This window comes from Bufo bufo, chromosome 4, assembly GCF_905171765.1.
Source record: "Bufo bufo chromosome 4, aBufBuf1.1, whole genome shotgun sequence".
NCBI classification, from domain to species: Eukaryota; Metazoa; Chordata; class Amphibia; order Anura; family Bufonidae; genus Bufo; species Bufo bufo.
Genome location: NC_053392.1, coordinates 371,792,046 through 371,864,134, shown reverse-complemented (window position 1 = coordinate 371,864,134; position 72,089 = coordinate 371,792,046). Strand labels below are relative to the sequence as shown.

Sequence of the window (72,089 nt, the reverse complement as noted above, 5' to 3'; positions counted from 1 at the left end):
TATAACATCTCAACATTCACAAATATACATTTCTGACATTCAAAAACAAAACAAAAACAAATCAGTGACCAATATAGCCACCTTTCTTTGCAAGGACACTCAAAAGCCTGCCATCCATGGATTCTGTCAGTGTTTTGATCTGTTCACCATCAACATTGCGTGCAGCAGCAACCACAGCCTCCCAGACACTGTTCAGAGAGGTGTACTGTTTCCCCTCCTTGTAAATCTCACATTTGATGATGGACCACAGGTTCTCAATGGGGTTCAGATCAGGTGAACAAGGAGGCCATGTCATTAGATTTTCTTCTTTTATACCCTTTCTTGCCAGCCACGCTGTGGAGTACTTGGACGCGTGTGATGGAGCATTGTCCTGCATGAAAATCATGTTTTTCTTGAAGGATGCAGACTTCTTCCTGTACCACTGCTTGAAGAAGGTGTCTTCCAGAAACTGGCAGTAGGACTGGGAGTTGAGCTTGACTCCATCCTCAACCCGAAAAGGCCCCACAAGCTCATCTTTGATGATACCAGCCCAAACCAGTACTCCACCTCCACCTTGCTGGCGTCTGAGTCGGACTGGAGCTCTCTGCCCTTTACCAATCCAGCCACGGGCCCATCCATCTGGCCCATCAAGACTCACTCTCATTTCATCAGTCCATAAAACCTTAGAAAAATCAGTCTTGAGATATTTCTTGGCCCAGTCTTGACGTTTCAGCTTGTGTGTCTTGTTCAGTGGTGGTCGTCTTTCAGCCTTTCTTACCTTGGCCATGTCTCTGAGTATTGCACACCTTGTGCTTTTGGGCACTCCAGTGATGTTGCAGCTCTGAAATATGGCCAAACTGGTGGCAAGTGGCATCTTGGCAGCTGCACGCTTGACTTTTCTCAGTTCATGGGCAGTTATTTTGCGCCTTGGTTTTTCCACACGCTTCTTGCGACCCTGTTGACTATTTTGAATGAAACGCTTGATTGTTCGATGATCACGCTTCAGAAGCTTTGCAATTTTAAGAGTGCTGCATCCCTCTGCAAGATATCTCACTATTTTTGACTTTTCTGAGCCTGTCAAGTCCTTCTTTTGACCCATTTTGCCAAAGGAAAGGAAGTTGCCTAATAATTATGCACACCTAATATAGGGTGTTGATGTCATTAGACCACACCCCTTCTCATTACAGAGATGCACATCACCTTATATGCTTAATTGGTAGTAGGCTTTCGAGCCTATACAGCTTGGAGTAAGACAACATGCATAAAGAGGATGATGTGGTCAAAATACTCATTTGCCTAATAATTCTGCACGCAGTGTATATACACACTGACACTGCTCCATCTTGTGGATAAACAAGTGTAGTGCACCCTGACTAGGCCTGTGTAAAGGATATTTTTTGCATGCAGAATCACATTGGGATATGGGAGAATATGACAGGAGATGAAGTACAAAATGCAGGCATATTACATGACATTAATACATAATTAAAACACGTTTGCAGTGCCCACGGTCACGAAGTGGGACACTGCATCAGCGTACCTGTTCCTGGTCAGTTGCCATTAGTACGAGGGTCCTATAGGGCTTGACAGGACTTTAGGTATTCCTGCGTATGAACTCACCTACCTTTAGGGCCTGGTCATACTAGTAGTCAGTCAGGATTTTAGTTAGGGTTTTCACTAGGAGATGTCCATTCTCCTTCCCTAGTTCTCAGGCCTGATTCCCCGCTCCCCCCTTCCTTCCTATGCTCAGTGTGGTGTTTCCCTCCCGCACTGAAGAGTGACACTCTGGCATGGAGCGCAGATACAACAGTTAGGCTATCTGCTGCCCGCGCTTGTCAGCATGGCACACGGCAGCAAGAGGAAAAAGGGAGCCCGGCGCCTGTGTAGGGGCAGCAACGGAGGCACGGACCGCTGGGCTAACAGACTATAATGGGCATATTTGGAAGCAAATATGCATAAAACTAGGACATGCTGTGTATTTTAAATACTGAAGAAAATTATACATGTAAATAGCCCTATTAATTAACATTAGCAGCAGATTCTGGTATGCAAAATACTTGCCGTATACACATTGCAGATATGCTTGTGTGAAAGCAGCCAAAGATGGATCTCTCTCTTTGCTCCTCAGACAACTGAGGCTTACTTAGCAGCCAGCTGAAGAGCTAGTTAAAATATGGACTGAACGCTCCTAGTCGGAGTAAGGGCTCATGCACACGACCATTGGATGTTTTGCGGTCTGCAAATTGTGGATCCGTAAAACACGGATACCGGCAGTGTTTGTGGAATGGAACAGCCAGCCCCTAACAGAACAGTCCTATTTAATAGGACATGTTTTATTCTTCTTTATGGGTTTTTTTCGGAACGGACACGGAATGCAGTTATTTCGGTTTTTGTGGCCCCTTGAAGTGAATGGTTCCGCATATGAGCTGCAAAAAAAACAAAAAAACTGATTAGAGACAGAAAAAAAAATATTTGTGTGCATGAGCTCTAAGAAGTAGGCTGTGCCAAGGAGTTTGGGAGCCAGGACCATATATATTGCATGAACTCTTACCAGGTGGTAGTTTAACACTATGGTAGTGAGAGACAAACTACTGTGATGTTAGTGGTCAGACGATAGAGGGTTTTATTTATTGTATACCATGTGATTTATCTGCCACGTAACCACGTTTGTTGGGGGTTGATGACTAATAAAGCTGTTTGTGGCCAGTTTGCACACATAATTAATGTTTCGGAGTGGCTTTTTGATGTAAGCCAACTGTCTTACCCAGAAGTTGGCTATGTCAGAGAGATACGTGAGTCCCCACTTGTTACAAGAGGTAAAGTAGACAGTGATGTCACAGTATAGTGATAATAAACAGCAAAATCACAGTACACAGAAAATGAGCATGGTGATGTCACAGTACATGGATAATGACCACAGTGATGTCACAGTACTAAGACAATAAACAGTGATGTCACAGTACATGGATAATAACTACAGTGATGTCACAGTACTAAGACAATAAACAGTGATGTAACAGTACTGAGATGATGAACATAGTGATGTCACAGTACAGCGATAATGACCATAGTGATGTCACAGTACTGAGACAATAAAGACAGCGATGTCACAGTAATGAGATGACGAACATAGTGATGTCACAGTATAGGGATAATGACCACAGTAATGTAACCCTACAGGCATACTGACCATAGTGATGCCAAAGTTCTGAGACAATAAACATAGTGATGTCCCGGTACTGAGATGACGAAAACAGTGATGTCACAGTACTGATACTAACAGTGATGTCACAGTATAGGGATAATAAACACAGTGATGTCACAGTACTGAGGTGACTTACAGTGATGTCACAGTACACAGATCATGAAGACCGTGATGCCATAATAAAGGGATAAGGCACCCAGTAATATCACAGTACAAAGATAATGAAAACAATGATGTCACAGTACTGAGACAATGAACACAGTGATGTCACAATAAAGGGATAATCAACACACTGATGTAATTACAGAGGTAATCTAATTAGTGATGATACAACATACGAATGATACAAATAGCAATGCCGGTGAAATGCATACAATGATGTCACCTGCACACAGGATAACCATGGGAGTGGAAGTAAAATGTAGAATAGCAACACATGCAATTGGCTATGCCATGTTACATACAGTTTACTTGAGCTGCTATGTGTACTACCCTGGTATTTATGGGGGGCTCTTGACATATATCTTTATAAGAGAACTCCAAATATGGCAGCAATATACTGTAATTTACTTCTGTAGAAAATGTTGAGCTCACGATTAGAAACATGCAGAAAGCAGTATCATTCGGTAGATAAAGTTATTGGGGCATGGATAATCTGAGTACTGAAAAATGTTAATTATTTATGGTGCATGAAAAGTTCTCTCTGTGTAGCTGACACGGGCAAATATACTCAGGCAGCTCAAACTCTGCAACTCACATTTTTCTTTTTCATCTACACTCATTAAATAGTAAAAAACCCTTAAGATTCAGGTTATATCTGCTCCACTAGTTACACACGCAAAAATAACTGCTTCCCTTTTTGGATTTTTTTTTTTAGTTCACACACTTATATACAGGGGCATAGCTAAAGGCTCATGGGCCCTGGTGCAAGAGTTCAGCTTGGGCCCTCCCTCCCTTCTGCTGCCCGAGGCAAAAATTGAAATGCCCCCCCCCCATGCCTAATTCTCAACCTAACCCCTTCCCTCTAGTCCTACTGTTAAAGGGGTTGTCCTCTTTCTACTACTGATGACCTATCCTCAGGATAGGTCATCAATATCAAATCGGCGGGGGTCCGACTCCCAGCACACTTGCCGATCAAGATTAAAGAGAGGGCAGTGCTCATACGAGAGCTGCTTTCTCTGCTCTGTTCACCTGCTCGCCACAGCATTTGCAGTGATAAGCAGGTAAACAGAGCAGAGAAGGCAGCGCTCGTACGTAAACAAAAAGCAGACATACTTGGAAAACATTACATACAGCGCTAGAGAACATACAGGGATATTCTCTTTTCTCTAATTCTTCTGTCAGACCAGAGCGCCTTGGTGACTTCTTTCAGACGTGTCTCGTCTCTGCAGAGTTTAACAAACAGACATCTTACTTTCCTACTTTTCCATCCTCTTCACCTTCTCAACACCCCATCCTGCCACCCCCAATACTTTGTACGCTGTGCCCCCCAATACTATCCTGCAGAAACAATCCCCCTCAAATTACTGGTACCACAAAGATAGTGTGTCAGTAAACACCCCTTTATATTGTGTGCCAGTACAAAAAAATACTCCCTTCCTTTCAGATCAGACCCCTGATAGAGATGTGGACTCCATTCTTTGAATCAGCTAAGAAAGCTCCCATTTACTCCAGCTCTTAGACAACACCTTTATCCTCTCCAAAGCACGAAGGTTTCATTCTACCGAAGATGACACGCCTCCTTGCTACCTCATATACAGTGCTGCCCATAATTATTCATACCCCTGGCAAATTTTGACAAAGTTACTTTTATTCAACCAGCAAGTAATTTTTTTTGACGGGAAATCACATAGGTGTCTCCCAAAAGATAATAAGACGATGTACAAGAGGCATTATTGTGGGGGAAAAAACATTTCTCAGCTTTTAGCAAAACAAAGGAGAAAACACAGCCAGCACTACTGAACGTGGTACGGTGCAGGTAACTTGCTCTCAGCAACCATGCAAAAAATCGAGTGGTGCTCAGCCAGAGTGAAAAACCAAATGTCATCAAAGGTAGAAGAAAAAAGAGAAGGCGGCACACACCGAATCTTCATCAAGTCGTAGCCAGTGGTGTATCTTGGTTTTGTGCTGCCCTAGGCGAGACTAAACTCGGGCACCCCCTAATATAAATTTGACCCACCCCTTCCTGTCAAGGCCAAACCCCTTTCTCTCTAAACCCCACCCCTTCCTATGTGCCATCCACAGATCCCCCTCCCCTAAACAGTGCCATCCACGGATCCCCCTCCCCTAAACAGTGCCATCCACAGATCCCCTCCCCGAAACAGTGCCATCCACAGATCTCCCCCCTAAATAGTGCCATCCACAGATCCCCCTCCCCTAAATAGTGCCATCCACAGATCCCCCTCCCCTAAATAGTGCCATCCACAGATCCCCCTCCCCTAAATAGTGCCATCCACAGATCCCCCTCCTTAAACAGTGCCATCCACAGATCTCCCCCCTAAATAGTGCCATCAACAGATCCCCCTCCCCTAAATAGTGCCATCCACAGATCCCCCTCCCCGACGCTCACAGGAGAACATTTAAAAAATGAATCATTAACTTTAATCATTGCTAATCTCTTTACTGGATATCTTACTCTGTCTTGACTCTTAGCTCTGGTAACAGCAGGCAGTGCGGGCGGCGCTCACTCACTGACGTCACGCACCTGCTCCTCCCACTAGGCGGCGCAGGCGCGTGACATCAGTGAGTGAGCGCCGCCCGCACTGCCTGCTGTTACCAGAGCTAAGAGTCAAGACAGAGTAAGATATCCAGTAAAGAGATTAGCAATGATTAAAGTTAAAGTTAATGATTCGTTTATAAATGTTCTCCTGTGAGCGGCGTGGCCCTGTATATTCTAACCCCCAGGCAAGCGTCCCTGTCACCATGGGAACGCCTGGGGGTTAGAATATACCATCGGATTTGAGTTTTTACGATCTCACTGAGATTGTGAAAACACAGATCCGAAGGTATATTCTAACACCCAGGCAAGCGTCCCCGTCACCATGGGAACGCCTGGGGGTTAGAATATACCATCGGATCTTCTGAGTATACCGGCGGCAACATATAAGACGGATGGGACAGGGGCAAACAAGGCATTTTGCCGCCCCATTGGCAAGTGCCGCCCTAGGCAAATGCCTTGTTTGCCTCGTGATAGATACGCCACTGGTCGTAGCTTTATTTGAGTTATAACATAGCAGGTGCGGGTCACAATTCACAGAAAAAAAAGGCAACAGCCGTTTCGCACAACAATCGCGCTTTGTCAAGCCTCCTGTGACGTGAAAGGGGAGCGCCATATATACCTGTCTCCTCCCTGTACGTCACTGCTAAACAGGTGCATCAATCAAATCTTCGGATCACCTTTGTGTATAAATTAAAACATTAAAATCATACAAAGACAGCAAGGTCATTCTTGTCATTGAAGCCTAAACCTCCCATAACATTCGTTTTGATAATCCATTGGGCTTCTCATTGTAATAAAATGCGCTATCACCACCCCTAACTGGTAGGTTAACTCTCTCAATGCCTGTACACTTTAACACTTCTTTGTTACCTTGGTGTTCGTCTTTAATGTGTTCTATGAGGCGAGTAGCCCCAATACCTGTGACAATCGATCTTTTATCTTCTCTAAATCGCACGTACAGGGGTCTGTGAGTCTTACCGATATAAAATCTTTCGCACGGACAAAAAATAAATAAAAAATTAAATAAAAATCGCATACACTACATAAGTCGATTTGCAATTAATAAATTGCCAAATGGTATGTGCTATATGTCCGATCTGAACCTGTGTCCCTGTGCGTATGAAGTTACACATTGCGCAGTGTCCACATTTGAAGTTTCCTACGGGGCTCCATCTATCCAACCAGGTTTTACCTGTGTCGGGAAGATTAGTACTAGTGACAATATCTCCTATGGGTTTCGCTCGTTTAAAGCGGACAATCGGTTTATTTTTCACTTTATCGATTAATTGCTCATCTCTCTGGAGCATATGCCAATTGTTTAAAATTGCATTTTGATGATCTGAGCCATGGGAGAATATTCGAATGTGAACACTGCCCTAGTGACATCCTGCGATATTTCTCCATGATGCGTTTTTTCTTTATCTTCTTTTTTGTTGGCGATTTATTGACTAAAATAGGAAGAGATAGATCCTACACTGAATTTGTCAACGAAGAATGTCCTTTGTGCTGAAAAATAATACGTTTATGTTCAATAAACAGTGGTATAGCCAGAGATCTGGAACTGCCATGGGGACACCAGTCTCCTGCACTTTTGCCAATTTGTTTTTGGCCCAATTTGAAGAAAAGTACGTATTCACAATCAACAACCCTTTTGTACAGTACATCAAACTTTTTTTAGGTACATCGATGATGTATTCATTATATGGGCAGGAGATCGAGATCAATTTAGTCTGTTTGTTCAGTACCTGAATGATAACAATATGAACATGAGTTTCACCAGCAAAATAGAAGAACAGTCAATTGAATTCCTAGATGTACAAGTCAGGATCATCAATGATGAAATCGACAAAACCATATATAGAAAACCTAGCTCGACGAATTCTTTTTTGCATTATGATAGCTTTCACCCGCCACACGTAGCTGCAGCCGTCCCATATGGTCAATTTGTTAGGCTTGCAAGGATTATTAAAAATGATACCGAGTTTGAGAATCAGAGTAGAGATCTCAAAAGTAGATTCATACAACGTGGATATCCGCCCTCCATAGTCGACATAGCTTATAATAGAGGATATACACGTAGGCTAAGTAAGGATCTATGGAAAAAGAAGAAAAAGAAAAAAACGCATCATGGAGAAATATCGCAGGATGTCACTAGGGCAGTGTTCACATTCTAATATTCTCCCATGGCTCAGATCATCAAAAATGCAATTTTAAACAATTGGCATAAGCTCCAGAGAGATGAGCAATTAATCGATAAAGTAAAAAATAAACCAATTATCAGCTTTAAACGTGCAAAAACCATAGGAGATATTGTCACTAGTACTAATCTTACCGACACAGGTGAAACCTGGTTGGATAGATGGAGCCCCGTGGGAAACTTCAAATGTGGACTATCACGACCGGCGTGCCGATCACATACGTGACGCAAAGGGAGGGAAAAGGGAAGGCCCTGTCCAAGGGAGAGGGAAAGATGGTGACCCCTAACTCACCTCGAGGCTGGCACCTGACTGCCCTGACATCCCTAGACAGGTTTTTCACCCGTACGCCGATCACGTGCCTAAACCCTGGCTTTACTTAAGATGAGCCCTAAGTAGTGAATAGGGCGGTGGGAACATTAGTCTGCACCACTAACACTAAAGGAAAACACCAGGGAGAGGACAGACAATACTGACGAAACATATAATCCCAGGTGGGCGACAACAGCGGACAACAAAAGTCCAACAGGGATCCGGAGGGTAATGCTCTGGTACGACAACTAGGAATAACAGCTACACAGCTCCAATGGGTCAGTATAGAAGTCCAGGCAGGAAGCTGTATATCTGGCAACCAGAGAAGTGGGAGAGGGGAATATAAGGAGGTTGGGAGTGCCGGACAAGAAACAGCTGAGGAGAAGAAGCTACAGATTCCTGAGTGAGACAAAAAGGATTGCAAGGCAAACACAGAAAGCTACCATTAAGTAACAGCACGATCTTTAGACATAGAGCGCGCAGCCACCTGCTGCGACTTCCTGACTCCGGGTATAACGGAGTCAGACGTGGCTGTTGACACCCTCGTAACAGTACCCCCCTCCGGACACTCAGGACCAGGTCTCTCAGGATGAGAGGCATGAAAAGCCCGAACTAACCTGTTGGCGTTTACCTCTGATTCTGGAACCCACATTCTTTCCTCAGGACCGTAACCCCTCCAATGCACCAGATATTGAAGAGAGCGGCGGACCCGACGAGAATCAACAATTTTGGATATTTGAAACTCTAGATTACCATCAACAATAACAGGAGGGGTGGCAGCGGTGACGGTTCTAGAGGTGGAACAACTTTTTGAGTAATGACTTATGGAAGACGTTATGGATTTTAAGAGTTAGAGGTAGCTCCAGGCGAAAAGCCACGGGGTTAATGATGGCTACTATTTTGTAAGGACCAATGAACTTAGGACCCAGTTTTCAAGAGGGAACCTTTAACTTAATATTCCTAGTAGATAACCACACATAGTCATTCACTCCTAGGTCCGGACCTGGCGACTGTTTCTTATCAGCCATATAAATATTTACCTCCCATATTTTTCAAGTTAGCTTGCACCTTTTGCCATACAGATGAAAGAGATGACGAAAACCGTTACTCTTCGGCAACCCCAGAAGACCCCCCCTTTGAAAGTACAGGATTGGGGATGGAAACCATATGCACCAAGAATTGGTGACTTGCCAGTGGATTCCTGACGGCGATTATTTATAGCAAACTCAGCTAACGGTAAATATGATGACCACACCTCTTGGTTTTCAGACACAAAACACCTTAGGTATGTCTCAAGGTTTTGGTTGGTACACTCAGTCTGTCCATTCGACTGAGGATGGAAAGCTGAGGAAAAGGACAAGTGTACCCCCAAACGGGAACAAAAAGCTTTCCAAAACGTAGAAATAAACTGGGTTCCCCGATCCGAAACAACATAGGAAGGGACCCCGTGAAGCTTCACGATTTCACTGATGAATACCTGAGCAAGAGTCTTAGCATAAGGCCTCATGCACACTGACGTTTTTTTTTTTTTTTGCGGTCTGCAAAACGGATTTCCGATGTTCCGTGATCTGTGACCGTTTTTTCGTCCGTGGGTCTTCCTTGATTTTTGGAGGATCCACGGAGCCAAACGGATCCGTCCTGACTTACAATGCAAGTTAATGGGGACGGATCCGTTTGACGTTGACACAATATCGTGCAATTGCAAACGGATCTGTCCCCATTGACTTTCAATGTAAAGTCAGGAGTCCCTATTATACCATCGGATCGGAGTTTTCTCCAATCCGATGGTATATTTTAACTTGAAGCGTCCCCATCACCATGGGAACGCCTCTATGTTAGAATATACCATCGGATTTGAGTTAGATCGTGAAAACTCATATCCGACAGTATATTCTAACACAGAGGCGTTCCCATAGTGATGGGGACGCTTCAAGTTAGAATATACTACGAACTGTGCACATGACTGCCCCCTGCTGCCTGGCAGCACCCGATCTCTTACAGGGGGCTGTGATCCGCACAATTAACCCCTCAGGTGCTGGACCCAGTTTTAAATTCATTGGTGGCCAGTGGGCCCCCCTCCCTCCCCTGTATTTAACTCATTGGTGGCCAGTGGGCCCCCCTCCCTCCCCTGTATTTAACTCATTGGTGGCCAGTGCGGCCCCCCCTCCCTCCCCTGTATTACTGTACATTCATTGGTGGCCAGTGGGCCCCCCCTCCCTCCCCTGTATTTAACTCATTGGTGGCCAGGGCGGCCCCCCTCCCTCCCCTGTATTACTGTACATTCATTGGTGGCCAGTGGGCCCCCCCTCCCTCCTAATTAAAATCCCCCCCCCATCATTGGTGGCAGCGAAGAGTTCCGATCGGAGTCCCAGTTTAATCGCAGGGACTCCGATCGGTAACCATGGCAACCAGGACACTACTGCAGTCCTGGTTGCCATGGTTAGTTAGCAATTTTAGAAGCATTATACTTACCTTCGCTGTCTGTGACCGGCCGGGTGCTCCTCCTACTGGTAAGTGAAAGGTGTGTGCGGCGCATTGCTCATAGCACAGACCTGTCACTTACCAGTAGGAGGAGCGCCCGGCCGGTCACAGACATCGCAGGTAAGTATAATGCTTCTAAAAATTGCTAAGTAACCATGGCAACCAGGACTGCAGTAGCGTCCTGGTTGCCATGGTTACCGATCGGAGCCCCAGCGATTAATCTGGGACTCCGATCAGAACTCTCGGCTGCCACCAATGATAGAGGGGGATTTTAATTAGGAGGGAGGGGGGGCCCACTGGCCACCAATGAATGTACAGTAATACAGGGGAGGGAGGGGGGGCCCACTGGCCGCCAATGAATTTAAAACTTAGGAGGGAGGGGGGTGTGCCCCCTCCTGCCTGGCAGCACCTGATCTCTTACAGGGGGCTATGATACGCACAATTAACCCCTCAGGTCCGGCACCTGAGGGGTTAATTGTGCGGATCACAGCCCCCTGTAAGAGATCGGGTGCTGCCAGGCAGCAGGGGGCAGTCATGTACACAGTTCGTAGTATATTCTAACTTGAAGCGTCCCCATCACTATGGGAACGCCTCTGTGTTAGAATATACTGTCGGATCTGAGTTTTCACGAAGTGAAAACTCAGCTCTGAAAAAGCTTTTATGCAGACGGATCTGCGGATCCGTCTGTGTGAAAGTAGCCTACGGCCACGGATCACGGACGCGGATGCCAATCTTGTGTGCATCCGTGTTTTTTCACGGACCCATTGACTTGAATGGGTCTGTGAACCGTTGTCCGTCAAAAAAATAGGACAGGTCAGATTTTTTTGACGGACAGGAAACACGGATCACGGCTGCGGGTGAACAACGGTGCATTTTCCGAGTTTTCAACGGACCCATTGAAAGTCAATGGGTCTGCAGAAAATCACGGAAAACGGAACAACAGCCACGGATGCACACAACGGTCATGTGCATGAGGCCTTAGGTAGTGCGTGTAACGCCATAAAGTGTACCATTTTGCTAAACCTGTCCACTACTACCAAGATAACTGTTTTACCCGCAGACAAAGGTAAGTCAGTGATGAAATTCATTGACAGATGTGTCCATGGCCTATTAGGAATGACAAGTGGCAATAAAGACCCTGCAGGACGTGTATGAGAGACTTTAGCTCGTGCACAAGTAGAACAAGTAGACACAAAATCCATTACATCCTGACGCAACCTTGGCCACCAAAAACGACGAGACAATAGCTCCAAGGTTGCTTTACTACACGGGTGCCCAGCAAGTGCCGAATTATGATGTTCCTTTAATAATTTGAGACGCAGGTTTAACGGTACAAACAATTTCTCTGAGGGAGAAGAGACCGGGGCGTCCCCCTGGGCCTCTAACACCTTCCCCTCCAGAACAGAGTGTACAGCAGAGACAACCACTCCTCTTTGTAGAATGGGTACCGGATCACCCACATTACCCCCTCCAGGGAAACTACGAGATAATGCATCTGCCTTGGTATTTTTTGCCCCAGGACGATATGTGATGAAAAAGTTAAACCTGGTAAAAATTGAGACGCTTAGCTGATTCGAGGTACAGAAGGTTTTTGTGGTCCGTAATCACTGTGACGGGGTGGATTACCCCCTCTAAAAAGTGACGCCATTCTTCAAACACTAGTTTAATAGCTAATAGTTCCCTATTGCCAACATCATAGTTCTTCTCCGCTGCAGATAGTTTTTTAGAAAAGAAAGCGCAAGGACGCCATTTGCCAGGAGATGGACCCTGAGACAGTACAGCCCCCACTCCCACCTCTGACGCATCTACTTCAACAATAAAAGGCTGGGAGACATCAGGTTGGATTAGTACAGGTGCCGAGGTAAACCTTTCTTTTAGAGAGGAAAATGCCATTTTGGCGGAGTCAGACCATATAGAAAAATCAGTCCCCTTCCTAGTCATGTCAGTAAGGGGTTTGACAATCACAGAATAATTTTTAATGAATTTTCTATAGAAATTTGCGAAACCCAAGAACCGTTGCAGTGCTTTAAGGTTCTCAGGAAGATCCCAATCTAAAATTGCCTGGACTTTCCTAGGATCCATACGGAAACCTGAAGCAGATAATAGAAATCCCAGGAACTGTATTTCCTGAACGGCGAAAACACACTTTTCAATTTTCGCATATAATTTATTCGTCCGTAGGACCTGCAGTACCTGTCTGACATGTACCTCGTCTGTCTTCAGATCAGACGAGTAAATTAAAATATCATCTAGGTATATCACCACGAACCTGCCGATAAGATGACAAAAAATATCATTAACGAAATGTTGGAAGACAGCAGGAGCATTAGTCAGACCGAAAGGCATGACTAGATTTTCATAATGCCCCTCCGGGGTGTTAAAGGCTGTCTTCCACTCATCCCCTTCCTTGATACGAATCAGATTGTAGGCCCCCCTAAAATCAAGTTTGGAGAACCACCTAGCACCCGCAATCTGATTAAACAGGTCAGGAATGAGAGGAAGAGGGTATGGGTCTCGGATGGTTATCCGGTTTAGTTCGCGGAAATCTAGGCAAGGACGCAGGCTCCCCATCTTTCTTTTTAACAAAGAAAAACCCTGCAGCCACGGGTGATGAAGAGGGTCTGATGTGTCCCTTAGCCAAGCTCTCGGAGATATAATCTTTCATGGCTTGTCTCTCGGGACACAAAACATTATATAACCTGGTCTTGGGTAATTTTGCGCCGGGAATCAGGTTAACCAGGCAATCATAAGGACGGTGAGGTGGGAACTTCTGACACCCCTTTTCAGAGAAAACGTCCTCAAAGTCCGAAACAAATGTAGGTAGAGTAGCTATGGAGGCGACTAAGCAATTGCTATTTAAGCAATTTTCTCTGCAATGCTCACTCACCTCCAATATCTCCCTGGCCTTCCAATCCACCACTGGATTGTGCGCTACCAACCAGGGAAGACCCAATACCACGGGAGAGGGAAGGCCCTCCAGAACATAACATGAAAGACACTCGTTATGGTGGTCCCTACCCGAAGGTGTAAGTTATGGACAATGTGAGTAAGGTTTCTCTGAGACAGAGGAGCAGAGTCAATAGCGAAAATGGGAATAGGTCTCTGTAGCGTACAGAAAAACACACCCATAGTCTGGGCAAACTGGGCATCTATCAAATTTACTCCTGCTCCACTGTCTAGGAAAAAATAAATAGTCTCCGTCTTAACACCAAAAACAACAACCGCCGGCAACACAAATTGAGATGTTCGTATGGAGGAAACGTATACCCCCCGGCTGACATCCTCCACACAGCCTGGGGTTAGTAGTTTTCCGACGGTCTTTTGTTTTTGAGTATGGTAGGTCAGACATTAATGAAATGACCCCTCCCCCCACAGAAAAAACAAACCCCACGCCTACGGCGAGCCTCAGGAGACAGACCTGACGAGTAGTTCCTCCTAGCTGCATAGGCTCGTCTAGGTCCGTACAGACTAGCTTCTGCTTGGGAGGGGTTACTAATTGCTCAGGATCTTTCAATCTGTCTCTAAGACGTCTATCTATTCTGATAGAAAGGGACATAACAGCATTAAGGGCAAAGGGGGTCTTATACAGCGCAAGCGCATCCTTAATCCTTTCGGATAACACAGAGCAAAACTGACTCGTGAGAGCCTGATCGTTCCACTGGGTGTCCGTAGCCCACCTACGAAACTCTAAGCAATACTCCTCTGCTGGCCGATCTCCCTGTAAGAGTCTCCGTAACTTCGACTCAGCCAGGGCGACTCGGTCAGGGTCATCATATATGAGACCCAAGCCCCCTAAAAATTCCTCCACAGACTGGAGAGCCGGAGAATCAGTGGGTAAAGAGAACGCCCAGGATTGCGGGTCCCCTGAAGCAGGTAAGTAACAATCCTCACACAGAAAGCTCCAATTAAGTAACAGCGCAATCTTTAGACATAGAGCGTGCAGTCACCCGCTGCGACTTCCTGACCCCGGGTATAACGGAGTCAGACGTGACATGGACACTGCGCAATGTGTAACTTCATACGCACAGGGACACAGGTTCAGATCGGACATATAGCACATACCATTAGGCAATTTATTAATTGCAAATCGACTTACGTAGTGTATGCGATTTTTTGTCAGTGCGAAAGATTTTATATCCGTAAGACTCACAGACCCCTGTACGTGCGATTTAGAGAACATAAAAGATCAATTGTCACAGGCTACGCGCCTCATAGAACACATTAAAGACGAACACCAAGGTAACAAAGAAGTGTTAAAGTGTACAGGCATTGAGAGAGTTAACCTACCAGTTATGTGTGCAACAGACTAATGGGTCCTACAGGAGGTGGCCACGCTATTTATATATATAGCGGAATTTTTCAGGGGTCATGCGACCAAAGCGTGGCTTGAATCACCTACTGACTAACTTTTTATTTTTAATACATAAAACTTATACTTTTATTATTGCTATTTAAAGGTTAACACTCTAAATTAATGTTTAAAAATCCTCAGGATGAGCGGTGAAAGCTGGTGTATAGATTTTGTATACCTCTACTCAGTATACACCACTGGATGGGATAGCCCCTGATACGTTCTCAGGGCTTACCCAAATTCCTAAACCTTTACAGCAACTTTGTGTTTAGTTGCATTTGTGTCTCTGCTATGGAGACTCACTACGCTCATCTGACTCTAAAATGTAAAGTGCTCCTGCTTCCCTACATGTTTCGCCGAACCTTCGGCGTCCTCAGGGGATATGCAGGTTTTGGTTTTTTAAACATTATTTAGAGTGTTAACTTTTAAATAGCAATAATAAAAGTATAAGTTTTATGTATTAAAAATAAAAAGTTAGTCAGTAGGTGATTCAAGCCACGCTTTGGTCGCATGACCCCTGAAAAATTCCAACCTACCAGTTAGGGGTGGTGATAGAAAGCGCATTTTATTACAACGAGAAGCCCAATGGATTATCAAAACTAATGCTATGGGAGGTTTTTGCCTTTTTCTTCTGTGAATTGTGACCCGCACCCGCTATGTTTTAACCCGAATAAAGCTACGCCTTCTTTTTTTTCTTCTACCTTTGATGACATTTCTCAGCTTTTATTTACATTTGAGCAAAAAGTGTCCAGTCCAAAATTATTCATACCCTTCTCAATAATCAATAGGAAAGCCTTTATTGGCTATTACAGCAATCAAACGCTTCCTATAATTGCAGACCATCTTTTTGCATGTCTCCACAGGTATTTTTGCCCATTCATCTTTAGCAATGAGCTCCAAATCTTTCAGGTTGGAGGGTCTTCTTGCCATTACCCTGATCTTTAGCTTTCTCCACAGATTCTCAATTGGATTCAAGTCTGGACTCTGGCTGGGCCACTCCAAAACGTTAATGTTGTTGTCTGCTAACCATTTCTTCACCACTTTTGCTGTGTGTTTTAGGTCATTGTCATGCTGAAATGTCCACTGGTACCCAAGGCCAAGTCTCTCTGCAGACTGCCTGATGTTGTCGTTCAGAATCCTCATGTATTGCTCTTTTTTCATGGTGCCGTTTACTGTGATTAGGTTCCCTGATCCATTGGCTGAAAAACACCCCCAAAGCCCCCAGACCCCACCCTTCCAAAAGTGGGAGGGCCTCTGTGATGACCCAGCTCTGATCCGTAGACACAAGCCCCCCAGTTCAGGCGGTCCTCTGCCCTGTCCAGCCCCCACCGCAGGGCGACAGACAATCCACTCCGAGTTACCCCGATCCTCCATTGATAAAATTTGCCCTGTGAAAACTCAGTCAGTGAGGCTGCAGGGAAAGTGCTGAAGCCCGTAACCCCCCTGTATCTCGTTTTAAATCCAGATGGCACATATTACATGCCAGGGGGACAGGTTGCCCGTTCTACTGCACCCCTGAATCCCTTAAATGTGCCCATCATGATGGAGTAGAGAAGCGGGGACAGAAAGAACAGAAAGAGCAGCAGGAGGAGGAAGAGACAAAACCTCCTCAAGACCCAGCAGTCAGTACTCCTGCTAGCCCCCCTTCCTTCATGTACTTGCCAGGAGAAGTGGGGGGGGGGGGGGGGGGCGGAGACAGGGGAGATGTGGAGTGCAGAAAGGGAGGGGAGATGGAGAGAGAAAGAGACCTGGAGGTGGCCAGATTAGCCGGACAAATAGAGGTCCTGACCAGACAAGCTCAGACCCCTAAGCCTCCCCCTGAAATGAACCGTCAGGGGAGATATACGTGACTTTTAACCCCACACAGGCCACCAATCTGGTGAACTCTCTCCCCGACCCCGAACAACATCCCATGCCCTTCTGTAGGGCATTAGAACAAATCGGAAAAACACATTCTGCCACATGGAGAGATCTGTCTGGACTTACTCAAATTAAGGCAGGGGATTCTTTTTGGCCAAACATGGCTAAGAAACTGCCAGCCCCGAACTATTGGGATGAAGAATACCAAAAAACGTATAAATCTGGAGTCAATTTCTGTGAATTATTGGAGTCTTGAGCTAGGACCAGACTGGCCAATCAGGCTATTCAAATTCAGGATATGAAACAAGATAAGGCAGAGTCAGTGGAAAAATTTGCAAACCAAATGAAGCAAATGTTTAAGGACCTGGGGTTCTCTAAACAGGACCCAGTGTAGCGGTCAGGGGAGGAAGAGACCACAAGGCAGGATTCAAGTACAGTACAGCGGACAAGGAGACTGAAGCAAAAACCGGCATTATTGAGGAACAAAATGAAACTGCCGGAAAATCTGATTAACAGTACAGTACCACCGCACCAGAGGCACAATGGGTCAATGAAAGGAATGGTATGAACAGGTTTACATAAATCAGCAACAATGACAATGAGATCTTGTATAGACACAGAATGAGCTAAACAGCAAACAGTCAGCTTACAAGCTACTCTCACTATCAATTACCTATCTAGCCCTGCTACCCAGGGGACGCTTCTTCAGCGCACTGACTAAATTCCCTTTCTCTAAGACCTATCACAGATAAACACCGGTGCCACTCACTGTTCTGCAGATACTCCTTGATTCGGTAAGTGATGGAAGGTGCAATCTGGTTCCAGGTCCAGTCGCTTGCTTGTCTGTCTTTCTCTCTCTGGTTGGATCACAGCAGATGCAGGTCTTCACCTAATTCCAGCTCTGGCAGGAACAATCCGTATAACAAGTATGACACGGTCCCACTCCTCTGGAACACACTGTACAGTCCGTTGTATGCTGCTCCACAGCTGTCAGGGAAAACTCAGCTATTGTAGCCTCTTGCTGCTCCAGTCTTTTACTGTTGTCTCTCAGTAGTCCATCTCTCCCTGTTATCTCAGCAAGCCCCAGCAACTTCTAGAACAGCCCGGGAAAACTTCTTAACTCTTTCTTAGCCTCTGGCCAGCACAACTCAGGTTCCTGCTCAGTCACAGTGGCCTCTGGTGGCCGGAGGGAAACATGACAGTCTGCATAGATATAAGTGCTGGAAATGCTGCTGGATGATTCAGGGCTGCCTTTTACATGCCTCCCCACTTAAAGGTGGCCGTCCTCGGCCTAGCTATATAGTCCATAGAAATATAATGGTTAGTGCAATTTTTATACAGCAATACCACATTGCCCACAATACATACAGGTGGACCAAATTAACTCATCAGCAGCTTACCTGTTTGGTGGAACCCCTGCAGTAGACCTACTGGATCTACGGATGTCTTGACTATCTGCTTGGATCTGACTTTCTCCACTGGGAGTTGTTAACCTGGGTTCTTCCATTACAGCAGGAAATCTGGGTGTGGTCACGGGTTCCTCCTCACTGCAAGACGGTAGTGGTTCTGTAGCAGGAGTCTCATCACCTGGGGACCTTCCGTAGTGTCAGGAACGGTCCACCAGTCTTCACATTTATTTCCATCGGAGATAACACGTGCTGGGTATGGAGCAGGAGGAGAAGATGTCCTCTGAATAGGTGCAGGATCTGCGGACCGGCATGGCCGTAGCATATTCCTATGTAAAGTCCGTGAAGCAAACTCCTCATTTTCAACCTGCACTTCGTAAACCGGACCATTAGAGTACACTCTCTTGATCACGTTGTATGGCTGTACTTCCCAATGCTCACTCAATTTACCTCTGAGGCGTTTCTCTCGTACCAGGACCCGGTCTCAAGGTTTCAGTGGCACCTCCTGGACTGGAGGACGGTCTGTATGAGTTCTCTCCTGTAACTGCTGGCCTGCCAAACGGCGGATGGTCTGGAGTCGCTGACAGTGTTCTTTCACCCATGAGGTGGTCGCTCCATTAGGTCTTCTGGCTGTTCCAAGATCAATTCAACGATTTCTCTACCAGCTCTCCCAAAGAGTAACATATACGGGGTGTAACCGGTGGTGGTATGGACCCGATTATTGTAGGCCCAGATTAGTTCCGGCAGGTAATCAGGCCAGTGTGCCCTCTTGTCTTCCTCTAGCGTTCTCAGCATTTGTAGCAGCGTCCGGTTGAAGCGCTCACAGGCCCCATTCCCTCGGGGATGATAGGGGGTCGTCCTGGATGTTTCAATACCGTAAAGTCGGTGTAGCTCCTGCATTACTTTCCCTTGAAAGCACACCCCTTTATCTGAGTGGATCCACTTTGGACACCCGTAGACCCGGATGAAATCCTGACAGATAGCACGTGCTGCGAACTCAGCCGTCTGATCCCGAGTTGGGGAGACTACTGCAAACTTGGAGAAGTGGTCAACCATGACCAGGCAGTACTGTGGACCTCTTAATGATTGTCCCACGAGGAGGTAGTCTATCATCAATAATTCTAGCGGTTCTTTGGTCTGTATGGACTGGAGGGGTGCCCTCTGTTCCGTGCTTTTAGTGAGTTCACACACTGGACACTGTCGGCAAACCTCCTTCACCATGCCTCCAGTCGCGGACAATATACATAACGCTAACACTGTAGCCACTGGTAAGTCTTGGCGGGCCCGTAGTAAGCTCCAAATTCATGGGCTTCTTTGGCTATCTCACATGCCACGCTTCCAGGTATGACTACTTGCCACCTCGCTTCTCGGTCATTGGGCTGTTGCCACTTGCGGAACAGAACAGCTCCGTGCATTTCCAGTCTGTCCCATTATGCAGAACGGACTTCATCTTGGCATCCAGGTCAGCCCTTACTTCTCTGTTGGGCTTCCTTCGCTGGGTTACCCAGCTTTTTTTCTGCCGCAGTCCAACATCTTCATCCTGTAATCGGCCCCTGTCCTCATTAGTCCTCCCTAATGCCTTGGGTAGCTTACGGGCCTCCCCACGGGCCGCAACTGTGGGCAGAACGAACTTGCGGAAATCCGGAGTTTCATCTTCTTACTTTTGTCCATCGACATCCCCTACTGGGGTTTCAAAAGTAACCCTCGACAGGCCATCGGCATTAGTGTTCTCTGTAGCGGAACGGTAGCGAATTGAGAAGTCATATTTTGCAAGGCGAGCTGCCCAGCGTTGCTCCAGGGCTCCCAACTTGGCAGTTTCCAGATTGGCCAGGGGATTGTTATCAGTCCGTACAAAGATCTTAGCTCCTGTCAAATATCCTGCAAACTTCTCCGTCATAGCCCACACCAGGGCAAGGAGTTCTAGCTGGAATGAACTGTAGTTGTGGGGGTTTCGCTCTGTCTCTCGCAAGAATCTACTGGCATAGGCGATCACTCTCTCATATCCATCTTGTGCCTGCGACAGGACTGCCCCGAGTCCGTAGAGACTGCCATCAGTAGAAATGGTTTATCAAAGTCGGCATAAGCCAATATGGGGGCCAATTTCAGAGCTTCTTTCAGGGCCTGGAAGGCCTCTTCCTGCTTCTGCCCCCAGGGAATACTTTGGCCCTTGGGTTGCCCAGCTGTTCCTCTAAACAACTCATTCTTGTAGTGGTCAGGGGAGGAAGAGACCGCAAGGCAGGATTCAAGTACAGTACAGCGGACAAGGAGACTGAAGCAAAAACTGGCTTTATTGAGGAACAAAATGAAACTGCCGGAAAATCTGATTAACAGTACAGTACCACCGCACCAGAGGCGCAATGAGTCAATGGCAGGAATTGTATGAACAGGTTTACATAAATCAGCAACAATGACAATGAGATCTTGCATAGACACAGAATAAGCTAAACAGCAAACAGTCAGCTTACAAGCTACTCTCACTACCAATTACCTATCTAGCCCTGCTACCCAGGGTACGCTTCCACAGAGCACTGACTAAATCCCCTTTCTCTATAACCTATCACAGATAAACACCGGTGCCACTCACAGTTCTGCAGGTACTCCTTGATCCGGTAAGTGATGGAAGGTGCAATCTGGTTCCAGGTCCAGTCGCTTGCTTGTCTGTCTTTCTCTCTCTGGTTGGATCACAGCAGATGCAGGTCTTCACCTAATTCCAGCTCTGGTAGGAACAATTCGGCTTGTCTCTGATCCAAGTATGACATGGTCCCACTCCTCTGGAACACACTGTACAGTCCTCTGTATGCTGCTCCACAGCTGTCAGGGAAAACTCAGCTATTGTAGCCTCTTGCTGCTCCAGTCTTTTACTGTTGTCTCTCAGCAGTCAATCTCTCCCTGTTATCTCAGCAAGCCCCCAGCAACTTCTAGAACAGCCTGGCAAAACTTCTTAACTCTTCCTTAGCCTCTGGCCAGCACAACTCAGGTTCCTGCTCAGTCACAGTGGCCTCTGGTGGCCGGAGGGAAACATGACAGTCTGCATAGATATAAGTGCTAGAAATGCTGCTGGATGATTCAGGGCTGGCTCTTACACCAGTGCAAACCAGGATGCTGTCTAGTGCTTTTATGAAGGATTAAAACCTCACATCCAAAAGTCTCTAAAGACTGCTCGCCCAGAGTATCGTTCTGTTCCTCTTAAAACGTTAACCTTGGTGGCTAAAGGCATAGAGGCAGTTCCCAGAACTAACATAATGCTCGCAGCAGAGGAGTACCCCTCCCACCCGAGGGGAGATATCAGAACCCCCCTCGCTGCTATGGGTGTGGCCAGCACGGGCATGTGAAAAGGGAGTGCCCGCTTCGGCCCCAGCTGCGGGGGGAGGGTACCCGCCCCGAGTGTTCCTGTGGGGTCCTCCTCCCCCACCGAGGGAGGAGGGGTACCACGCCCCCTAGGACAGGGGAAAGCCAGATCCACATGTCGGAGGAGCCAACCATGGCCCTCCTCCCTCCTACTGTGAACCTGCACCTACAGTGCAGCTGCAGATAGGGGGAGACATACACACTTTTCTCGAAACTGCTCAGTATTTCTTTTGGACCACTGCCATCCAATGAAGTGCTTTCATAGTTTGTAGTCTCCTCCAAGTGTCCACTTAACCTTTTGGGTGCAGATCTGTTACAGAAAATGAAAGCCACTATACAGTTTCAGCCCGATGGTACAGTCACCCTTTCCACTCCCCTTCAGCCAGAGGAGACAGTCATGTTGGCCACTCTTATGTCCCTACACGACAGTCCGCCTGAAGGTTCACTTCCAGCTGCTGTTTTATCATACCTGAGACGCTGTGGGCAAAAGGACCACAGGATGTAGGCAGGCTTCGGGTGCAGCCTGTGATGGTACACCTGAAACCAGGTGCTGTTTAGTGATGGACGAACATCTGCCGGGATGGTTCGCAAACGCGATCAAATGTTCGCACACCGCAAGTTCGCGGCGGGTCCCATTCATTTTAATGGCAGGCGAACCTGAAAAACCTTCAGCTCATATTTGCAGCCAAGAAATAATTACTAGAAGTGCACAAATAGTCCCACAACATGGACAGTGACATACCAGATGTATTATTCGAATTTACGATCTCCATTTATAATTTTTTTCAATGCGAAATATCGGCAATATATTTTTCGCGTACGCGCATGCACAAATGCACTATACAGTACCCAAATGCACTATAAAGAAAGTATATTGGTATATAACACCCCGCTTAAATCAGTTTTTTTGGGGGGCGACTGGTATATCACACCAGTAGAAATTATTTGTTCCAATAACGCTTGTCCCTCTATATACCTGCAGTATCGCAGCAGAACCGCACACAACTGCCGCACAATACAAATGTACTATAATATACTTTCTAACATAGAAACTATATTATAACATTGTACAAGGAAGGCAAAACACGGACACCGGCAATGTGAATTCCGCAATTTGTGGACCGCACATCGCCGGCACTATCATAGAAAATGCCTAATCTTGTCTGCAATTGCGGACAAGAATAGGACATGTTCTATTTTTTGGCGGAAACGGAAGCACAGATGCGGAAGTGCGGATCCGCAAATGCGGATGCGGACAGCACATTCCGGCCCGATTGAACATGAATGGGTCTGCACCCGTTCCACAAAATTCCGGAACGGATGCGGACCCATTTTGCGGACGTGTGAATGGAAAAGATATCCTTCAAAATGAAAATACATTTAATTATTAAAGTTAAAGGGGTTCTGCACTTTGTTTTAACTGATGATCTATCCTCTGGATAGATCAGCATCTGATCGGCGGGGGTCCAAGTGAACAGAGCTTAGCCCCGCCCACGCTAGTTGATACTAGTCGTGACGTCAATGGGCCAGCGGTAAACAGCGAGAAGGCCGCGGCCTTCTCAAACAGCTGATCGGCGGGGGTGTCGAACTCCTGCCGATCAGATGCTGATGATCTATCCAGAGGATAGATCATCAGTTAAAACAAAGTGCAGAACCCCTTTAAGCAAAAAGCATAGATGTGATAGGCAATAACAAGTGCTCGACGGCACTAAACGAGGTGCTCGGCGGCACCAAATCATAAACCATATGTCCTACCACAATCCGGGGGGTTCCAGTGCACATCCATGAATCCCGGAGGGAAAGCAAAAACCATCTATCCCTGGGCTAGATGATGTGGTGTTGTAGGAAAGGGTGGGCCAAGAACTGTCCCTGATATTGCCCTACAGGGGGGTGCTATTCTGGCCCTGGTAGCCTAACCACAGACCACCTGCCCTGATAAGAGCGACCCCGTCTGGAACCTTACCCTATATAAAAATGGCCCTAGTAAACCCCTAGCCCCTAGGCCCCTGACTTCCAGGTGATCACTATATAGATCCATGTGTTTTTGACTCTTTATAAAAGTATAAGTATATCGCACCCCTCTGTGTATCACACATATAGATAGCACACCTATACTAGTCCTTAAAATGACTTTTGTGGCCCTATTAGCTAGCGTTTGGTGTCCCAAACAGCCTGTCCCTGCTCCACACAGCAACCTCTCCCTACACTGGCAAAACACTGAATGTAAAATGGCGGCCAGATCAGGTTTATTTATAAGGTAGGGGGTATGTCCATGTGCTGAAATGTCTCAATTGGCTGTCCTGTACCACCTGATGGATGTATCATGGGTCAAAGTTCTTCATAATGTAAAAGAATATGGCGGGCGCAAATTTGTCCATATGTTCGCATGTACGGCGAATCGCGAACACGCAAAGCTCACAGCGAAACGACAGCCGGGCGAACCACAAGGCCATCTCTAGTGCTGTTCTCCCTCGCAAACCGCAGTATCCCCTGTCTGTAGCGCTGATGGGCGCTGTCACTCAGCAGTTACAGGCTTTCTTTAAAGCTGGTGCCATAATTCCCACCAACTCTCTGTGTAACACGACCCTTTTCCCAGTGAGGAAGAAAAGTAAAAAAGGACAACCTGACACCTACATGATGGTCCATGATCTTCGGGCTGTGAATGAAACAAAGACAAAATCCAGTGGTGTCAATCAAAAGTAGTGTTCCTCGGACACTGCCTTAGTCCTGGTGCAAAACACCTTACAGAAGAGAGGAAAAAGGCTATCTTGCAGATCCAAGAACCAACTACCTCAAAACAGTTGCAGGCCTTCCTAGGCCTCATCTCATACTGCCGCCCTTGGATCGTAGATGCTTCCATCCTCATGCAACCACTGTATGACTGCATACTGCACACTCCATTCTATCTGACAGAGGACACTAAACTCAGTTTTAATCAGTTAAAGGCAGCGGCTTCTTCTTCTCCTGCCTTAGGACTGCCTAATTACAGCCTGCCTTTTAGACTGTATGTCATGGAACGTCAGGGACATGCCACAGGGGTCCTTACCCAAAGCCACGGGGGCAGAAACAGGCCTCTGGGCTACTACTCAGCCCGCTTTGATCCAGTTGTTCGAGGGACCCCTTCCTGCATATGTGCCATTCACGCCTGCCATCTTCTTCTGGACAAGACTTCTGATATTGTCCTGGGTCACCCTTTGCAGATTTTGGCCCCCCATGACATTTCTGCAATTCTCCAGCAAACTCAACCCATACATCTTTCAGCTGCTACACACCTTCTTATGCAGTGTTCTCTTCTTCTTCTGGACACTGTGACTATCTCTAGATGTCATGTCCTCACCCCTGCTTCCCTCCTTCCTTCTCTTCAAGGGGGGATTATTGAGGAGGGAGATGTTTATTCTGATGATGCTTTTTACTGTGGAGATTGCCATGATTGTCTGGAGTTGATTAAGCAAGAGACTGAGCCTCTCCCGAACGTGACTGAAACAATACGGGACAATCCTGATCTCAATCTGTTTGTGGATGGATCTCGATATGCAGATGATCAAGGCAGATATCATACTGGATATGTGGTTACCTCCTTGCTTGATGTGCTACAAGCCTCTCCTCTTTCTTCGGACAAGTCTGCCCAGGAGGCTGAACTGAAAGCCCTCACTGAGGCCTGCAAGATGGCTGAGGGGAAGACTGCCAACATATACACAGATTCCAGATACGCTTTTGGAGTAGTTCATGATTTTGGCCCCATCTGGAGGAGCCGCAATTTCATCACTGCAAGTGAAACTCCTGTAAAACATGCTGGAGCTCTGCAGGCGCTAATGGAGTTCCTGACACTCCCTAAGCAGGTGGCCATAATTAAAGTCAAGGCACACTCAAAACCAGATACTCCAGAGACCCAAGGAAATTCCAGAGCTGACAGAGCAGCAAAGGAAGCTGAGGAGGTGAAGACGATGGAAGCCCAGACACGGTCCAAGGTCATAAGAGACCAGACGGGTATACCATGTGGGGCCCACCCTACCAAATAAATGGTCCATGCCCCAAGAAAGGTGGAGAAAACTTCTGAAGGACTTCCTAAAGGACTCTATGGGGACAAATGGTTCCTGATAGACAGACATAATGAAGCATCTGATGAAGAAGTGGCTGAAGGGAAGGGAGCGTGACCAGACTCAGATGATGAATACATGTGGAAGATTGGACATCTAATATGCCAACATCCAATATGCTAACCTCATATCCTCCATTTTCTTGGCTCCAGCCATCTCCACGTACACTGCCTGACATGTAAATATCTGCATGGTCTGTGCCAGATGCCATCCAGGGAAAGTCCCTGTCAAGTGTTCATCAAAACCTCTTTACCCCTTTCAAAGTATCCAGATGCCCCCTACACAGAGTTTCCAGTATGTTCTAGTGGTCATAGACATGTTCTCTAGATGGCCTGAAGACTATGCCGTGAAAAATCAGACAGCGAAGACAATGAGATTGTCTGCAGATTTGGAGAACCTGAAGTGATAGAGACTCGAGAGTGATCAAGGAACTGTCTTCACAGCTGAAGTGGCCCAGGAGATATGGGCCGCACTGGGGACTCGCCTTGCTTTCCATACCCCGTACAGACAACAAAGCAGCGGCAAACTTGAAAGACTGAGCGCCACATTGAAACTAAAAATGCTGAAAATGGCTCAAGAGACTGGTAAATCATGGCCAGAGACTCTTCCAATTGCATTATCCAATGTCAGACATACCCCTAGGGCAGTGGTCGGCAAAGTGCGGCTCGCGAGCCACAAGCGGCTCTTTAGAACCTTCAATGCGGCTCTTTGGTACGGGCTGGGCGGCCGCGCAGCCATATCGCGCCTCTCAAGAAGCTGCTTGCAAAATGTCCGTCATGCGCCTCCTGCCCCGTCTGTCTGCTCCTTCCACTTTATGAATGAAGCAGGCAGGCGGGGCAGGAGGCGCATGACGGAGGGTGAGATGTCACGCTGTGCACAGCAGCAGAAGGGCGGGCAGCGGATCTCTAGTTCGGCTGCCCACTGCCGGCCATGTGAGGAGTGGTGAAGCGGCCGCCGCTCAGGAGACTTGGAGCGAAATGTCCTGCAGCAGAAAGGTAGGAGCTGCCCCCGGTGTGTGCCCAGCGCCGGGCACTGCACCGGCCCCGCCGCAAGTGTCCCTGCCTCCTCCCTTCCCCCCACTAATACATTACTTTACTTACTACAAGGCACTTATGGGGGATATCTGTGGAGGGCACTTATGGGGGATATCTGTGGAGGGCACTTATGGGGGATATCTGTGGATGATGCACTTATGGGGGATATCTGTGGAGGACACTTATGGGGGATATCTGTGGAGGGCCCATATATAGCATCTTATGCTATATATGTGTCATCCACAGATATCCCCCATAAGTGCGTCATCCACAGATATCCCCCATAAGTGCGTCATCCACAGATATCCCCAATAAGTGCGTCATCCACAGATATCCCCCATAAGTGCGTCATCCACAGATATCCCCCATAAGTGCGTCATCCATAGGTATCCCCCATAAGTGCGTCATCCACAGGTATCCCCCATAAGTGCGTCATCCACAGGTATCCCCCATAAGTGCGTCATCCACAGGTATCCCCCATAAGTGCGTCATCCACAGGTATCCCCCATAAGTGCGTCATCCACAGATATCCCCCATAAGTGCGTCATACACATTACATCCACATCTGCAGACAAGTTTAATAAAAGTAAAAAATGATAAAGATAAAATGAAATAATAATCAAGATCCAAATAAAAGAAAGTACATATAAAAGTATGTAAAAACTCACTCTGGGCTCATGCCCACGAATGTAAGGGCGCCGTGCCTGTGCTGCGGACCTCAAATAGCGGTCCGCAATGCATGGACACAGACCATGGGGCAGCTGCATGAGGATCGCGGACCCATTCACTTGAATGGGGTTCGCGATACGCATCCGACTGCCCGCACCGCAAAAAAGTAGCGCATGCTGAAGTGAATGGGTCCATGATGCGGGCTGCACACGGCCGTGTGCAGCCCGCATCATGGACCCATTCACTTCAAGGGGTACAGGATGCGGGATATGAGTGCTACAGTGTGCTTCCGTGGTGCTTCTGGCTGTACCTCCGCACCGCAAAAAAGTAGTGCATGCGCTACCTTTTTTGTGGTGCGGAGGCACAGCCAGAAGCACCACGGAAGCACTCTGTAGCACTCATATCCCGGATCCTGGACCCATTGAAGTGAATGGGTCCTTGATGCGGGCTGCACACGGCCAATGCCCGTGTATTGCGGACCCGCTGTATGCGGCCTGCAATATGGTCGTGTGCATGAGCCCTAATAGTCCTCACTGGTACTGTTGACGCAATATTTTAGGTTTTAAAAATGTGGCTCTCGAAAGAAATTTCAATCGTGGTTTTGGCGATATTTGGCTCAGTTGACAAAAAAGTTTGCCCACCACTGCCCTAGGGGGAAGGAAAAGCTGTCCCCTTTTGAGATTTTGTTTGGGAGTGCCCCCAAGTTAGGACAGTATTTTCCCAAAGAACTTGCTTTGCAATATGATTGTTTGTCTGCCTCTGTATCTGCTCTGTGTAAACATTCACTTCCAGATCCCAGACAGATTCCCGGAAGTCATATCCTTCAGCCAGGAGATTTGGTCGTAGTGAAAAGGCATGTCAGAAAGACTCTAGAGCCCAGATTTGATGGCCCATTCCAGGTTCTACTAACTACTCCCACGTCTGTGAAACTCGAGGGGAAGACATCCTGGACACATGCTTCACACTGCAAGAAGGTTCCAGCCCCCCAGCCAGAGGCCTGCTGAGAATGATGTCCTTTCTGGACTTCCTGTTTGGAGGGGTGTGGGTCTTGTGGGAGCGTATACGGCCCAATGTTCAAACTGGGCCTCAGATGCCTTGAGTGACACATGGGACTTCTGGGTAAATACCACAGAGGCAATACAGGTCTTTGAATTTGACTTCTGTGATGTTGCTGATTGCAGATGTCATGACCGTTCAACGTTTGATTTTGCTTCCCTGCAATACTATGTATGTGTTACCAGGACCAATAATGAGTACTGTGCAGCCTGGTCCAATGTACTCACTAATACAGGAGTCACCTGGGGATGCAAACCAGCTGAGGGGCTGCCACGAAAGGATAAAAGGGGAAAACCTCTTGTAACCAGAATGTATTTAAATACCAAGAATATGGGAAAAACTCTGCTCAAAACATGTCAAAAATATCCCACAAATCAAGGGGGGCCCCTGGGTTGTCATCCATTAATACTGACAATAGAATCCCCCCAACCAACAGATTTGGGAATGTATGTTTTGAGGAAATATCCATCTGATAAATATGGGCCCTGGGGACAGTTTCACCTTAAGGACATCGCAGACAGGCCTGTCCCAATTCCAACCCCTAGTTCACTGCCAATACAAGTGTAGTGTTGAGCGCGAATATTCAAATCGCAAATTTTTATCGCAAATATCGCAACTTCAAGAATTCGTGACTATTTTGAATATAGTGCTATATATGTATTCGCTAATAGTGTTGAATATTCTAATCACACATTTATCGCAAATTTATTGTGAATATATTACATTGCCGATTTTTGCAATCACGTAAACAATGACTGGAGATCACGAATTCTCGAATTTGCAAATTTATGGCGAATATTCGCAAAATATTGCAAATTGGAATATTGCCTATGCCGCTCATCACTATACAAGAGCCCAACCCCTTGTTAACGGGGAAAGTATGGTAGCTAGACCGCTCTTTACTGTAGAGGAGACATTGGCAGTGGAAACAGGATTTTCTGACCGTAATTTTTGGTTGGAATGGATGAAGTACACGGCATCACAGGTAAACAGATCTGGGTGAATCACCTGTGTTACAGCCAGACCACACTTAGGAACTGAGTCCCTTCACCTAAGTCCCAGTCAATATTCATGTTTTACAAGCATGTATGTGTGTGGCAGGCGCAGCACTATGAAGTGCCTTTTGTGCTGTGGCATTAGAAGAATTTTGATCTCTGTCTTTTAGTCTAACCAGACTGTCTATTACTCTGGAATTCCTCTAGCGCTGTTCTATGGAAACAGTAGGTTTAAAGAGCACACCAAATGCTTCAAATAACTTCTTTATTAACTTCAACTTTTCTTCATATATAACACTGCCACCTCCGCAGCAGATAGTCCATGTACATAACACGTGTTGAAAAGATATCACAAAATGGTGGTATGCATAAGATGGTGGTTCAACTGTTCAATCTTGTCATTCAGCATAAAATGGTGGATATATTTCTCTCTTGAGTATCTGTTCTCTCACTTTAAGTTATTTAAGCACTTTATGATCTTTCTGAGAGGTATATCTGAGGTCTTACTAATAGTTCTACTTGCAGTATGCAGTTAGCAGTGACTATTTGCAGATTGATTGAGTATGATCTGGTATGGTTGTATGCAATTTGGATTGCAATTTGGAATCTGAATGCTTGCAATTGTATGCTTGCAATTTGTAGCTTGCAATTTGGATTTGCAATTTGTAGCTTGCAATTTGGTGGAACTGTAAGTAAAAACACATATAACTGGTTCAGTATACAGTTCTAATCACTATACTAACAGGAGGAACATTATATAACTGTTTTAAATACCTATTTTGGCCTCTTGTTCCCATAAAACTGGACTCTAACTGGAACTATGTGTCTGTTCAGCTCCTCTCTCTGGTGAGTGATGATTCCAGCAGCTCCTGCCAGGGGAATTCCCAAACAGGCTGTGTGTGAGGCTGGCTGTGATTGGTGAAAACTCATGCTGTGTGAGAAGCTGGCTGTGATTGGTCTAGACTTCTGCCCAGCAACAACAGATTAACACTATGATTTTTTGTTGTTTCTGCTGTGTCATGGAGCTTACCTTACATTACAAAATTAATCTTAAAGGCATATTATCTTTTTATGCTTCTGTGAACACAAAATATAACAGTTATATGACATCCAAAACATGATGTCACAGTAAATAACTCTGCTTTTGTTTTTAACACATAAACATAGGAACTGTATTAAGGCTATTGGCATTGGCAGGTCTAGCTGTATAAACATATAAGCTATATTAGCAAACTAGGACAAGTCTTAGCTGCAAGGTTTGGGGAGAGAAGTTCCCAATCTTAAGAGAAATCCCCGAACCTGGGGAGGGATAACCATATACAAGGGGAATTACACCTGTTTTGTAATAGAGGGCAAAAAAAAGGGAGGTTTCATGAAGGATATTGTGGAACTGTGGTGAATACCACTGGTGAACCCTATCAAAGTCATTTGATGAACCAGACTCAAGCATTAGGGGATGTGATCTGGTTGTGTGCAGATATGAAACTGAGGACAAAGTTGACAATTGCCTGGCACAGGCAACGTGCCTTAACCCTAGAGTTGATGCCCTTCCATGTATTTAATCCCCTTGACTGGGAGAAACCATTGATAAAATAAGGAATCCTGGGTTAGGATTTGGTTATGCCCAAGGAGAGACAATGGTAAGGAGAAGGCAGGACACAAGCCCAGGAGGCAGCCTTGATTCCCACGTGCACATAGATGTTATAGGAGTCCCCAGGGGGTCCCAGATGAACTAAAATCCAGAAGTCAAGTGGCAGCAGGGTTTAAATCTTGAATCCTTATAGTTACTATAAACAAAAATGTTGATTGGATCAACTACATCTATTATAATCAGCAGAGATTTGTGAATTACACCAGAGATGCATTGAAGGGTATAGTGGAGTAGCTGGGGCCCACTAGTGTTATGGCATTCCAAAATAGAATGGCCCTGGACATGCTACTAGCAGAAAAAGGTGGTGTGTGCAAAATGATTGGTGAAACCTGCTGTACTGTAATTCCTGATAACTTAGGACTAAATGGTTAGGTCATGAATGCCCTGAAGAGACCTACTTCTCTTTCAGAAGAATTAAAGAGAAATTCTGGGGTGGATAGTTCATGGGAAAATTGGTTCGAAAACTGGATTAAAAATTGGAAACAGACCTTGTTACAAATTGGAATGGTTATAGTCATGGTATTATTGATCATTGCAGTAATTGTCTGTTGTGTCATCCCCTGCATTAGGAGGCTTCTGCTCAAAGCCGTAGCTCAGGCTACCCCGGAGATGATCATGAGAGAATTTCATGAGGATGGGAGACAAAGTCTACTTAATTCTGTTGGTCCCAGCCCCCCTGCTTACGATGCCACCTGGAGATCATCGACCATAGGGACAGACATCTGACTTCCCCATGCTAAGTCCAGTGTCATGGGAGGCTATACACTAGGATAGGTTGTCATGGAAGCTGGCGAAGAGGATTCAGAGCATTGGAACAGATGTGCTAGGCTTTTATTAGGGAAAGAATGAGGTCCAAGGGGGGACTGATAGAGTTGTGGACTCCATTCTTTGAATCAGCTAAGAAAGCTCCCATATACTCCAGCTCTTAGACAACACCTAATCCTTTCCAAAGCACAAAGGTTTCATCCTACCGAAGATGACACACCTCCTTGCTATGTCATATATGCTTTTCTGCTGTTAGAGAAGACTCCATTACAAGATGGCACCTGTAGTTAGATACTTACATAGTTCACATACCACAGTTAGTAAAACAATGCACAATGCGCAGATGCCAAGTGTTATCTCTTTTCATATTTTTGCCAATGTAACAATGCCACATGCCTCAGGGGGAATGCCCCTCTGATGACTTTATAAACTGCTGTACTTCCTGTAATAAATGAGAATTTGCTTTGACCCCAGTGTGTGTGTCAGTTTTTTTCTTCCTTGCACGTAAAGCCCTTGAGTTACTATTAATTTGGAGCAGTAGAGCAAACGTAATCTGCCCCGATTGAGGGCATCTTCCACACCCCCATATAAAACCCTAAATGAGACCCCCATCTCAAAGCAGACCCCTTTAGACCTCTATGTCAGACCCCATATAAGACCCAGTTTTATACCTTAGATTGGACCCCATTAGACCTCCATGTCAGACCCCAACCTAATATCAGACCTCAGATAAGACCCCCATTAGACCTCTAGACCCCCATATCAGACCTCCAAACCCCCATATCAGACCTCCAGACCCCCCATCAGACCTCCAGACCCTCATATCAGACCTCAACCAGACCTCCAGACCCCCAATCAGACCCCCATTAGACCTCCAAACCTACAGTCAGACCTCTAAACCCCTCATTAGACCTCTTCAGTCCCCAAGGCAGACCTCCAGACTCCCAGTCAGACCTCTCCAGACCCCCAATTAGACCTCTCTAGACCTGCAATTAGACCTCTCCAGACCCCAGTCCGACCTCCAGACCCCTCATTAGACTCTTCAGACCCCCATATCAGACATCAGATCATATTATAAAAAAAATAAAGTAACTTACATCTCCTGCCGCCACTCTCCCTGTCCTGGCTCTCTACTCTCCTCAGGCCCGTGCTGCACAGTCACCTGATCTCCTGTATCGTCAGGTCAGAGTTATGTTACTCCTTTTCAGTGTCATAACTAAAAACTGATTTGAAGATCAGACTGGAAGGGTACTTTTAAATTGTGGTTGAGCGATTGCCTGCAGCCCTCAATGAAAAAACATATTAGATGTGGATATTTGGCACAATTAAAAATTATATTATTGCAAAATATAAAACCAGTACGTAATTTCAAAGTTCTCACTCTTTCACACATTTGTGTGTGTATATACTATATCTATATATATATAAAGAAGGACGTATATATGTACAGGGAGTGCAGAATTATTAGGCAAGTTGTATTTTTGAGGATTAATTTTATTATTGAACAACAACCATGTTCTCAATGAACCCAAAAAACTCATTAATATCAAAGCTGAATATTTTTGGAAGTAGTTTTTAGTTTGTTTTTAGTTTTAGCTATTTTAGGGGGATATCTGTGTGTGCAGGTGACTATTACTGTGCATAATTATTAGGCAACTTAACAAAAAACAAATATATACCCATTTCAATTATTTATTTTTACCAGTGAAACCAATATAACATCTCAACATTCACAAATATACATTTCTGACATTCAAAAACAAAACAAAAACAAATCAGTGACCAATATAGCCACCTTTCTTTGCAAGGACACTCAAAAGCCTGCCATCCATGGATTCTGTCAGTGTTTTGATCTGTTCACCATCAACATTGCGTGCAGCAGCAACCACAGCCTCCCAGACACTGTTCAGAGAGGTGTACTGTTTTCCCTCCTTGTAAATCTCACATTTGATGATGGACCACAGGTTCTCAATGGGGTTCAGATCAGGTGAACAAGGAGGCCATGTCATTAGATTTTCTTCTTTTATACCCTTTCTTGCCAGCCACGCTGTGGAGTACTTGGACGCGTGTGATGGAGCATTGTCCTGCATGAAAATCATGTTTTTCTTGAAGGATGCAGACTTCTTCCTGTACCACTGCTTGAAGAAGGTGTCTTCCAGAAACTGGCAGTAGGACTGGGAGTTGAGCTTGACTCCATCCTCAACCCGAAAAGGCCCCACAAGCTCATCTTTGATGATACCAGCCCAAACCAGTACTCCACCTCCACCTTGCTGGCGTCTGAGTCGGACTGGAGCTCTCTGCCCTTTACCAATCCAGCCACGGGCCCATCCATCTGGCCCATCTAGACTCACTCTCATTTCATCAGTCCATAAAACCTTAGAAAAATCAGTCTTGAGATATTTCTTGGCCCAGTCTTGACGTTTCAGCTTGTGTGTCTTGTTCAGTGGTGGTCGTCTTTCAGCCTTTCTTACCTTGGCCATGTCTCTGAGTATTGCACACCTTTTGCTTTTGGGCACTCCAGTGATGTTGCAGCTCTGAAATATGGCCAAACTGGTGGCAAGTGGCATCTTGGCAGCTGCACACTTGACTTTTCTCAGTTCATGGGCAGTTATTTTGCGCCTTGGTTTTTCCACACGCTTCTTGAGACCCTGTTGACTATTTTGAATGAAACGCTTGATTGTTCGATGATCACGCTTCAGAAGCTTTGCAATTTTAAGAGTGCTGCATCCCTCTGCAAGATATCTCACTATTTTTGACTTTTCTGAGCCTGTCAAGTCCTTCTTTTGACCCATTTTGCCAAAGGAAAGGAAGTTGCCTAATAATTATGCACACCTAATATCGGGTGTTGATGTCATTAGACCACACCCCTTCTCATTACAGAGATGCACATCACCTAATATGCTTAATTGGTAGTAGGCTTTCGAGCCTATACAGCTTGGAGTAAGACAACATGCATAAAGAGGATGATGTGGTCAAAATACTCATTTGCCTAATAATTCTGCACTCCCTGTATGTACTGTATATATGTATGTATGTACAGTTGTTTTCAAAATTATTCAACCCCCACTGAAATTGAATGTTTTGGCCAGTTTGACATTGATTTTGATCATTTCAGTCATCTTGTTTACAATTAAATCAAAGAGGCACTTGTAAGTCAGACAAATATAACACAACATTTATAATGAAATAACCACAAATGTCTTTTCTGTGCTCACATCATTATCAGTTTTATTCAACCCCCAAGTGACATTCAATCTTAGTACTTAGTACAACATCCTTTTCCAGTTATAACAGCTTTTAAACGTGAAGCATAGCTTGACAACAGTGTCTTGCAGCGATTTACGGGTATCTTCGCCCTTTCTTCATGGGCAAAAGCCTCCAGTTCAGTCACATTCTTAGGCTTGCGCGCTGCAACTGCTTTCTTTAAGTCCCACCAGAGGTTCTCAATCGGATTTAAGTCTGGTGACTGCGATGGCCACTTCAAAATGTTCCAGCCTTTAATCTGCAACCATGCTCTAGTGGACTTGGAGGTATGCTTGGGATCATTGTCCTGTTGAAAGGTCCAACGTCTCCCAAGCCTCAGGTTTGTGACGGACTGCATCACATTTTCATCCAATATCTCCTGGTACCGAAGAGAATTCATGGTACCTTGCACACGCTGAAGCTTCCCTGTACCTGTAGAAGCAAAACAGCCCCAAAGCATGATTAACCCCCCGCCATGCTTCACAGTAGGCAAGGTGTTCTTTTCTTCATAGGCCTTGTTCTTCCTCCTCCAAACATAGCGTTGATCCATGGGCCCAAACAGTTCTAATTTTGTTTCATCAGTCCACAGAACACTATCCCAAAACTTTTGTGGTTTGTCCACATGACTTTTGGCATACTGCAGTCGACTCTTCTTATTCTTTGGAGACAGCAAGGGGGTGCGCCTGGGAGTTCTGGCATAGAGGCCTTCATTACGCAGTGTGCGCCTTATTGTCTGAGCTGAAACTTCAGTACCCACATCTGACAAATCTTTTTTCAGTTCCTCAGCAGTCACACGGGGACTTTTCTCCACTTTGCGCTTCAGGTAGTGCACAGCAGTCGAAGTCAGCATCTTCTTTCTGCCACGACCAGGTAGCGTTTCAACAGTGCCCTTTGCCTTGAATTTGCGAATGATGCTTCCTATGGTGTCTCTTGGTATGTTTAACATCTTTGCAATCTTCTTATAGCCATTGCCCTTCCTGTGAAGAGAAATCACCTCTTCTCTTGTCTTCCTGGACCATTCTCTTGACTTCACCATGTTTGTAAACACACCAGTAAATGTCTAGAAGGAGCTGAGTATCACAGTCCTTTTAAATCTGCCTAATTGGTGCTTATTATGCTTGATTGCTGCTCCTTGACATCCACAGGTGTTTTCAATACCTGATCGAAAACACTTGAATGAACCTCTGTTCTTAAGAGTGGTAGTCTTTAAGGGGTTGAATAATTGTGTCAATGAAGAAATCACAAAAAAAACATTTAATACTGTATTACAAAAACAATTGATGTCATTTTAGTTGCATTTGGTTCTTTAAAAAGTCCTTGTAAGATTTCATTCTGAACACAATTACAAATGTACACTAAATTCCCTAAAACCCTTTACAGCATTATGGGTTGAATAATTTGGAACACAACTGTATGTATGTTCTGCAATCACTCAAAAATGCAACCATCGATTTCAACGAAACTTGGTATACACATCCCTTGCTACCTGGAAAGAAATCTTGTGGGCATCACAGCACTCTAGCACGTACCGTTCCTGAGATATTCCCAAAAAAATGCAAATATGGCACATCACATGACCTACATTAGTCAATAGAAGCCTGCAGGTCTTTCTCTTCATATCCCAACTGCCATACACACGGTCACATGACCCTTATCAGCCAATAGAGGCTCGCAGGCCCTTAGTCTCCACATACACACAGTTTTACACCAGGTTTCCAAAACAACCCAGCCATTTTTCTTCACTAGTGTAGGTCAGCTTTAACCACCTCAGCTCCCCTAGCTTAAACACCCTTAATGACCAGGCCACTTTTTACACTTCTGCACTACACTACTTTCACCGTTTATTGCTCGGTCATGCAACTTACCACCCAAATGAATTTTACCTCCTTTTCTTCTCACTAATAGAGCTTTCATTTGGTGGTATTTCATTGCTGCTGACATTTTTACTTTTTTTGTTATTAATCGAAATTTAACGAAATTTTTCACTTTCAGTTGTAAAATTTTTCAAAAAAAACAACATCCATATATAAATTTTTCTCTAAATGTATTGTTCTACATGTCTTTGATAAAAAAAAATGTTTGGGTAAAAAAAAAAAAATGGTTTGGGTAAAAGTTATAGCGTTTACAAACTATGGTACAAAAATGTGAATTTCTGCTTTTTGAAGCAGCTCTGACTTTCTGAGCACCTGTCATGTTTCCTGAGGTTCTACAATGCCCAGACAGTAGAAAAACCCCACAAATAACCCCATTTCGGAAAGTAGACACCCTAAGGTATTCGCTGATGGGCATAGTGAGTTCATAGAACTTTTTATTTTTTGTCACAAGTTAGCGGAAAATTATGATTTTTTTTTTTTCATACAAAGTCTCATATTCCACAAACTTGTGACAAAAAAAAAAAACTTCCATGATCTCACTATGCCCATCCCGAAATACCTTGGGGTGTCTTCTTTCCAAAATGGGGTCACTTGTGGGGTAGTTATACTGCCCTGGCATTTTAGGGGCCCTAATGTGTGGGAAGTAGTTTGAAATCAAAATGTGTAAAAAATGCCCTGTGAAATCCTAAAGGTGCTCTTTGGAATTTGGGTCCCTTTGCCCACCTAGGCTGCAAAAAGTGTCACACATCTGGTATCGCCGTACTCAGGAGAAGTTGGGCTATGTGTTTTGGGGTGTCATTTTACATATACCTATGCTGGGTGAGATAAATACCCGTTACATTCAGTGATGTCACCTTTGATGTAGACATTCTCTTTCCTTGTCTTCTCCATTCAGACCAGACCGCCATGATGATTTTTCAGCCATCCCCTGTCTCTGCAGAGATTGACAGATATTAGTTTATCACTTTTGCAGTATCTTCACATCTTCTGAACACCCCATCCTGCCACCCCCAATACTGTGCCAGCTGTGCTCCCCAATACTATACTGCAGAAACTGTCCCCTGAAAAATATTAGTACTACACAGAAAGTGCCCCCTTCAACAATTATTGACACACAGTGCTCTAAAAAAAATAACTGTGCCCAGTAAATGGTATCCCGGACACTAATAGTATAAACAAAATGTCCCCAAAAACAATTGTGCTAAGCTGATACTGAGCCAGGACACCCACCAAAGTTACAGTGCTCCCCAAATTCCCACCAATAGAAATAATTCTCTGGCAAAGCACACTTAGTAGTAATAATGCCCCCATTGTGCCTATACTAGTAATCATGTTCCCCATAGCCCCCAGTAGTAGTAAAGCTCACCATAATGCCTCCTAGTAGTAATATTTCTCCTTATAATATGAAAGTACAAGAAATACCCCCGCTTAGTGCCCGCAGTTGAGATAATGTACCCATAATGTATGCCAGTATAAAATACCCCTATATAGTGCCCTAGTAAATTCCCCTATAGTGCTCCTCTCCCTCTTCCCCATAGTGCCCCGATAATTTGCCTGTATAAAATACCCCATCTCAGTGCCCCCAGCACGTGCCTCCATTGTGCTCCTCTCCCTCTTCCCCATAGTGCCCCCCATAATATGCCAGTAAAAAAATGCCCCTTCGTAGTGCCCTTCATAATGTGTCCGTAAAAAAATCCCCCTTCTTAGTGCTACCAAATGCCCCCATAATATGCCAGTAAAAAATCCCCCTTCTTAGTGCCACCAGATGCCCCATAATATGCCAGTAAATAATCCCCCTTCTTAGTGCCACCAGATGCCCCCATAGTTCTCTCTCTCCCATAGTGTCCCCATAATGTGCCAGTTAAAAATGCCCCTTTTTAGTACCACCAGATGCCCCCATAAAGTTCCAGTTAAAAATGCCCCTTCTTAGTGCCACCAGATGCCCCCATAGTTCTCTCTCTCCCATAGTGTCCCCATAATGTGCCAGTTAAAAATGCCCCTTCTTAGTGCCACCAGATGCCCCCATAGTGCCCCCATAAAGTGCCAGTTAAAAATGCCCCTTCTTAGTGCCACCAGATGTCCCCATAGTGCCCCCATAAAGTGCCAGTTAAAAACGCCCCTTCTTAGTACCACCAGATGCCCCGTAGTGCTGCTCTCCCCTATAGTGCCTCCCATGTGCCAGTAAAAAGTTCCCCCTTAGTGCCAGATGCCATAGTGCCCCCTATAATGTGGCAGTAAAAAAAAATCCATAGTGCCCCCAAATAATGCCCCTATAGTGCCACCAGATGCCCCATAGTGCCGCTCTCCCTATAGTGCCCCCCATAATGTGCCAGTAAAAAATGCCCCCTTAGTGCCACCAGATGCCATAGTGCCCCCCATAATATGCCAATAAAACAGCCCCTTTAGAGCCCTCAGATGCCCCCATAGTTCTCCACTCCCCCATAGAGCCCCCAAATAATGCCCCTATAGTGCCACCAGATGCCCCATAGTGCTCCCCCAAAATCGGGCAGTAAAAAAATGCCCCCAGATACCCCCAAAATGGGCCAGAAATAAATGCCCCCCCAAAATGGGCCAGAAATAAAATGCCCCCCCAAAATGGGCCAGAAATAAAATGCCCCCAGATGCCCCCATAATGCCCCCCCTCCAAAAGAAATGCCCTAGTGTCACCAGGTGCCCCCTATAATGTGCCATCTATAAAAAACAAAACACTAATACTTACCTTCATGAGGCTAGCAGCGATGCGATGCAGGCCTCTTCTGGCCTGTGTCCCCCGCTGTGTGCTGCTTGGCTCAGGCTGCTTGATGATAATGACATCATCGCGCCGCCTGAGCCGGCCTCTGATAGGCTGCAGGCACTAGTGCCTGCAGCCTATCTGAAGAACGGGAAAGGGAGATGCCTCTCCCTCCCCTGCTCTGCCGCAGCACAGCCATCTGTATCGCTGTCCTGAGGACGGCGATACAGATTAATATGGAGATGAGCGCTTCCACAATGGAAGCACTCATCTCCTACTGCCTCCCCACCACCACCCGCAATTAGAACCAGGGCCACGCCGCCTGTGGCGATTGGCGGTGCGGCACTGAGGGATTAAAAAAAAAATATGAATGGTTCTGGGGGGGGGGGTCCAGACTCGTTGGACCCCCCCTGTCAGTGCACCACTGGTTGCTAGTATGGTGTTTGGCTGGTTAGGTTGGGGGCACAATATGCATATTATTGCTGTTCTGGCCTGCAATCTCCTGCAGGTCATTTAACAGTAAACACAGAATATTAATTAGCTCTGGCATACACACTTCTCCAACCCCAGCGCTCTCTTGCCCTACAGGTGGGAGCCCTTCTTCTGCATCATCTAATATCAATAATCAATCCTCCTCTCTCTGCATCTTGCTGACTTTTCTAGGACATGGAGACTTTTAAGGATGATTTGGAAGAAGTAAAGACAGCAAAAGATGAGGATGGTCATCATTAAGACCTGCCCCCCCCCCTCCCCAAGGGGTGCAGTTTGGCTGGCAATGGTTGGCATGCTGGGCACTGGAATAATAAAGATTCAAAAAAGAGAAAGGAGAATTAGATCGCACATCCACAAGCTTAGCTTTGATCTATAACTGCTTCTCAGCATGAAACTGGAATAATAAGGGTGTAGTGTCCCACTACGTAAGGGTGGGCACTACACAAGGGTCAATTGGGTCACGTTGTTCTCCACCTCCTGTGGAACATGGTCATGGTATTTTATATTGTATTGTAATGTGTAGTTTCCTACAGGGCCGATCCTACACGGGGTGCAGCGCTGTCACCCGAAAGGCGCCGAGCGAGCCACCGGGACTTTTTTTTTTTGGACTTTTTTTTTTTTTTAAGCCGAGCAGCCGAGCCGCCGATTCGCCGAGGAATCTGCGAGCCGAGCGGGATGTCAGTGACGACGTGACGTCAGAGCCCGCGGCGCGCCGCCTCTGCGGCTGGAGATCATATAGCTCCGCTCGGCTCCACCCACCTCTGCCATCTTCAGACAGCGTGGTAGCTAGGAGGCAGAGGAGGGACTGGAGCGAGCGGACAGCGGAGCATTTTAAAGCTGCTGCTGCCTGATTCAGCTGAGCTGATTGAGCCTGCCCAGTGCCTTGAATGCCTTCTGCCTGGTCTGGCTAGACAGACTGAGTGGCGTGCCATCGATCTGATCATCTGCCTGCTGGCTGCTGCAGTGCCTTGCGAAGTGGGTGCTGACTGCACCTGACCTGGCTGGCTTCCCTGGCTGCACCCTGTGTGTAAGTAATACTGTTACTGTGTGCCATTAAATGCAACCATTGTGCCCATCAAACTGCAGCCACTGTGCCCATCAACATGCAGCCACTGTGCGTGTGCCCATCAAAATGCAGCTACTGTGCCCATCAAAATGCAGCTATTGTGCCCATCAAAACACATACTGTGGCCATAAAAACACAGCCACTGTGCTGTGCCTGTCAAACGCAGCCACTGTGCCCGTCCAAACGCAGCCACTGTTCCCGTCAAACGCAGCCACTGTGCCCGTCAAACGCAGCCACTGTGCCCGTCCAAACGCAGCCACTGTGCCCGTCCAAACGCAGCCACTGTGCCCGTCCAAACGCAGCCACTGTGCCCATCCAAACGCAGCCACTGTGCCCGTCAAAATGCAGCCACTGTGCCCATCAAAATTCAGGTCACAAAGAGGGCCTCTGTTAGAGAGCCCCCCCTCCAGGATCCATTAGACCCCATTGTAGTTGCCTAATATATCCCACCCCTTGACATGTGTCATTGTAATAATATAATCAATGCTATTCACTTCACCTGTCAGTGGTTTTAATGTTGTGGCTGATCAGTGTAGTATACATTTGCTTTTCCCCTTAGATGTCTAGCAAAAAAACAAAGTTATCAGGATGTCAATACAAGCAACGCCGAAAAAGAAAGGAAGAAGCTTTGAAAAAAATTACTTCTTCTATTACAAGCTTCTTACAGCCACAGTCTTCATTAAGCAGTGGTCAAGATTCCCTTTGCACTGATGCATCAACATCAAGCAAAGAGTTAAGGTCCAGTGTCATAGACATTTCACATAGGGGAGAAGGAGAAAAAAATAAACAATTGGAAGAATCAGAATGTGATGATGATCTGGTACCCGTGGATCCCGAGTGTTGTACTGAGCCAATAACAACTGGAGATGTAACTTCAGGTTACATTGTTTCAGCAGCAGAGATGCATTTTGACATTGAAGAGGAAGATATATCTGATGTTTCCTCTGAGTCAGACACTGAGTCTATTGTACTTATGGATGATGAAACTGAAATGGAACTTGAAGAGCCATCAACAGCATCACATGGAATCTCAAGTGATCCTGCTTTCTGGCCTGAAAATATAGATGACCAACACAGAATAACTTTGATAAAAATTGGTCCTGTTCAAGAAAAGGCTTTTACTTTTCCAAAAGATGATACCAACAGGAGCTTTTCTATCTCCTACTACCAAAGAGTACTGGATAATGGAGAGAAGATACCAAGAAATTGGTTGATCTATTCTACAGCTAATAATTCGGTCCAGTGTTTTGCTTGCCGGATATTCAACAGTGACAATATGGCTTTGGCCTCAAAACAAGGCTTTAATGATTGGCAGCATCTGACAAGACATTTAAGCCGACATGAAAAAACCACAATCCATATCACAAATTATAAGAAATGGATGGATCTTTCAAGAGCTCTGGAAAAGGGAACAACCATTGATCATATCAATCAAAAGATCATTAAACAAGAAGAGAAACGCTGGTATTCTGTCATACAGCGAATAATCTACATTATCCAATATTTAGCAGGACAAAATCTGGCGCTTCGTGGCTGTGATGCCCGTTTGTTTCAAAACAATAATGGTAACTTCCTGAAATTGGTTGAAATGATAGGGAAATTTGATCCCATCATATCTGAACATATTCAGAGAATTCAGTGCTCCATTTCACAGCATTCACAAATGCCACATTATCTCGGTTACAAGATTCAGAATGAGATAATTGCCATAGTTGGCACAAAAATAAGAGAAAAATTTATACGAAGCCTAAATGAGTCCAAATATTTCTCCATTATCCTGGATTGTACTCCTGATATGAGCCACACTGAGCAGATTAGTATTGTCGTCCGATTTGTTGTTCTAGATCAAAGTGCAAAAAAAATTGAAGTTCGAGAACACTTCCTTGATTTTTGTCCAGTAAACAATACAACATCTGAAGGACTGACATCCTTTTTACTGGCCTACCTAAAGAACAATCACATTGCAATTGAGAATATGCGTGGCCAAGGCTATGACAATGGCGCAAACATGAAAGGAAAACATAATAGTTTGCAGCAAAGAATACTCAATATCAATCCAAGAGCCTTTTTTGTGCCATGCAGTGCACATACTCTCAACTTGGTGGTGAATGACGCTGCAAAGATTTAATTCCTGACAATAGATTTCTTTGGCATCGTTCAAGAACTTTATGTGTTCTTTGCCTCATCCACCCAACGGTGGCAAGTACTCAAGGAGCACGTTACAAATCTAACTTTAAAACCACTCTCCGAAACCAGATGGGAAAGCAGAGTTGCAGCAATTAAACCCTTGCGATATTTCCTACCTGAGGTATTTGATGCACTGTATGACATCTCAGATGATGACAACAGGGACATTAACACTAAACATCAAGCTCAATCCTTGGCAACGAAAATAAAATCATTCAAATTCATCTGTTCCATTGTCATTTGGTATGAATTATTATCAAAGGTGAATGTGATCAGCAAAATAATGCAGCAAACAACATCAAACCTATCAGGCTGTGTACAGGAACTGGAGAAGTTGATCAAGCACTTGGTGGAATACAGGTCTGATGAAGGCTTTGAGAATGCGCTAGCTGATGCCAAAGGAATAGCTGAAAAGCTTGATTGTGAAGCAAAATTTCCTGATGCATTTACAATTAGACCTCGACGGAAAAAGAAGATTTTTGACTATGAACATGAAGATGAGTCTCTTGCAGACCCTACACAATATTTTAAAGTGAATTTTTTCTTTGCCGTTTTGGACACATCCATCCAGTCCATAAATGAGAGATTCACATTACTTCAGAGCCACTGTGACACATTTGCATTTTTATATGAAATCCCAAAACTTGGGATGGACAAAAAGGATATATTGAAGTGTTCCATGGATCTGCAAAACAAATTAACTGACAGCCAGTTATCCCACTCTGACATTAATGGAATAGATCTTTGTGATGAACTGGACACCATTCGACCTTTTCTAACCCAGGAGATGACAGTCACCAACATCTTGCAGTATCTAGTGGAGAATAACTTGACCAACACATTCCCAAACCTTTCTGTTTCACTGAGAATATTGATGACACTTCCTGTAAGTGTAGCTGCTGGGGAACGTTCATTTTCCAAACTAAAGCTGATAAAAAATTATCTCCGTTCCACGATGTCCCAGGCAAGACTTACCAACTTATCCATTATATCCATTGAAAAATCCTTCTGCGAAGACTTGGATATAGATGATGTGATTAGAAATTTTGCTGTTGCCAAGGCTCGAAGAGTTCGTTTTGTTTGATTAAATAATCAATGTGTACACACTGCATGCATCCTTTCCTAGTGTCTCACAACTAGAAGATAATGTACCAACATTTTTTGGGAGACTGCAGATGTGTGTTTTCAATATTTAGTTGGGCTTGGATGTTTTTCTTAAGAAAAGGCGTGCCACTCTACCCCATAGCCCAGGCATTTGAAGAATACTGGAGATTGTTGTCACATGTACCACCTTACAGCCAGCACTTGCCATATATTCCTGCAGCTCCTTTAATGTTGCTGTAGGCCTCTTGGCAGCCTCCCTGACTAGTTTCTTCTCATCTTTTCATAAATTTTGGAGGGATGTCCAGTACTTGGTGATGTCACTGTTGTGACATATTTTCTCCACTTGATGATGACTGTCTTCACTGTGTTCCATGGTGTATCTAATGCCTTGGAAATTCTTTTGTACCCTTCTCCTGACTGATACCTTCTAACAATGAGATCCATCTGATGCTTTGAAAGCTCTCTGCGGACCATGGATTTTGTTCTAGGATGCGACTAAGAAAATGTTAGGAAAGACCTACTAGAAGTGCTGAACTTTATTTGGGGTTAATCAGAGCACTCTAAGACTAGATTTACATCTAGGCTGCTGTGCTGCCTTGATGCGTTTTTCAGGCATGTTTTGCAGTGCTTTTTGTGTTTTTAAACCCTCCTTTTTGCATGCAGTTTTTATGCATTTTGTGTTTTTTTTCCTCTTTAAACACACTGTATATAGCTGGTTGCTAAGAAGGAGGCCGGGAAGCAAGCCACTTTAAGTTTATTTAACTTTATTTAATTGATATTTGCACTTGATTGTATGCATGAATCTGTTATTTGCACTTTAGTTATTGTATTTATTGAAAATGTAAAAAGTACAGAATCAATCTATCTTGCATATTTTGCATCTGTTATTATAGATTTTCTGCTACCTCATTTTCTGTTCAAAAATGTTATATTGTTCAGTTCATATTTATAGTCCAAGTACACTATTTGTACTATTTGCACTATTTGATTTACATGCACTTGACACAGATTTGTCAATAAATAAAACATTTATTTTGACTTGTCAAAGCCGTTGACTAAGTTATTGTCAAAGCAAATTGGTGGGGCTGAAGTTGGGGGCTGAAGTTGTTGCCATAGAAACATTGTAAAGGGGAGGAGTTAGTAAGATAACCACGCCCATGTGGGGGCGCCAGAAATATTTCTGCACCCAGGCGCCTGTGACCCTAGGATCGGCCCTGGTTTCCTATATTCTCCTGTGTACCAGGCCTGTTAGGGGTGTAGTTCCTCCTCCTAGGCAGTAGAGGGAGCTAGTGAACCCCCTAGTATATATAGACAGGTCTAGTCCAGAGAGGAGGTGTGTGGTCAGAAGCCAAGAGTCACTTCAGCCAGGCAGGAGCTGAGGAGCAGCTTCTGACATGCAGCTAGATAGCCCAGGCTCCTAGCTTGCCACCAGGGGAAGAAGTTGCCTCCTGAGGATAATTAGCACCTTTAAAAGTACAGTGCAGAGCCACTTTCATCCAGCCAAATAGAAAGCTGAAGGGCAGAATGATATTTACAGCAAGAAGATATATACCAGAGGAAGTATTCCCTACCCAAGGATAAAGCCAGAAATAGGGCATACGGGCCTTGGTGAAAGCCAGACAGGAACTGAGAAAAGTGCAGCCTGATCTGTAAGTGTTTTTCCCTCTGAGTATCTTGCAAAGACTTTGACTGCCATTTGTATAAAGCCTGCCTGTATTCAACATATTACTTATGGAACTAACTGAGGACTGTATATAGTTGAACTGTTCAGTAAAAAGAAGTTCTGGTTCACTGCAACTGTGTGTACCTCAATTCTTCCTACAATAAATCGGTGTGCCACCGTTACCGGCAATGGCATCACAAACTTTAAGGGATCTTGCCACAGGCACACTAAACCTACAACACCCAGGGCACCTCACCTACCACCTGGCCTGGTCCCTATACACAGAGAGTGCCCCAGAGGATCCATGTGCCAACCTCTCCATCACTGCTGTACGCCTGCCCAGGGTATATAAAAACTGTGAGTACCAAGAGCAACCCTCGGTTTGTTAACTAACCCTGTGACCTCACATTCGCTTACCCTGCAGGGCTGCGTACTGCAAGGGCTTCCATCTTATTGGCATTGAATTACATATCTTAGTTTATGGCTGATATAGGAATAAATAAATAAAACTGACACAGAATAAGTCTCCCTGCACTCTCCCTTTTCCAATATTCTTTTATTATTTTGTTTTCAACAACACTGTCCATAGTGCATGAGTAATTGCCACATCTCTCCCTATGCTCAGCTCACAAGACAAATATTCCCTTTATAGGGAAAAGTACAGTACAGTACCACTGGCTTAGGGGCCTGTTCGCAACTGCTGCGACCCCTATAGTTACGCCAGTGTTTATATTGCGCTCACATATTCTGCAGCGTCTTACAGACATTAGCATCAGGCTGTCTCCAGTGGAGCTCACAATCTAAGTTTCGTATCAGTATGGCATATGGGAGGAAACCCCTTCAAACATTTGAACCTAAGACTCCAGCCCTGCAAGGCACCAGTGCTAACCATTCAGCCACCATTCTGCCAATATCTTGCCTTCATATGTCCCTCTCCTTCACCTAATTATATGTGTAATCAGTAAATGGGATGGCTTTAGGTATCATATGTGAGAATGGACCATGCACACCAGCAATTCACTGGCTTCAGCAGTCAAGTGCCGCTTGGAGACAATATTCGCGCAGTGAATGGCTTTAGGGGTGCATATGATGACAGACTGGACATCACTACAGATGGCCTTGCGGTTCACCCGGAGGTCGGTTCGCGGTGAACTTTGCTCGTTCGCGATTCGCCGAACATGCGAACATATGGTGATATTTGCACCCCCCATATTCTTTTACATTGTGAAGAACTTTGACCCATGACACATCCATCAGGTGGTACAGGAGAGCCAATTGAAAAGTTTCAGCACATGGACATACCCCCTACCTTATAAATAGACCCGATCTGGCCGCCATTTTACATTTAGTTATTTGTCAGTGTAGGGAAAGGTTGCTGTGTGGAGCAGGGACAGACTGTTAGGGACAAAAACGCTATCAAATAGGGCCACAAAAGTCCTTTTATGGACTGGTATAGGTGTACTATTGATAGGTGTGACTTACTGAGGGGTGTAATACACTTATAATATACTTTCTAACATAGAAAGCATATTATAGTGGATTTGTATTGTGCAGCAGTGGTGAGCGGTTCTGCAGCTACACAGAGTGACAAACGCAATTAGAAAAAATAATTATAACTGGTGTGATATACCAGTCGCCCCCCCGAAAAAAAACCTGATAGAAGCGGGGTGTTATACAGTATACCAATAATATACCTTCTATATAGTGCATTTGGGTACAGCAGCATTTTTTTGCGGTTTTGCTGCGTTCCCACTGCTACACACAGTGACAAACCTTATTGGAAAAAATTATTATAACTGGTGTGATATACCAGTCGCCACCCCAAAAAAACTGATAGAAGCGGGGTGTTATACAGTATACCAATAATATACTTTCTATATAGTGCATTTGGGTACAGCAGCATTTGTTTGCCGTTTTGCTGCGTTCCCACTGCTACACACAGTGACAAACGGTATTGGAAAAAATAATTTTAACTGATGTGCGCATCCGCGTACGCGAAAATTATATTGCCGTTCGCCTGCCATTAAAATGAATGGGACCACAATGGAACGAAAGCAGAGGGGACAAGACCCTCTGCACTAAAATGGAGCATCGGTGAGAGTTGACTGCCTTTTTCTCCTTTATGCTAATCATTTTCAGTGTCATAACTAAAACTGATTTGGAGGTCAGACTGGAAGAGTGTTTTTTAAAATTATGGTTGAGCGATTGCCTGCAGCCCTCCATGGAAAGAGATATAGATACTGTGTATGTGGATATTTGGCACAATTAAAAATGTATATTATTGCAAAATATGAAACCAATACGTCATTTCAAAGTTCCCACTCTTTCACACATTTGTGTGTGTTGTGTTGATTTGCTCTGGTAGACAGATTAGCGGACGCATTATAGAGGCAAGGAACCAGGTTGCAAATCAAACTTCAGTGTTTTATTCACACTCAGCAAAAACAAAACAGTCTTGGTGCTTGTTCACACACAGCAAAAACAAAACAATGTTCATCTGGAATTCTAGGTGTCGGTTCACACCTAGCTGAATGCTCAGCCACAGAATAGTTCACTAGCAGGCTTCCAGGCGGACTGCCTGTTTGCAGTCTTCAGCCTAGAGGACTCCACAGCTTCACTGTCAGATGGAGGAAAATCCACCCCACCTGATAGTGCTGACTGCTTTTATAAGCCTGCCAAGACCCGGCCTGGAACATAAGGAGTAGCCGCTCACCCAGCACTTTGACTACTCCCAGTAAGAGCCGTCCTGGATCAGCTTTACAGCCATACTGGACAGCTGACGTGTCTGCAATCTGCAATAATAACACTTCAGGGGAAAAAAAACGGCTTTTACCTCACCGAGGCCAGGAACCTCGGTGACATGTACCAACCATCAATGATGGACCTTGTTCCTTCCTACATACCTCCCCCCTTTGTTCAACCCTGAGGGGGTGGACACACATTAAACAGTGTACCCAGGACAGGGAATCCGCGTTTCCTAGTAACCGCCCCCTGCCCTGTGTTCCACCGAAAATTAGAAATTTTGCAAAGACAGAAACCACTGAGTGACCCGGGCATTTCTGTCCTTGGCCTGGCTCATCCATTTGAGAGGGGAATGGTCGGTCACCAGACGAAACTTTCTCCCCAACAAATAATAGTGGAGAGACTCGAGTGCCCACTTGATAGCCAGGCACTCTCTCTCCACTATACTATACCTGGTCTCGGCTGGGGTAAGCTTCTGGCTGAGAAAGACAATGGGATGCTCCTCCCCATTGACCTCCTAAGACAGTACAGCACCGAGACCCACCTCAGAGACATCGGTCTGTACTATAAACTCTCTTTTGAGGGTATGTAATTGGGCGCGGAGTTATCAAACCTCAGGTGAACAAAATTGAGGCAATTCGGAATTGGCCACGACCTGTCACTACTCGGCAAGTAAAGTTGTTCCTGGGAATGGTGGGATACTATATGAGGTTTGTCCCCCACTTTGCCACAATGGCCGCACCATTGACAGGCCTTTTGAAGGGATGCAAGTCAGTGACAGTCCACTAGAATGAGCAGGCGGAAAAAGCTTTCTCTGCTTTGAAGTCGGCCCTGTGTGGATCCCTGGTTTCGGTGACGCCCGACTTCAAAGCGGAGAAAGCTATTTCCGCCTGCTCATTCTAGTGGACTGTCACTGACTTGCATCCCTTCAAAAGGCCTGTCAATGGTGCGGCCATTGTGGCAAAGTGGGGGACAAACCTCATATAGTATCCCACCATTCCCAGGAACAACTTTACTTGCCGAGTAGTGACAGGTCGTGGCCAATTCCGAATTGCCTCAATTTTGTTCACCTGAGGTTTGATAACTCCGCGCCCAATTACATACCCTAGGTACTTGGTCTCTTCTAACCCTATAGCGCACTTTTTTGGGTTAGTAGTTAAGCCAGCCTCCCTAAGGAAGTCCACTACAGTTTGTACTTTAGGTAGGTGACTTTACCAGTCGGTACTGTGGATAACGATATCATCCAGGTACGCCGAAGCGTACCGATGATGTGGACGGAGTACAATGTCCATTAGCCTTTGAAACGTGGCGGGAGCGCCATGTAGACCAAAGGGTAATACCTTGTACTGATACAGCCCTTCTGGTGTGATGAAAGCTGTTTTCTCCTTGGCAGCCTCCGTCAAAACAGAAAAATAACCGGCTTGGCCTAACTTCTCAATAAGCTCATCCACTCGAGGCATGGGATATGCTTTAAACTTGGAAACCTCATTAAGTTTGCAGAAGTCGTTACAGAATCTTAATGTCCCGCCCGGCTTGGGTATTAAGACGATCGGACTGGCCCATTCACTTTTTGACTCCTCAATGACACCCAGCTGTAACATCAGCTGCACTTCTTCCGAGAGGGCTTGTCGCCGCGACTCAGGTACCCGGTATGGTTTCAACTGGATTCTGGCCTGAGGCTCAGTGACAATGTCATGTCGGATGATAGAAGTGCATCCAGGGAGGTCCGAAAACACATCCGTGTTCCTGCTGACAAACTCCCTGGCCTCCTGAGTCTGTTTAGAGGAGAGGTTGTCAGCGATCTTTACTGTGGCAACTGCTTCCCTCGTATCAGGCCATGGGACTGGAAACTCTACCCCCAGAAAACCTGGCCAAGGGCAGTTGTCCATACTGGTCTCCCTATCTTTCCACGGTTTCAGTTTACATGTTACACCTGTTCCGGTTTTCTCCGCCCGGGCTGGAGTACCTTGTAGGTTACCTCCCCAACTTTTTTGAGCACTTCGTAGGGACCCTGCCACCTAGTCAGGAACTTACTGTCCACCGTCGGCACCAGAACAAAAATCTGATCTCCCGGGTTAAAATTCCGAACCCGAGCCTGGAGATTATAGACCCTACTCTGGGCTCGCTCAGCTCCCTACATATGTTCCTTAACCAGCAGCAATACTGTCTCCATCCGCTCTTGCATCCGAGTGACATACTCAATCACACTTTTATCCGGTGTGGATTGTTGTTCCCACGCCTCTTTGGTCCCTGGTCGGTCAGACTCTCTCTCTCAGTAGGCCCACTCGGGAAAACATCTCCACTAACTCTTTGGCTATGAGTTTGGTCGAGGTATGTCGCAGCGGCACCACCTCTGGGTACCGAGTGGAGTTGTCCAGGACTTACCAACATGTGTTCGTGCCCTCTAGCTGACTTCAGTACTGGGCCTATGAGATCCATAGCGATCCTCTCGAATGGAACCTCATTATTCGGGAGAGGGACCAGGGGACTATGAAAATGTGGCTGGGGGCTGTTTATCTGGCAGGTTGGGCAAGACTTGCAATAGTCTTCCACCTCCCTGAACACACTGTCCCCAAAGAACATGTTGGTGGGCTAACTCCAAATGAGCTTGCAATACGCCTTGGGCACCACCAACTGTTAAATATGCTCACCCCGTAGTTAATTTACCTGGTACAGCATCTCTTGTTGAACCACAAAACAGGGGAACATAGACTCGGCCCCAGGTTGTTGCGGCTCACCCTCAACTACAACCACATTTTACCAGGCCCAAGATAGAGTCGGGTCCTGGTGCTGTGCTGTACCAAAATTGTCTCCAGAGACGTTAAAGTCTGCCAATTCCGGACCCAGCGGCAAATCCTCCACGTCTCCCACCATTATATTCAGTGTGGTTGGCTCCCCCCCTTCCCCCGCAGTGGCGGCCCCCCCTACTGCTGGCCCTTTGGACTCAGGTTCCCAGGGTTCTGGTTTCCCCCTTGAGCAAGGCCATTTTATTTGGGTTGCTCCTGCCCCATGAGTATCGGTGGCTCTCACCTCAGGCCACAGTGACGGGAAACCGGGGAAGTCTCTCCCAACTATTACTTCATAATGTAAGTTTGTGGCGATGGCCACCTCATGAGTACAACTGCCGGCCACCGTGGATAGAGAGACCAGGACGGTGGGATAGTCCTTTAAGTCTCCATTGATGCACACGTTGCCGACTTTTCGGACAGTATACTCGGCGGGCCGCACCAGAGCAGCTCTTACCAGGGACACCAGGCTCCCTGAGTCCAGCAGCACCACCGCCAGGATATCTCCCACTTGCACCTGGCACAGGTGACTATTGTCTATTATCTCGGGGGTACTGGTTGCACACAGACTCCTGGCAGCCTCCTGGCCGGTAGCCATAGTTAGTGTCCAAGGGGACAGTCGTCCCTTATGTGACCAGGCTCTTGACACCGTCAACAGACCACTGGAGCTGTATCTGCAGGGAGTACATTCTGAGCGGGCGTTGCTGGCACCAGCCGCCTGGTCGAGGGTGGAGATTTCCGGGGTTTAACTGTCCCCCTCCCAACAGAACTCCTGTAGATTTCTCGTGGCTTCATAGCGCTCCACCGGGTCGACCATCTCTATGGCATTACCAGGAGCAAAGCCCTCGAGAACACATCAGCCAACAGACAGCATAGCAGTGGGACTCAGTACGTCAGGCTGCAGCCATTTTTGCAATCGGTGTAGCAGATCATAAAACTGCGGTCTGGCGGGTTCAACCTGGTTAAATTTCCACTGATGCACCCGCTGGGCCCGGACCAATACATTCACCCCCAGTCTGGCCAGAATCTTACCCTTTACGGTCGGGTAGTCAGCCGCTTGACCATCTGGTAAGTCGAAAAAACACTTGCTGGGATCCAGACACCAGGAACGGAGCGACAACCTCCGCCCATTGGTCTCGGGGTAACTTCACCCTCATGGCCACTTTTTCAAATACCGCCAGATAGGTCTCGATGTCGTCCAAGTGGGTCATCTTAGGGATCACCGCATGGGCAGCTTTTCGGGCATCGTGGACGTTCTGGGACGCTCCTGCCGCTTGTAACGCCATCACATGCTGCAATAACAGCTGGTTGGTTTCCTGCTGCTGCTTGTTAGCCTCCCGCTGCTGCAAGTTAGCCTCCATGAGGGCTTTCATGACCGCCTCCATTTTGTCAGGGGACACAGGTCGTAACCTTGCCGGCTTGATATAAGACATACACCCGTGCCCGGAAAAAAAATTATAATAATTTCGGCCTTCGGACCAGCCTCACTGCATGTGCCCGCTCCAAGCCACCAATTCTGGGGATTTGCTCTGGTAGACAGGTTAGCAGACGCAGTATAGAGGCAAGGAACCAGGTTGTAAATCAAACTTCAGTGTTTTATTCACACTCAGCAAAAACAAAACAGCCTTGGTGCTTGTTCACACACAGCAAAAACAAAACAATGTTTACCTGGAATCCTAGGTGTCAGTCACACCTGGCTGAATGCTCAGCCACAGAACAGTTCACTGGCAGGCTTCCAGGCGGACTGCATGCCTGTTTGCAGTCTTCAGCCTAGAGGACTCCACAGCTTCAGTGTATCACTGTACAGCAGTGGCGGCATGAAGCGCACGGCGTCATAGCAACCAATGACGCCGAGCGCTCCTGCTGTCAGAATGAATCCCAGCCGGGTTAACACGGACCGCTCTTGGCCGCGGAACACGGCCGTGTGCATGAGGCCTAAATAAAACTGATGCACTCCCTCTCCCTCTGCACTCTCCCTCTCCAATATTCTTCTATTAATCGTTTTCAGCAACCCTGTCTCTAGCGCATGAGGGCATTATAGGGCTATGACATCACAGGGGATGCTATCTGCGGATTGCCTGGCTGCACAGCATTATGGGTGATCTCACGTTCCTGGGTTTCTTATTCTTTGTAACACATGCAGCAGCCATTTTAGGAAAAACTGATTAGTTACCACGAAGCTTGAGGAAATTTGGATTTGTTGCAAATTAAAATTTTCCTAAACTTTGGACCAAATTCCGCTTCAAATGTCTCACTTCGCTCACATACATGCATACTCAACTAAATTAAATCTGCATGTAAAAAGGGGAGGAATAGCTTTAGGTAAAACAAGTGTTTGTTTGACAGCTAAGGAGTATGACCACCGTTATTCTTTTTCTCCTCTAACCTCAAAGGTTGAAGGGCAGGATCAAGTAAAGATCATGTTCTCCTTGACTATTTATTGTCATTTATTTCACAGAATTTCTTAACACCTGCCAATATTAATTAATGATTGATTTGCATAGTTTATTGAGTGTTTTATATTTTATTAAGAAATTTAGTGAGATAAAAAAATAATCCAGTGGGAGATAATCTTTCCTTGATCCAAAGGGCACTAGTATACTCAACCTCTGCTAAAGGCCTCATGCACACGACCGTTGTTTTATTCCGTGTCCGTTGTTCTGTTTTTCGTCATTTTCTGCGGACCCATTGACTTTCAAAGGGTCCGTTGAAAACTCAGCTAATGCACCGTTTGTCATCCGCGTCCGTGATCCGTGGTTTCAGTCCGTCAAAAAAATATAACCTATCCTATTTTTTTCACGGAAAACGGTTCGCGGACCCATTCAAGTCAATGGGACCGTGAAAAAACGCGGAGGCACACAAGATTGTCATCCGCGTCCGCGTACGTTTTTTTCCTATCATTTGCATGGCAAACTTGACTTTTTTTTTACTTTCCTTCATGTCTGGTGATCCTCCAAAAATAAAGGAAGACACACGGAAACGGATCACGGAACAATGGAACCCCATTTTGCGGAACGGAGCGCAACAATGGTCGTGTGCATGAGGCCAAAAGGGCAAAAATTTATTAATAACCACTACTGTTACCTAATAAATGCTGCAGGGCGTATGCTTCATATACAGTATAATGGGTGTATCACTGTTTTATATGAAGGTTGGCAACAATATTGTAGCACTGGGGTCCTGAGTTCAAGTCTGAACATAGACTATATCAGCACGAAGGCACGCCGAAACGCGCGTTGGGGTAGCGTCGTCCTGGGTTATATAGCACACGGTCTTTATCAGGTGAGTCTCTGCTCTTCTTTTACCTATACGGCATTTGACTCAGGTTACACACTATACCTGGCCTTACTGTGGTTTGTTTCTCACTTTTTATGTTGCATTTGCAATACAAACCCTGCTTCATTGCCATGTAGGTTTATTATTATTTTTGACTGTTGACTCACCTGTGCACCTAGGTCATCACATTGTTTCCTGGTCATTGGCTGGTCATTGTACCACGCATTTTCCATTGATCCATTTATATACATGTTTTACAATTGACCCGTGTGCTATCCCAGGGTAGCGCTCTTTTTCTGCTCCCATTCACTTTTCAATGGCATATCATTTACTTGTTTCTTTATCTATATATCTTTTTATTCATGTTACAATAAAACATATTTTTACTTTTGGTACTTTGAGCTCCGTTTCTCTGTTTTTTCACTACTTCACTCGGGAGCTTGTACCGAGTTATAAACTCTGGGTGTCCTTTGTGGTTACATTGGGTGGGCACTGTTCTCCACTCCCCTTTGGGACACCCTTGGTCTTCTTTGTTTTTCTATATCAGCATAAAGTTTGTATGTTCTTGTGTTTGCATTAGTTTTCTCCATGTGCTTTGGTTTCCTTCCACACTCATAAGGCCTCTTTCACACAGCCGTTGTAGGTCTGTTCCGTGCATTAGGGACCGCAATTTGCGGTCCCCAATGCACAGGCAACGTCCGTGAACGGATCGAGACCTATTCAACTTGAATAGCTCCATGATCCGTCCGCACCGCCAAAAAAATAGAACAAGTTCTATTTTTTCTTGTGGTGCGGCCGCGGGCACACAACGTTCGTGTGCAAGAGGCCTAAAACATACTGATAGGTTAAAAGAGTTGTCTCACTTCAGAAAATATTGTTTATCATGCAAAGTTAATACAAGGCACTTACTAATGTATTGTGATTGTCCATATTGCCTCCTCTGCAGGCTTGATTCATTTTCCATCACATTATACACTGCTCTTTTCCATGGTTATGACTAGTGTTGGGAAAACATGCTCGGCCATAAACTAATTCGGCTCGAGTATCGCGGTGTTCGGCCGAATACCACGTGTGCTCGAGAGCGATGCTCGAGTCTCCTGCTACGCAGCCAATAAACGTGCAGGTGAGTACTGCCATTCACCGTAATGCCGTAGCCATGTTGGCTGCTGGCATTACAGTGATTGGCTGGCCGGAACGAGTCATCAGGTGCTATATAGCACCCGATGACACGTGTTCGGCGCAGTATTAGTCAGGGAGAGCTGGAGAGCAGAAGGAAGAGATCGTGTAGGGATTGAAATAGCAATATTTTAGTTTTTTTACTTGTTAGAGACCTAAAAGTCTTTTTAAGGACTGTTGTGTGTAGCAGTCTCCAGTATAACGTTAGTGCATCTGAAATATCAGTGACATTCAGTGTAATTTTTTTCGCCACTGGTGACAGCCACATTATCTGCGCTACATCTCCTATGTAACGTGTGCGCAGCCTAAAAATATCTGTGACATCCAGTGTACTTTTTCTGTAGACGGTGTCCGCTGCGGACAGTTACATTACCTGCGCTACATCTCCTGTATAACATTTGCGTATCCGAAATATCAGTGACATTCAGTCTAATTTTTTTGCTGCTGGTGGCAGTGACATTACCTGCGCTACATCTCCTGTATAACATTTGCCTATCCTAAATATCAGTGACATTAATTCAGTGTAATTTTTATTAGCCGCTGGTGACAGCGACATTACTTGCGCTATACCTCCTGTATAATGTGTGTGCATCCTAAATATCAGTGACATTCAATCAGTGTAATTTTTTATTAGCCGTGGTGACAGCGACATTACTTGTGCTATACCTCCTGTATAACGTTTGCCCATCCTAAATGTCAGTGACATTAATTCAGTGTAATTTTTTATTAGCTGCTGGTAACAGCGACATTACTTGTGCTATACCTCCTGTATAACATTTGTGCATCCTAAATATCAGTGACATTCATTCAGTGTAATTTTTTATTAGCCGGTGGTAACAGCGACATTACTTGCGCTATACCTCCTGTTTAACGTGTGCGTATCTTAAATATCAGTGACATTCATTCAGTGTAATTTTTTATTAGGCGGTGGTGACAGCGACATTACTTGCGCTATACCTCCTGTATAACGTTTGTGCAACCTAAATATCAGTGACATTCATGCAGTGTAATTTTTTATTAGGCGGTGGTGACAGCGACATTACTTGCGCTATACCTCCTGTTCAACGCGTGCGCATCCTAAAAATATCTGTGATATTCTGTGTACTTTATTTGCGCATACACTTACAAAACCTGTGCTACTGTATGTGTGACATACTTGCAAGCATATATACCATTTAATATGCGTAAGGCAAGCAGTAAGGGACGGGGAAGTGCCGTGCTGCTGATGGTGCACACAGAGGCCGTGGCCCTGGGCGCGGTGAAACTGTGCCTGTTGCCAGAGCACAAGAAACACACTCATCCACGATATCTAGCTTCATGTCCCAGTTTGCAGGGCGGTGCAGGACACCACTCTCGAAGTCAGACCATTGCGACCAGGTGGTTGGTTGGATTGCAGAAGATAATGCTTCCAGTCAGTTAAGCACCACCCTGTCTTCCACAACGTCCAGTCTCAGTAGCCAAGAGTCGTGTCAACAGAATCCTCACCCTGATACTCCTTCCACCCACCATGGAGAGTCTTGGCAAACAAGTGATCCCACACTCGGATATTCCAAGGAACAGTTTTCATCCCCATTCCTGAATTTGGGCCTCTCACCAAGCCTGCTTGAAGAGGGACATGAGATGCTCTTGTGCTCTGATTCCCAAACTCTGGAGCATCCACAGTCAGAAGAAGATGATGGTGGGGAATGCAATTAGTGTTTCACGAGGTGGATGATGATGATGAGACACAGTTGCCAATAAGTCAACCGCAATTAGTGTCTTAAGAGGTTGATGATGAGGATGAGACACAGTTGTCAATAACTGAGGTTGTTGTTAGGTCAACAAGTCAGGAGGATGACCTGATGAGGATGAGTGAGGAAGTGGAAGAGGAGGTGGTTGACGATAAAGTCACTGACCCAACCTGGGAAGGTGGCAAGCCGAGCGAGGACAGCAGTACAGAGAGGGAGGGATCCGCAGCACCACAACAGTTTGGAAGAGGCAGTGGGGTGGCAAAAGGGAGAAGGCGGGCCACACCAAACAGGCCTGCAACTGTTCCCCGGAGCACCCCCTTGCGGCAATCTCCCTTGCCATGGGGTAGGTGTTCCGCAGTCTGGCGCTTTTTTGAGGAAAGTGCAGAGGATAAAAGAATTGTCATTTGCAACCTGTGCCGTACCAAAATGAGCAGAGGCGTGAACACTAGCAACCTCACCACCACCAGCATGATCCGCCACATGGCATCAAAGCACCCTAATAGGTGGGCCAAATGCCTCGGTCCCCAACCAGTGTCTGTAGGTCACACCACTGCCTCCTCTTCCCCTGTGTTACATGCTGGCCAATCCCCTATCCAAGACGCAGGCCCGGATGTCTCCCGCCATGCACCTGGACCTTCGCAAGCACTATCAGCTAGCACATCCACTTCTGTGTCCCAGCGCAGTGTACAGATGTCTATACCCCAGGCCTTTGAACGAAAGCGCAAATACCCAGCCACCCACCCACAGACCATAGCACTAAATGCTCGCCTTTCCAAATGGCTGGCCCTGGAAATGTTGCCATTTAGGCTTGTGGACACTGAGGCTTTCCGCAACCTGATGGCGGCAGTTTTCCCGCGGTACTCTGTCCCCAGCCGCAAATATTATTCCAGCATGTGTCCCATAACATCACCCGTGCCCTGACCAACGCAGTTATTGGGAAGGTCCACTTAACAACTGACACATGGACAAGTGCTTTTGGACAGAGACGCTACATTTCCCTTACAGCACACTGGGTGAACGCTGTGGAGGCCGGGAGCGAGTCGTACCCTGGGATGGCACAGGTGCTACCGACGCCAAGGATTGCGGGTCCTACTTCCATCAGGATTTATGCCACCACCTACGTTAGTGGTTGCAACCCCTTCCTTCTCCTCCTCTGCCTCCTCCTCCACTTCCACCTCTGAATTATCATCTTGCAGCACTAGTCAAACATCAGTCAGTGGCTGGAAGCAGTGTAGCACTGCAGTGGGGAAGTGGCAACAGGCCGGGTTTAAACTGATCTGCTTAGGTGACAAGCAACACACCGCCACAGAGCTGTGGCAGGGAATAAGGGACCAGACTGAGCTGTGGCTCTCCTCACTCAACCTAGAACCAGGCATGGTTGTGTCTGATAATGGCCGTAACTTGGTGGCGGCTTTGGAGCTTGGCAAGCCCACATGCATACTATGCCTAGCCTACGTGTTCAACCTAGTGGTTCAGCGGTTTCTTAAAACCTACCCCAATTTGCCTGAGCTACTGGTGAAGGTGTGCCCATTTCTGCAAGTCATCGACAGCTTCCGCCGGTCTGGCAACGCTGCAGCAGCGCTTGCAATTGCCAGCTCACCGACTGTTGTGCGACGTGAGCACGCGCTGGAACTCCACGTTTCACATGTTGGCCAGGCAGAGGGCAGTAGTGGAATACCAGCTGCAACATGGCGTCGCCTTTCCAGTCAGCTTTCGCTTTTTCACAAGCGAGGAGTAGGCATTGATGTCTGACCTCTGTGAGGTTTTACGCAACTTTGAGGAATCAACACAGATGGTGAGCGGCGAAGCCGCAATTATCAGCGTAACCATCCAACTTCTGTGTCTACTCAAACCCTCGCTGCTCACAATCAAGGCGGACGCATTGCATGTGGAAGAGGTGGAAATGGAGGAAGACAGTACACAGGGTGATAGCCAGACCACCCTCAGTTCGTCTTCTCAGTGCAAATTGGATAATGAGGAGGAGGAGCAGGAGACGGTTGCCTCAGCTACAGAGGGTAGTACCCATGGAAGTTTTATTCCATCTGTTCAGCATAGAAGGGTAGAAGAGGAGGAAGAGGATGAGAGTCATCCTCCTGATGAGGACAGCGAAGTCTTGTCTGTTGGGACTCTGGCACACATGGCTGACTTTATGTTAGGCTGCCTTTCCAGTGACCCTCGCGTTGTATGCCTTTTGGCCAACACCGATTACTGGTTGTTCACACTTCTCGACCCCCGCTACAAAGAGAACTTCTTATCTCTCATTTCTGTGGTAGAGAGGAAAAGCAAAATGGTGTAATACCAGAAGGTCCTTGTAGAAAAATTGCTCCAAACATTTCCAGCTGACAACGCTGGCTGCAGAGTACGCAGTTCCTTGGCCAACCGAGGAGGGGAGACGAGGGGAACACACAGAAGTTCCAACAGAGGCAGGGCAACACTCTCCAAGGCCTGGGACAGTTTTATGACACCCCACCAGCACCCTCAACCTGATGCGTGGCCTAGTGTCACAAGGAGGGAAAAATTTTGGAAGATGGTGAAGGAGTACTGTGGCGAAAATAACCTCGCCACTGGGTTTTGGAGGGGCCTGTTTGCCAGCCTCTTGCCTCAGGATTATGGCCCATACTAACTTTAACCACTTCAGCCCCCCTAGCTTAAACACCCTTAATGACCAGGCCACTTTTTACACTTCTGACCTACCCTACTTTCACCGTTTATTGCTCGGTCATGCAACTTACCACCCAAATAAATTTTACCTCCTTTTCTTCTCATTAATAGAGCTTTCATTTGGTGGTATTTCATTGCTGCTGACATTTTTACTTTTTTTGTTATTAATCAAAATTTACAGATTTTTTTGCAAAAAAATGACATTTTTCACTTTCAGTTGTAAAATTTTGCAAAAAAAACGACATCCATATATAAATTTTTCTCTAAATGTTTGAGATAAATATCTTGGTCAAATGCCAACTTTGTATAAAAAAATGGGAAAAGTTGTCTTTTGCCAAGATATTTCTCTCACCCAGCATGGGTATATGTAAAATGACACCCCAAAACACATTGCCCAACTTCTCCTGAGTACGGAGATACCACATGTGTGACACTTTTTTGCAGCCTAGGTGGGCAAAGGGGCCCACATTCCAAAGAGCACCTTTCGGATTTCAACGGCCATTTTTTACAGATTTTGATTTCAAACTACTTACCACACATTAGGGCCCCTAGAATCCTAGGGCAGTATAACTACCCCACAAGTGACCCCATTTTGGAAAGAAGACACCCCAAGGTATTCCGTGAGGGGCATGGCGAGTTCCTAGAATTTTTTATTTTTTGTCACAAGTTAGCGGAAAATGGTGATTTTTTTTTTCTTGCAAAGTCTCATATTCCACTAACTTGTGACAAAAAATAAAAACTTCCATGAACTCATTATGCCCATCAGCGAATACCTTGGGGTGCCTTCTTTCTAAAATGGGGTCACTTGTGGGGTAGTTTTACTGCCCTGGGATTCTAGGGGCCCTAATGTGTGGTAAGTAGTTTGAAATCAAAATCTGTAAAAAAATGGCCGGTGAAATCCGAAAGGTGCTCTTTGGAATTTGGGCCCCTTTGCCCACCTAGGCTGCAAAAAAGTGTCACACATGTGGTATCTCCGTACTCAGGAGAAGTTGGGCAATGTGTTTTGGGGTGTCCTTTTACATATACCCATGCTGGGAGAGAGAAATATCTTGGTCAAATGCCAACTTTGTATAAAAAAAATGGGAAAAGTTGTCTTTTGCCAAGATATTTATCTCACCCAGCATGGGTATATGTAAAATGACACCCCAAAACACATTGCCCAACTTCTCCTGAGTACGGAGATACCACATGTGTGACACTTTTTTGCAGCCTAGGTGGGCAAAGGGGCCCACATTCCAAAGAGCACCTTTCGGATTTCACCGGCCATTTTTTACAGATTTTGATTTCAAACTACTTACCACACATTAGGGCCCCTAGAATGCCAGGGCAGTATAACTACCCCACAAGTGACCCCATTTTGGAAAGAAGACACCCCAAGGTATTCGCTGATGGGCATAGTGAGTTCATGGAAGTTTTTATTTTTTGTCACAAGTTAGTGGAATATGAGACTTTGTAAGAAAAAAAAAAAGAAAAAAAATCATCATTTTCCGCTAACTTGTGACAAAAAATAAAAAATTCTAGGAACTCGCCATGCCCCTCACGGAATACCTTGGGGTGTCTTCTTTCCAAAATGGGGTCACTTGTGGGGTAGTTATACTGCCCTGGCATTCTAGGGGCCCTAATGCGTGGTAAGTAGTTTGAAATCAAAATCTGTAAAAAATGGCCTGTGAAATCCTAAAGGTGCTCTTTGGAATATGGCCCCCTTTGCCCACCTAGGCTGCAAAAAAGTGTCACACATTCAGTATCTCCGTACTCAGGAGAAGTTGGGCAATGTGTTTTGGGGTGTCATTTTACATATACCCATGCTGGGTGAGAGAAATATCTCGGCAAAAGACAACTTTTCCCATTTTTTTATACAAAGTTGGCATTTGACCAAGATATTTATCTCACCCAGCATGGGTATATGTAAAATGACACCCCAAAACACATTCCCCAACTTCTCCTGAGTACGGCGATACCACTTGTGTGACACTTTTTTGCAGCCTAGATGCGCAAATTTGCAAATATTTCGAATATAGTTATATATATTCGTAATTTCGAATATTCGATTTTTTATTTATTTTTTTATCAGTAAACATGATCCCTCACTGCTTCTAGCTTGTGGGCCAATAAGAAGGCTGCAATATACTTGACTTTAGGAGTAGTAGTGTTTGCGAATTTTGCTCTATATTCGTTTTTTTTGAATATTCGCTATATTGCTATATATTCTTGTTTTAGAATATTACGAATATTCAAAAAAACTGTTATAGCAATATGGAGAATATTCAAAAAAAATTGAATATAGAGCAATTTAGCTAATATAGTGCTATAATCTTCTTTGTCTAATAGTTGTAAGTTGAAAAATTCGCAATAAAAAATTTGAATCCGAAAATTCGAATTCCGAAAATTCGCATATTACACAATCATTACCTTTCCGATTTTTCGAGTGAAAAAAAAAATCGCGAATTTTCGAATTTGAGAATATTCGACGAATATTCTACAAAATATTCGCGAAATATCGCGAATTCGAATATGACCCCTACCGCTCATCACTAATTTGGATCCCAGACTTCTTCTCACGCTTTAGGGCCCCTAAAAAGCCAGGGCAGTATAAATACCCCACATGTGACCCCATTTTGGAAAGAAGACACCCCAAGGTATTCAATGAGGGGCATGGCGAGTTCATAGAAAAAAAAAATTTGGCACAAGTTAGCGGAAATTGATTTTTTGGGTTTTTTTCTCACAGTCTCCCTTTCCGCTAACTTGAGACAAAAATTTCAATCTTTCATGGACTCAATATGCCCCTCAGCGAATACCTTGGGGTGTCTTCTTTCCAAAATGGTGTTATTTGTGGGGTGTTTGTACTGCCCTGGCATTTGAGGGTCTCCGCAATCATTGGGGGTGGTCCCTAGAGAGAGAAGGTGCAAAAACACCTCTCTTGGGTATACTGCTCTGTGAAACGAAATATGTAAGAAAAAGGGGCAGTAACGTATTAAAATCTGTGTTTTATTAGGACAATTAAAAACTAAGATGGTGAGCCCCTACCAGACAAACCACATAAACAATGACAAACAAAAGTAAGGTCACTTATAGGTCAGGTCCATTTAGGCCCATAGATAGGAGCAAAAGTGGAGGTGACCAAAAAACATATACACTATTTAAAGGCCTTGGGCGGTGTACCCAAGGTCTACTAGTATGCCAATAGGCAAAAAATGCAGGGTAGGTCTTACCGGTAAAGGATGCCCGGACCGTGTAGTCCACTGTTCAAAAGAAGATATCTTTGAACCTGGTTGCGACCGTCAGTCGGTTAGGTCTTGATGGCTGAGGGCCACAGGGAAAAGTCTAACCCTGTTATTGCCCTACTTGGCCTGTTATGCCCTAACCTCCTAACACGAGGTCCTGGCCCCGCAAGGGGTGGCCCCGTCCGGAACCTGACCCTGAAAAATGCACCCTAGAACCATAGAAAGAAAAAAGCCCACTCAGGTACAAGGTATAATCATGATTCCAGCATCTGGCATATTAAATGCATGTTACTTACTGTGTGTCACATGGAACGCGTGTGGCCTATACCATGGAGGGTGGCAGGGCAGCTTGATATACCGCCTGTCTGCCGGCGTCTGTTGGCGCAAATAGTGTGCGCTCTGAGGTTTAAATGGGCAGAAGGGGCTGGCCGTGCGTCTGTTTAAGGGGCGTGGCCACCGCGCACGCGATTGCTTGTGTATCGCATGACGCGGTCGGCCACCCCCTATTGCACATGCGCACTGGTAGAAAAAGCGGCCCTTACGACGTGCAGCCACAGCCGCGTCACTGAATCAGGGGGCGTGGTCAGAGCGGAACGCTGCGTCGGCCGCCCGATGGAAGCAGCGGAGGTGGGAGGAGTCACTGGTAAAGCAAGGTAACTCCTACTACCAATCCTGCGCTGATATTGGGGATGGAAATGTACATCCACCCATGTGTGGGACCTCAGGGGGGCATTCATAACAGATTAACTACTGGGTCTAGATGGAGTGCCATGACATAAAAGTAAAGCAATAATGTTTTCAACTTATTATATGAATTTTATTATGTATACCGCTCAAATCTAGCAGTGCAATCATAACTAAGATTCGCACATATAGCAAGAGGGTGGAGATGAGCAAAACGGTGGTGATATCAGCCTGAGACGGGTATATAAATATACAGGTCGTCTCAGATCAGGTCCAGAGGACAGATGACGGTTAGTTTAAAGGCGATGCGCCTCCTGTCCAGACCATACAGAGGAGATCTACATGTACGTTTGAGATACATGTGACATGGATATCGTAGAGATTACAGGAAGCAGCCAAAATGCAGTTGGTCATTCAAGCCAAGGGGGTTGGTGGTCCTCAGCTTGAATATCCACCAACACTCCCTCTGGAGAATTTTTTTGTCCCAGTCCCCTCCCCGTAGTGGCTTCTTGATCACCTCCAAACCTATAAATTTAACCCCTGATGCACGTCCATCGTGGACCGAGTGCATGTGTCTCGCTACCAGGGTATCTCTCTTGTTATGGATGTCACCCATGTGCTCACCTATACGTATCCGTAGCTCCCTACGGGTCTTACCCACGTATCTGATACCACACTCACAGGTGAGCAGGTAGATTACTCCTATCGTGCGGCAGTTTATGAAATCACGTATTTGGTGAGTGAAGCCTATGGAGTCAAATATCACTGTTTTAGTCTGGGTGACAAATTTGCAAAAACTGCTGCGGCCGCACTTGAAACATCCGTATACTGGTTTGTCTAGCCACGTTCTTTTCTTGGGGGGGCTATAATGACTATGAACAAATAAATCTCTGAGGTTAGTTCCCCTCCTAAAAGTCACTGATGGATGAATGCTAATTACGTCTGCTAGATCTGGATCCATCCGGAGAGTATCCCAGTTCCGGGCCAAAATCTCCTTAATTTCCATGGCCGCTGAATCATAAGTGCCAATGATTCGTAGGGACTTTTGTGGTTCAGTTTTGGCTCCTTTCACGGGATGTAGGAGTGTGGTACGTGCCTCCTGTTGTGCTCTCTGATATGCTTTTCTTAGTACATTATCAGGGTATCCCCGTGCCCGGAAGCGCTCTCTCAGCTCCTGTGCTTGACGTTTAAATTCACGCGGTTCCGAGCAATTCCGCCTGAGTCTCAGGTATTGGCCAACAGGGATACCCCGCTTCAATGGGACAGGATGACAGCTGTCCCATCGAAGCAGAGAATTCGTTGATGTCTCTTTACGAAATATAGTTGTCTGGAGACCTCCCTCCCTGTCTCTAGATATACAGATGTCAAGAAATGGCAGATTGTCACGTACAATTACAGATGTAAACCTGAGGTTAATGTAATTATGATTGAGTTCATCCACCAACCTCCCGAACTCGTCCTCTGACCCGCTCCACAGAATGAAAATATCATCTATGAAGCGGGCCCAGAGGACGATATACTCGGTGTACCAGCCCGGTGTATCACCAAACACCGTAGTCTCCTCCTACCAGCCCAGGAGCAAGTTTGCATAGGATGGTGCACAAGAGCTACCCATCGCGGTGCCCCTGAGCTGGTGGTATAACCGTCCGTCAAAGAGGAAACAATTACTTGTCAGTACAAAGTTCAAGAGTTTGAGTACCAGTTCATTGTGTGCAGAGAACTGCATTCCTCTAGCTCTCAAGAAGTATGCTGTGGCTGAGAGACCCTTCTCATGGGGGATTGAGGAATATAGAGCCTCAACATCAATCGATGCCATAAACCAATGTGGTTCTAGATTGAAATTTTCTAACTTTGAGAGTAAATCTCCAGTATCTTTGACATAAGATGGCAGGGACTGCACAAATGGGCTTAGAATGCGGTCCACGTATATTCCGCTGTTCTGTGGCAGACTGCCTACCCCCGATACAATTGGGCGACCCTTAAGGGGTGATGTACCCTTATGTACCTTGTGTAGGCAGTAGAAGGTAGCCATGGTGTAATGTGCCGGGAAAAGAAATTCAAACTCATCACTACTAATGAGACCCTCCATCTTGGCTACCGTTAGAATTTCTCGTAATTCCTGTTGGAACCCAGGGGTGGGGTCAGATGGTAATGTTTCATAGCTATCTTTGTCACTGAGTAAAGTGAGACACATATCTCGATAGGTGGCGGTGTGTCGAGAATGACCACGTTTCCCCCTTTATCCGAGGGCTTGATCATGATATTAGTATCAGTGGAGAGTGTCTTTATCGCCTGTCTTTCTTTCCAGCTACAGTTATACCTTGTAGCAGTGGGACTGATCCTGGCTAATTCAGTGGTGGTCTGTTTCAGGAAGACGTCAACACATGAGATATCTCCCACAAGTGGCATTTTGTTACTTTTGTTCCTAAGGTCAATAAAGGGACCTCTGCCGTCAGGGTTATCCGGCATGATGTCAAGATTAAATAGGAGGCGTACATCGCCCAGGATCTCCACCGGCACGCCCAGCTCGCGGCTTTCTTTCTTGTCCCTAAGCTTGAAGTGTTTGTGCCACTTCAGCTTACGGGCGAACAGGTGGAGATCCTTGGTCCACCAGAACAGATCAAAATTGGTGGTAGGAACGAAGGATAAACCGCATCTCAATGCCCTAGTCTCAACTTCTGTAAGGGGACGTGACGACAAGTTGATTACCAACTTATCATCTACAGGATCAATCAGTTGGGTGGAAGTACGATGTTCCTGCTCCGTAGTGGGTAATGCATTGTCTGTTCTAAAAAAAGTGCAGAGGATGGCTGCGAGGCAGATGGTTGAGGGGCGGGGGCTGCACATTGTGGCTGGTAGTGTGGCTGGTTGTGTGGCTGGTTTGGGTTATACCGGCCACCCCGACGTCTAGATCTATAGCCACCACGTCCTCGTACCTTATTCTTGGGATATTTGTCCCTCTCACTGTCTGACACGTCTGTCTCAGAGGAGGAGATATCAGTTCTATGAGAAGTATCAGGATTAGTCAAGAACAGGTAGGCCTTATTTTCTTTGAAATCCTGACTGTCCCTGGCAAACTGTCTATGTTTGCGTTCTTTCAAATAATACTGGTACTTCTCGATAGTGTTTTGTAACTGATTTTCTTTGACTCCAAACTCTGCCTCTAGATGGAACTTTTTGGTTATCTCTATTTGATCTAAGAGGCTGCTGTCTAGTTTAGCAAGTAGCCCTCTCTCCTCCTCTAGCAGCAACTGCATAAACCTAAGTGAGCTGTTGGTGGCCTCCTGTTCCCACTTCTTTAGAAGTTCGGGGTTCCTGATGCGGCTGGCTGGGGTGAGGGATATGCGTAATCCGCCTGGTACGATCCCCTGTTTTATGTAATTCTCAAGGCCCAGGACCTCCCACCAGGAACTAATATGCTCTTTGTATATGCGGGTCAAATCCGCAAATGCCCCATTCAAAGTGGGGGTAAATTTCTTTTGGGTAAAGTTTTGCTCAGAAAAAATTGTCTTGGCTTCAGTGAGCCATGCATCCCTGTCTAGACCTACAGATAGGAAACCTGCCATGTCCCTTTAAATGACAAGATAGAAAGATATGGGGGTGGTCCCTAGAGAGAGAAGGTGCAAAAACACCTCTCTTGGGTATACTGCTCTGTGAAACGAAATATGTAAGAAAAAGGGGCAGTAACGTATTAAAATCTGTGTTTTATTAGGACGATTAAAAACTAAGATGGTGAGCCCCTACCAGACAAACCACATAAACAATGACAAACAAAAGTAAGGTCACTTATAGGTCAGGTCCATTTAGGCCCATAGATAGGAGCAAAAGTGGAGGTGACCAAAAAACATATACACTATTTAAAGGCCTTGGGCGGTGTACCCAAGGTCTACTAGTATGCCAATAGGCAAAAAATGCAGGGTAGGTCTTACCGGTAAAGGATGCCCGGACCGTGTAGTCCACTGTTCAAAAGAAGATATCTTTGAACCTGGTTGCGACCGTCAGTCGATTAGCTCTTGATGGCTGAGGGCCACAGGGAAAAGTCTAACCCTGTTATTGCCCTACTTGGCCTGTTATGCCCTAACCTCCTAACACGAGGTCCTGGCCCCGCACGGGGTGGCCCCGTCCGGAACCTGACCCTGAAAAATGCACCCTAGATGGCCCTATGAAAGAAGGGAAAGAGGCCTTAAAGGGGCTATGACTATCAGGATGGTATAGTTGGTAAAGGGGGAAGAAGTCCCTAAGGACTAATGTAAGGATATATTCATAGTCCCAAGGACTAATGTGGGGATATATTCATGGTCCCTACGCGTTTCATTAATGAATATATAACAACCTTTGATAAATCCGATTCCTCTAATGCTACACGACCCCCTAACTCATCAGGGGACAGGGGTCATGGATAGAGGAAAAGCCCCCACTCCTGTGTCAGCTGTATGATGTTGGCGGACAGAGGGGAGGGGAAAGGAACGGAGATTACACAAGCTTGAGTGGATGTGTATAGTCCAAGTCAGCCCAAGTACCTGTAGGTGGGAAAACATAGAAAGAAAAAAGCCCACTCAGGTACAAGGTATAATCATGATTCCAGCATCTGGCATATTAAATACATGTTACTTACTGTGTGTCACATGGAACGCGTGTGGCCTATACCATGGAGGGTGGCAGGGCAGCTTGATATACCGCCTGTCTGCCGGCGTCTGTTGGCACAAATAGTGTGCGCTCTGAGGTTTAAATGGGCAGAAGGGGCTGGCCGTGCGTCTGTTTAAGGGGCGTGGCCACCGCGCACGCGATTGCTTGTGTATCGCATGACGCGGTCGGCCACCCCCTATTGCACATGCGCACTGGTAGAAAAAGCGGCCGTTACGACGTGCAGCCACAGCCGCGTCACTGAATCAGGGGGCGTGGTAAGAGCGGAACGCTGCGTCGGCCGTCTGATGGAAGCAGCGGAGGTGGGAGGAGTCACTGGTAAAGCAAGGTAACTCCTACTACCAATCCTGCGCTGATATTGGGGATGGAAATGTACATCCACCCATGTGTGGGACCTCAGGGGGGCATTCATAACAGATTAACTACTGGGTCTAGATGGAGTGCCATGACATAAAAGTAAAGCAATAATGCCCTCAGCCATCAAGACCTAACCGACTGACGGTCGCAACCAGGTTCAAAGATATCTTCTTTTGAACAGTGGACTACACGGTCCGGGCATCCTTTACCGGTAAGACCTACCCTGCATTTTTTGCCTATTGGCATACTAGTAGACCTTGGGTACACCGCCCAAGGCCTTTAAATAGTGTATATGTTTTTTGGTCACCTACACTTTTGCTCCTATCTATGGGCCTAAATGGACCTGACCTATAAGTGACCTTACTTTTGTTTGTCATTGTTTATGTGGTTTGTCTGGTAGGGGCTCACCATCTTAGTTTTTAATCGTCCTAATAAAACACAGATTTTAATACGTTACTGCCCCTTTTTCTTACATTCTCCGCAATCATTACATGTATGGCCAGCATTAGGAGTTTCTGCTATTCTCCTTATATTGAGCATACGGGTAATGAGATTATTTTTTTTTCGTTCAGCCTCTGGGCTGAAAGAAAAAATGAACGGCACAGATTTCTTCATTCGCATTGATCAATGTGGATAAAAAAATCTCTGCCAAAAAAAAAAAAAGGAGGGGAAAGGTGTCTGCCAGGACATAGGAGCTCCGCCCAACATCCATACCCACTTAGCCCGTATGCCCTGGCAAACCAGATTTATCCATTCACATCAATCGATGTGGATGAATAAATCATTGCCGGGATTTTTTTTATATATACAAAGTGTTTGCCAAAGTATATGAACACCGCCGCCTCCTCAGCTCATATGCCTCGGCAAACGTATTTTTTACTGCAGAGGAGAAATCTCGTCTTGCAGCGCCGCATACACCGACTTGTGTGTAATCTGACAGCAGCACAATGCTTCTGTCAGAATGCACTAGTCACTGTCAGTGCTGCAGCTAGTCGATTGGTTGGTCCACCTGGAAGGTAAAAAAAACAAAACAAAAAAGAAAAAACCAGGCCGCAACGCAATAAATTTTATTAACTTTATAATAACTTTTGAACAGAACATATAAACTTTTTTTTTACTTTTTGAACTGAAAGTTAACTTTTTTGCTTACTGGTGTTTTTTTTTTTTTTTTTTTTTTTTTTTTTTTTTTTTACCTTTATAGGACAAACCTCTCCTTCCCCATGGGACAATGTGCAAAGCGCAAATTGCCCAAAGATGTGGCGAAGTACATTATGCACTTTATCCCAGGTGAAAGGAGAGGTTTGCAGTAGCTGTGAGTGTAAGGGCCCTAATAGCCCTGTGTGCCTGTCCTGTGAGATGCAATCCCTATGCTAAGTGTACCTGTGTGTGGTACTTCCGGAAACACTCTCCAAAGCATAGGGCAGGGTGGTCAGGACAGTCAGGACAGAAATAGCGGGTGTCACGCCTTATTCCACTCCTGCTACAGACACTACATCTTTTTCAGGGTGACGGTTGGGTTGAGGTACCAGGAACGACACTGGGGAAATGTCGCTCGTGTAGACGGCTAACTACACTAGTGGATGGGGCCACGGAACCTCCTGGATACAGGAGGTTCGCGATGATCTCTTCCTGAAATTTGAGGAAGGATCCCGTTCTCCCAGCCTTACTGTAGAGAACAAAACTATTGTACATCGCCAATTGAATCAAATATACAGACACCTTCTTATACCAGCGTCTGGTGCGTCGGGAAACTAAATAGGGAGCCAACATCTGGTCATTGAAGTCCACCCCTCCCATGAGCGCATTATAGTCGTGGACTGAGAGGGGCTTTTCAATGACACGGGTTGCCCTTTCAATTTGTATTGTCGTGTCTGCGTGAATGGAGGAGAGCATGTAAACGTCACGCTTGTCTCTCCATTTCACCGCGAGCAGTTCTTTGTTACACAAGGCAGCCCTCTCCCCCCTTGCAAGACGGGTGGTAATGAGCCGTTGGGGGAAGCCCACACGACTATGTCGCACGGTGCCACAGCAGCCAATCTGTTCTAGGAACAAATGCCTGAAGAGGGGCACACTTGTGTAAAAATTGTCCACATAAAGATGGTACCCCTTGCCAAATAAGGGTGACACCAAGTCCCAGACTGTCTTCCCACTGCTCCCCAGGTAGTCAGGGCAACCGACCGGCTCCAGGGTCTGATCTTTTCCCTCATAGATCCAAAATTTGTTGGTATAGCCTGTGGCCCTTTCACAGAGCTTATACAATTTGACCCCATACCGGGCACGCTTGCTTGGGATGTATTGTTTGAAGCCAAGGCGCCCGGTAAAATGTATT

The 72,089-nt window shown here is 45.8% G+C and overlaps 1 protein-coding gene across 1 annotated transcript; it reads left to right on the top strand.

Moving 5' to 3' along the window:
- Positions 1–43,699: 43,699 nt before the first annotated feature.
- Positions 43,700–45,022, top strand: LOC120998494. The gene has a single exon (XM_040429146.1). The coding sequence runs from the start codon at positions 44,000–44,002 to the stop codon at positions 44,798–44,800; it is 801 nt and encodes a 266-aa protein (XP_040285080.1). The 5' UTR covers positions 43,700–43,999; the 3' UTR covers positions 44,801–45,022.
- The last annotated feature ends 27,067 nt before the right edge of the window (positions 45,023–72,089 follow it).

Bases quoted from the DNA above. Each gene is read 5' to 3' on its own strand.
- LOC120998494 (XM_040429146.1), top strand. From the start codon at position 44,000: ATGCAGCAAACAACATCAAACCTATCAGGCTGTGTACAGGAACTGGAG.